This window comes from Balaenoptera physalus (genome assembly GCF_965194825.1).
Source record: "Balaenoptera physalus genome assembly, chromosome: 13".
NCBI lineage: Eukaryota > Metazoa > Chordata > Mammalia > Artiodactyla > Balaenopteridae > Balaenoptera > Balaenoptera physalus.
The window spans coordinates 78186841-78258929 of NC_138892.1; the positions used below are offsets into that span (position 1 = coordinate 78186841).

At 38.4% G+C, this 72089-nt stretch overlaps 1 protein-coding gene and 1 pseudogene across 2 annotated transcripts; one reads left to right on the plus strand and one right to left on the minus strand.

The window, feature by feature from the left end:
* Positions 1-29955: 29955 nt before the first annotated feature.
* On the minus strand, positions 29956-34670 carry ALG10 (ALG10 alpha-1,2-glucosyltransferase). Its single transcript, XM_082420912.1, has 3 exons — positions 34304-34670; positions 32915-33112; positions 29956-31234 (listed from the first exon to the last, which is right to left on the minus strand). Exons 1-3 carry the CDS (start codon positions 34601-34603, stop codon positions 30179-30181), a joined length of 1554 nt encoding a protein of 517 aa, XP_082277038.1. The 5' UTR covers positions 34604-34670; the 3' UTR covers positions 29956-30178.
* An 8482-nt stretch (positions 34671-43152) lies between these two features.
* LOC309641172 (glyceraldehyde-3-phosphate dehydrogenase pseudogene) lies at positions 43153-56237 on the plus strand (annotated as a pseudogene). Its single transcript has one exon. The product of its transcript is annotated as a glyceraldehyde-3-phosphate dehydrogenase pseudogene (transcript).
* The last annotated feature ends 15852 nt before the right edge of the window (positions 56238-72089 follow it).

Genomic DNA, 72089 nt, shown 5'->3' on the forward strand with positions numbered 1-72089 from the left:
CAACTCAGGGATCATGGAGACGGCTGCACACCCAACTTTGCTGATGGGAAACAATGGGGCTTACCTTGATGTTAGGGGTCACGTTTATTTCACACTTTATGTATAGCGGGCCGTGCGATGAGCTCCTAGCAATCATTGGAGACCTCAGGGCTTCTTACGAGAAAGCTCACTTTTCTTCATAGAGGCATTCCTATTAAAAAGAGGGGCAACAGCAGTGACTTTTAAGCAACCTTGAAGTTGCCGCTATCTAGCTTTCAAATGGGTAAATACTGCCTTTCCCAGTATCCAAATTGCAAAGTTTAACACACAGAACATTTACCTTTCTTTGCTGACTAGCTAAAGAGACCCGAGGAACACACTTCACCCATCCACGATGAAAATATTGGACGCAGTATGTTCTGTGAGTGATGAACTGCATAGTCATCTGAATACCTCCAGGAGCCCTAGGTGACTTAGGAGTCTCTACTTTATTTCAGAGTGGACCTAAAGTCTAGTATCCACTTCAATAAGAGAGTCATCGGGCATGAGTCCCCAAAATGAATTGTAGGCCCTGTGGTTTTTTGCAATGCAGCTCAGGATTCCTCACTTTGGCAGACTGGCATTGAAAGAAAACCTGCCTAGAACCCTCTTCCTGAGGTTGTTGGAAAGCTGCGGAATGCTAGCCATCCAAAGAAGAAACCCCGTCCTGACCCTACACTGCGCAGAAGTTGTTCCCAGAGCTCTGTTTCACTTGATGGTGCTCAGAAGACTTTTGGTACACGTTGTACTTCCACGGAAAGAAGTGTACACATGAGAGGCCCGAGTGTTGTGAGGCATACCAGAGCTAAAGCAGTCCATTGACTAATGTTTCCTGGAAACTTCTGCACACCTATCTTTGGTGATGGGAAGTAGTTCACCTTACTTCGAGACTAGAGGTCACATTTAGTTGGCACTTTAGCTACAGAATGCTGTGGTTGAGCTCCCTGGAAGGAATTGCAAGCACCTGGTTTATTTCTGGAAAACTCACTGTTCCTCACAGAGCCTTTTGTGGAGTGAAGAGTAGATGGGCAGTTTCTCTTCCAGGCAGCATGGAAGCCAAAACCATGTCATTTTCCAAAGGGCAAAATGCGGGATTCTTGACATTCTCCAGTTAATAAATTGACCCCAGAGTGTATTTACCTTCACTCTCTGCCTAACTACTGGGTCCTTTCAGACACACTGGGACCTTTCATGATGACACTTTGGACACCATGGTTTCTGCATGTGGTGAATAGCATTACCCTCTTAATGACCTAGTCAGCCCTAGGTGACACTGGATCGTCCAAATGCCTCACAAGATTACTGGTGTTTCAGTACTTTTTTCCAGGCTGTTCTGAAAGTCTACCTTCCCTTCGTGGTAGAGACGACAGTTATGAGTTCCCAGGATGTACTTTAGTCACAGAGATTGTTGCAGTGCAGCTCAGAGGCCCTGACAAAGGGAGAGCCACATTGGCGGCAATACTGGCTAGAACTGTGTCCCTGGGGCTCTTTTAAAGCTGTAGCAAGCGAGCTATGCAAGCAAGAAAGCCCTTCATTGTCCTTCCCTCTGAATAGAAAGAGTTGATCCTAACAATCTTTTTCACGTTCTGTTGCTTGGAAGACACACAAGGGACTCACAGGACACACGTTCTCCATCGGAAGTGAATTCATACAGAACTGTCTTAAGCCTACGGAAAGGCATAGAGGAGTTAAAGTACTCGATCAACTCAGGGTTCATTGAGACCATGGCTCACCAAACCTTGCTGACTGGAAACACTGTGGCTTACCTTGAGGCTTGGGGTCACCTTTACTTCACACTTTAGGTAGGCCGAGACATGGGATGAGCTCCTAGCAAGCAGTGGAGTCCTCCTGGCTTCTTACTAGAAAACTCAATTTTCTTCACAGAGGCATTCCTAGAAGTGAATAAAAGACGGACAACATCAGGCAGCCTTGAGGCCGCCACTATCTAGCTTTCAAATGGGGAAAATTCTTCCTTACCCAGTCTTCACAATTACAAAGTGGGTCACACAGCACATTTACCTACCTTTTCTGACAAGCTAAAAGCGACCCTTGGAACACGCTTCGCCCTTCCACGATGAAACTGTCTGATGCAGCATGATCTGTGTGTGGTGAATTGGATAATCCTCTGAATGCCGTCGTTAAGCCTCGGTGGCTTCGGATTTTCCAAATTCCTAGCAATGCTCAGGGTAAATGTCTACTTTATTTCGGGCAGGACCTAAAGTCTAGTTTCTGCTTCAATTAGAGCGACCTCAGGCATGAGTCCTCAAAAAGAATTGGAGGCCCAGTTTTTTTCTTCAGTGCAGCTAAGATTTTCTCCATTTGGCAGAAGTGTATTGAAAGAAAGCCTGCATAGAACCATCTTCCTGAGGTTGTTTGAAATCTGCACAATGATAGCCATCCAAAGAAGAAAGCCAGTTTTCCATTCCAACTGCATAGAAATGTTTGTTCCCAGAGCTATGTTTCACTTGATAGTGCTCAGAAGGCTTTTGGTACACACTGTACTTCCATGGAAAGAAGTGCCCACGTGAAGGTCCTGAGCACTGTGAGGCATACTACAGCTAATGCAGTCCACTGAATAAGGCTTTCTGGAAACTGCTGCACCCTATCGTTTGTGATGGGAAAATGTGCACCTTACCTCAAGACTAGAGGTCACATTTAGCTGGCACTTTAGCTACAGAATGCTGTGGTTAAGCGCCAAGGAAGGAATCGCAAGCACCTCATTTCTTTCGGGAAAACTCACTGTTCCTCACAGAGGCATTTGTGGAGTGAAGTAGTGGAGTGGAGTGATGGGTAGTTTGTCTTATAGGCAGCATGGAAGCCAAAACCATGTCCTTATTCAAAGGGGGAAATGCGGGATTCTCGACATTCTCCAATTACAAAATTGACCCCACAGCGCACTTACCGTCACTCTCTGCCTAACTACTGGAGCCTATCGACACACTGGGCCCTTCCATGAGGATGCTTTGGACACCGGGGTTTCTGCATATTGTGAATAGCATTACCCACTTAATGACCTAGTCAGGCCTATGTGACTTTGGCTTCTCCAAGTGCCTCGCAATATTATCAGTGTTTTGGTACATATTTTCAGGCTGATCTGAAAGTCTACTTTCCTGTTGTGGTAGAGACATGACAGGTATGAGTTCCCAGGATGTAGTTTAGTCACAGGGATTGTTTCAGTGCTCTTCAGAGGCCCTGACAAAGGGACAGCCACGTTGGATGTAAGACTGGCTAGAACCTTGTCCTCGGGACTGTTTTAAAGCTGTATGAAGCGAGCTATGCAAGTAAGAAAGCTCTTCATTGCCTTTCCCTCTGAATAGAAAACGTTGATCCCAACAATCTTTTTTTTTTTGCGTTCTGTTCCTTGGAAGACACACAAGGGACTCACAGGACACATTCTCCATCTGAAGTGAATTCATACGCGAATGCCTTAAGCCTACGGAAAGGCATACATTAGTTAAAGTACTCGATCGACTCAGGGTTCATAGAGACGGTGGCTCAGCAAACTTTGCTGATAGGAAACACTGGGGCTTAACCCTAGGGTTGGGGTCACATTTACTTCGCACTTTAGGTTGGGCGGGCTGGGGAGTGAGCTCCTAGCAAACATTGGAGACATCCCGTCTTCTTACAAGAAAACTCAGTTTTCTTCACAGAGGCATTCCTATAAGTGAGTAAAAGATAGGCAACATCAGTGATTTTAAAGCAGCCTTGAAGCCGCCAATATCTACTTTCAAAAGGGGAAAATACTGCCTTTCTCAGTCTCCAAATTACAAAGTGAGTCACACAGCACATTTACTGTTCTTTTCTGTCTAGCTAAAAGAGACCCTTGGAGCACACTTCGCCATTCCACGATGAAACTTTTGTACGCAGAGTGTTCTGCGTGTGGTAAATTGTAAATCATCTGAATGTCCCTGGGACGCCTAGGTGACTTTGGATGTTTGAAATGCCTAGCAATGCTCAGGATAAATCTCTACTTTATTTCAGAGTGGACCTAAAGTCTAGTTTCCACTTCAATTAGAGAGATATCTCTCTCTCAATTAGAGAGATATCGGGCATAAGTCCCCAAAATAAATTGCAGGCACTGTGGCTTTTGCAGTTCATCCCAGATTTCCTCACTTGGCAAACCCGCATTGAAAGAAAGCCTCCCTAGAACCGTCTTCCTGGGGTTGTTTGATAGCTGTGGAATGCTAACCATCCAAAGAAGAAAGCCGGTCCTGGCCCTTCAAACTCCATAGAAAGGGTTGTTCCCAGAGCTGTGTTTCACTTGATGGTGTTCAGAAGGTTTTTGATACACACTGTACTTCCACAGAAAGCAGTGCACACAGGAGAGACCTGAGCACTGTGAGGCATACTAGAGCTAAAGCAGTCCACTGACTAATGTTTCCTGGAAACTGCTGAACACCTATCTTTGGTGATGGGAAAACCTGCACCTTACTTAGAGATTAGAGGTCACATTTAGTTGGTAATTTAGCTACAAAATGCTGTGATTGAGCTACAAGAATGAAATAGCAAACACCTGGTTTCTTTATGGAAAACTCATTGTTCCTCACACAAACATTTGTGGAGTGAAGAATAGATGGGCAGGTTTTTTTACAGGCAGCTTGGAAGCCAAAACCATGTCATTTTCCAAAGGGGGAAGTGTGGGATTATCGACATTCTCCAATTACAAAATTGAACCCACAGCACATTTACCATCACTCTCTGCCTAACTACTGGAGCCTTGTTGGACACACTGGGCCCTTCCATGATGACGCTTTGGATGCCAGGATTTCTCCATGTGGTGATAACATTACCCACTTAATGACCTAGTCAGCCCTAGGTGACTTTGGATCATCCAAATGCCTCACAGTGTTACGGGTGATTCGAAACATTTTTTCAGGGTGGTCTGAAAGTCCACCTTCCCGTCGTGGTAGAGAGAAGACAGGTATGAGTTCCCAGGATGTATTTTAGTCACAGGGATTGTTTAAGTGCAGCTCAGAGGCTCTGACAAAGGGAGAGCCACGTTGGACATAAGACTGGCTAGAACTGTGTCCCCGGGTCTGTTTTAAAGCTGTGTAAAGTGAGTTATGCAAGCAAGGAAGCACTTCATTGCCCTTCTCTTTGCATAGATAGAGTTGATCCCAACAGTCTGTTTCTCGTTATGTTGCTTGGAAGACACTCAGGGGACTCACAGGACACACGTTCTCCATCGGAAGTGAATTCATACGTGACTGCCTTAAGCCTATGAAAAGGCATAGAGGAGTTAAGGCATTCGGTCGACTCAGGGGTCATGGAGATGGAGGCTCACCAATTTTTGCTGATGGGAAACACCGGGGCTTACCTTGATGCTAGGGACCATGTTTACTTCACACTTTAGGTTGCGCACGCCATGGGATGAGCTCCTAGCAAGCATTGGAGACCTCCCAGCTTCATATGAGAAAACTCACTTTTCTCACAGAGGCATTCTTATGAGTGAATAAAAGGTGGGCAACATCAGTTAATTTTAGGCAGCCTTGAAGCCGCCACTATCTAACTTTCAAATGGGGAAAATACTGCCTTTCCCAGTTTCTAAGTTACAAAGTGGATCACACAGCTCATTTACCTTTCTTTTCTGACAAGATAAAATAGACCCTTGGAAAACACTTCGCCCATCCACGATGAAACTTTTGGAGGCAGCGTGTTTCCATGTGGTGAATTGCATAATCATCTGAATGCCCCTGGGAAGCCTAGGTGACTTTGGATGTTCAAAATGCCTAGCAATGTTCAGAGTAAATCTCTACTTTATTCGGAGTGGACCTGAAGTCTTCTTTCCACTTCAATTACAGAGACGTCAGGCATGAGTCACCCAAATAAATTGGAGGCCCTGTGGTTTTTTTGCAGTGCAGCTCAGGTTTCTTCACAGAAAGAAAGCCTGCCTAGAACCCTCTTCCTGAGGTTGTTTGAAAGCTGCGGAATGCTAGCAATCCAAAGAAGAAAGCCGGTCCTGGCTCTTCAAACTGCATAGAAAGCCTTGTTCCCAGACCTATGTTTCACTTGATGGTGCTCAGGAGGCTTTTGGTACACACTGTACTTCCACGGAAATAAGTGCACACATGAGAGTCCTGAGCGCTGTGAGGGATACTAGAGCTAAAGCAGTCCATTGATTAATGTTTCATGGAAACTGCTGAACACCTACCTTTGGTGATGAGAAAAAGTGCACATTACTTTGAGACTAGAGGGCACATTTAGTTGGCACCTTAGCTACAGAATGCTGTGGGATGAGCTCCCAGCAAGGAATCACAAGCACCTGGTTTCTTTCAGGAAAACTCACTGTTCCTCACAGAGGCATTTGTGGAGTAAGAGTAGATGGGCAGCGTGTTTTTCAGACAGCATGGAAGACACAACCAAGTCACTTTCCAAAGGGGGCAATGTGGGCTTTCCCAACATTCTCCAATTTCCAACTTGACCCACAGCGCATTCACCAGCACTCTCTAACTGACTCCTGGATACTTTAGGGACACATGGGACCCTACAATGATGACACTTTGGATGCAGGGAATTCTGCATGCAGTAAAGGCATTACGCATTTAATGACCTAGTCAGGCCTTGGTGACTTTGGATCATCCAAATGCCTCACAATTTTACTGGTATTTCGGTAATTTCTTTCAGGCTGGACCTAATGTCTACCTTCCAGTCATGGTAGAAAGATGACAGGTATGAGTTTCCAGGAGGCACTTTAGGCACAGGGACTGTTTCGGTGCAGCTCAGAGGCACTCACAGAGGGAGGGTCATGTTGAAAGTAAGATTGGCTGTAACTGTGTCCCCGGAGCTGTTCTAAAGCTGTAGAAAGTAAGCTATGCAAGCAAGAAGTCACTTCATTGCCCTTCCCTCTGCATAGAAAGAGTTCATCCCGACAGTCTGTTCAATGTTATCTTCCTTGGAAAACAAACAAGAGACTCACAGGGTACATGTTCTCCCTCAGAAGTGAATTCATATGTGACTGTCTTAGGCCTACAGAAAGCCATAGAGGAGTTAAAGCACTCTTTTGACTTAGGGTTCATGGAGACGGCTGCACACCAAACTTTGCTGATGGGAAAAAATGGGGCTTACCTTGAGGCTAGGGGTCACGTTGACTTTGCACTTTAGGTAGAGTGGGCCTTGGGATGAGCTCCTAGCAAGCAATGGAGACCGCACAATTTCATACGAGAAAAGTCATTTTTCTTCACTGAGGCATTCCTAGAAGTGAATAAAACAGGACAACATCAATGCTTTTCAGGCAAACTTGTGGCAGCCACTACCTAGCATTCAATTGGGGAAAACACTGCCTTTGCCAGGCTTCCCAATTACAAACTGGGTCACACAGCACATTTACCTATCTTCTCTGATGAGCTAAAAGAGACACTTGGAACACACTTCGCCCTTCCATGATGAAATTTTTGGATGCAGCGTGTTCTGCATGTCGTGAATTTCATAATCGTCTAAGTGCCCTTGGTAGGCCTAGGTGACTTTGGATATTCAAATGCCTAGCAATGCTCAGGGTAAATCTCTACTTTATTTCAGGCTGGACCTAAAGTCTAGTTTCTGCTTCAAATAGAAGTCAGGCATGACTCCCCAAAATGAATTGGAGGCCCTGTGGTTTCTTTCAGTGCAGCCCAGGTTTCCTCACTTTGGCATACCAGCACTGAAAGAAAGGCTGACTATAACCGTCTTCCAGAGGCTGTTTGAAATCTGTGGATTGCTAGCCATCCAAAGATGCAAGCAGTTCCTGACTCTTCAAACTGCATAGAAAAGGTTGTTCCTAGAGCTGCGTTTCCCTTGATGGTGCTCAGAAGGATTTTGGTACACAGTGTACTTCTACAGAAAGTAGTGCACACGTCAGAGTCTTGAGCTCTGTGAGGAATACTAGAGCTAAAGCAATCGATTGACAAGGCTTACTGGAAACTGCTGCATCTCTATCTTTGGTGACGGGAAAAAGTACACCTTACCTAGAGACAAGAGGTCACATTTAGTTGGCACTTCAGCTTCAGAATGCTGTGGGTTGAGGTCCCAGCAAGGAATCACAAACACCTGGTTTCTTTCAGGAAAATTCACTGTTCCTCACAGAGGCATTTGTGGAGTGAAGAATAGATGGGCAGTGTGTTTTTCTAGCAGTTTGGAAGCTGCAACCAAGTCACTTTCAAAATGGGGAAATTCGGGCTTTCCCGACATTCTCCAATTACCAACTTGACCCCATAGCACATTTACAGGCACTCTCTGACTGACTACTTTAGACTTTTGTGACATACTGGACCCTTCCAAGGTGATACTTTGGACGCGAGGAGTTCTGCCTGCAGTGAATAGCATTACCCATTTAATGACGCAGTTAGGCCTAGGTGACTTTGTATTGTCCAAATGCCTCTCACGATATTTCAGTAGTTTCTTTCAACCTGGACCTAAAGTCTACTTTCCGGTCGCGGTAGAGAGATGACAGGTAAGAGTTCCCAGAATGCACTTTAGCCACAGGGATTTTTCTTAGTACATCTCAGAGGCCCTCACAGAGGGAGAGCCATGTTGAACGTAAGACTGCCTAGGACTGTGTCCCGGGAGCTGTTTTAAAGCTGTAGAAATCGAGCTATGCAAGCAAGAAAGCACTTCATTTCCCTTCCCTCTGCATAGAAAGAGTTGATCCCAACAATCTGTTTCATGTTATCTTCCTTGGAAGACACACAAGGGAATCACAGGACACAAGTTCTCCCTCGGAAGTGAATTTTTACGCAACTCTCTTAGGACTACGGAAAGCCATATAGGAGTTAAAGCACTCTATTGACTCAGTTCATGGAGACGGCTGCACACCAAACTTTGCTGATGGGAAACACTGGGTCTTACCTTGAGGCTAGGGGTCACGTTTACTTCACACTTTAGCTAGGGCGAGCCGTGGGATTAGCTCCTAGCAAGCATTGGAGACCACCTGGCTTCGTAGGAGAAAACTCACTTTCTTCACTGAGGCATTCCTAGAAGTGAATAGAAGACGGGTAACATCAATGTCTTTCAGTCAGCCTTGAGGCTGCCACTATCTACCTTTCAAATGGGGAAAATACTGCCTTTTTCCAGGCTTCCCAATTACAAACTGGACCACACAGCACATTTACCTATCTTCTCTGACAAGCTAAAAGAGACCCTTGGAACACAATTCGCCCTTCTGCGATGAAACTTTTGGATGCAGTGTGCTTTGCATGTGGTGAATTGCATAATCCTCTAAATGCCCTCAGTAAGCCTAGGTGACTTTGGATATTCCAAATGCTTAGCAATGCTCTGGGTAAATCTCTACTTTATTTCGGGCTGGACCTAAAGTCTATTTTCCGCATCAATTAGAGAGACATCGAACAGGAGTCCCCAAAATGAATTGGAGCCCTGGTGTTTTTTTTCAGGGCAGCTTAGGTTTCCTCAATGTGGCAGACCCGTATTGAAAGAAAGCCTGCCAAGAACCGTCTTCCTGAGGCTGTTTCAAAGCTGTGGAACGCTAGCCATATAGAACAAAGAACTTTCTGGCCCTTCCAACTGCATAGTGAGGGATGTTCCCAGAGCTGTGTATCCTTTGATTGTGCTCAGAAGGCTTTTGGTACACAGTGTACTTCCTCGGAAAGAAGTGCCCACGCGAGAGTCTTGAGTGCTGTGAGGCATACTAAAGCTAAAGCAGTCCATTGACTAAGGCTTCCTGGAAACTAGTGCACCCCTATCTTTAGTAATGGGAAAATGTGCACCTTACCTCGAGACTAGAGGTCACATTTAGTTGGCATTTTAGCTACAGTATGCTCTGGGATGAGCTCCCAGGGAGGAATCACAAGCACCTGGTTTCTTTAAGAAAAACTCACTGTTCCTCAGAGGCATTTGTGGAGTGAAGAGTATCCTGGCAGTGTGGTTTTCAGGCAGCTTGGAAGCTGTAACAAATTTGCTTTCCAAAGAGGGAAATTCGGGTTTTTCCAACATTCTCCAATTTCCAACTTGACCCCACAGCACATTTACCAGCACTCTCTGACTGACTACTGGAGATTTTCAGACACACTGGGCCCTTCTATGATCACACTTTGGACGCGGGGTGTTTTGCATGCCGTGAATAGCGTTACCCATTTAATGACCTACTCAGGCCTAGGTGACTTTGGATCGTCCAAATGCCTCACAATTTTACCGGTTTTTCTGTACTTTCTGTCAGGCTGGACCTAAAGTCTACCTTGCCGTCACAGTAGAGAGATGACAGGTAAGAGTTCCCAGGATGCACTTTAGGCTCAGGGATTCTTTCAGTGCAGCTCAGAGGGCCTCACAGAGGGAGAGCCAAGTTGAACATAAGACTGGCAAAAACTTTGTCCTGGGGCTGCTTTAAAGCTGTAGAAATCAAGCTATGCAAGCAAGAAGCAGTTCATTGCCCTTCCCTCTGCATAGAAAGAGTTGATCCCAACAGTCTGTTCTGTGTTATGTTGCTTGGAAAACAAAAAAGGGACACACAGGACACACGTTCTCCCTCAGAAGGGACTTCATACGTGACTCTTTTAGGCCTACAGAAAGCCATAGAGGAGTTAAAGCACTCTATCGAGTCAGGGTTCATGGAGATGGCTGCACACAAAACTTTGCTGATAGGAAACACTCGTCCTTACCTTGAGGCTAGGGGTCATATTTAGCTCGCAATTTATGTAGGGCGTGCTGAGGGATGAGCTCCTAGCAAGTAATGGAGACAACCTGCCTTCTTATGAAAAAATTCACTTTTCTTCAGAGAGGGCATTCCCATAAGTGAGTAAAATATGGGCAACTTCAGGGTTTTTCAGGCACCCTTGAGGCCGCCACCATCTAGCTTTGAATTGGGGAAAATTCTGCCTTTTCCAGGGTGCCAAATTTCAAACTGGATCACACAGCACATTTACCTATCTTTTCTGATGAATTAAAAGAGACCCTTGGAAAAAAAAAAAAAGAAAGAGACACCCTTGGAACACACTTCGCCCTTCCATGATGAAACTTTTGGACACAGCATCTTCTGCCTGTGGTGAATTGCATAATCATCTGAACACCCTCCCTAGGCCTAGGTGACTTTGGATGCTCCAAATGTCTAGTAATGCTCAGGGTAAATCTTTACTGTATTTCGGGCTGGACCTAAAGTGTAGTTTCCGCTTCAATTAGAGAGACGTCAGGCATAAGTCCCTAAAGTAAATTGGAGGCCCTGTGGGTTTTTTCAGTGCAGCCCAGGTTTCCTCACTTTGGCAGACCTGCATTGAAAGAAACCCTTTCTAGAACCATCTTCCTGAGGCTGTTTGAAAGCTGCGGATCACTAGCCATCCAAAGAAGCAAGCAGTTCCTGGCCCTTCAAACTGCATAGAAAGGGTTGTTCCTAGAGCTGTGTTTCCCTTGATGGTGCTCAGAAGGCTTTTGGTACACAGTGTACTTGAACCAAACGAAGTACACACACGAATGTCCTGAGCGCTGTGAGGGATACTAGAGCTAAAGCCGTCCATTGACTAAGGTTTCCTAGAGACTGCTGCACCCTTATCTTTGGTGATGGGTTAACGTGCACCTTACCTCGAGACTAGAGGTCATATTTAGTTGGCATTTTAGCTACACAATGCTGTGGGGTGAGCTCCCAGAAAGGAATTGCATGTATCTTTTTTCTTTTGTGAAAAATCACTGTTCCTCACTGTGGCATTTGTGTAGTGAAGAGTAGATGGGCAGTGTGTTTCTCAGGCAGCTTGGAGGCAGCAACAATGAAGCTTTCAAATGGGGAAAATGCCGGATTTTCCCAGCAGTCTTCAATTTCAAACATGATCACACAACATAGTTGGCTGCAGTTTCTGACTAGCTAAATAGATACATGGACTTACTGGGCCTTTCAATGAAGAAACATTTGGATGCAGGGATTTCTGGATATGGTGAATTGCATTACCCAGATAATGCCCTAGTTAGGCCTAAGTGACTTTGGATCTTCTAGTTGAAATGTAATATTAACAGTATTACTGTAGGTTTTTTTAGCCTGGACCTCAAGTCTTGTTTTCACTTGCAGTAGATAGACGTCAGGTATGAGTACACAGATTACATTTTGGCATAGTGATTTTCTTCAATGTAGCTCAGATTCTGCACAGAGGGTGAGCTGCAATGAAGGTAAGACTGGCTTGAACTGTGTTCCTGAGGCTGTTTTAAATATGAGGAAAGAGAGCTATCCAAAGAAGAGAGCAAATCCTTGTCCTTCAGTCTGCATATAAAGAGTTGACCACAACTTTCTAATGTGCTTGATGTGGCTCAGAGGCCACAAAAAAGACTCACAGTACACAGTCTTCTTCCAGGGAAGTTATTGCATATGCAAGTGATTTTTTGAGTCCTAAAAGACATACTAGAGTTAAAGCACTGCACTGACTAAGGTTTCGTGGAAACAGCCGCACAGCAAACTTTGCTGATGGGAAAAACTGGACCTTACTTTGAGTTAGAGGTCACATTTAGTTTGCCCATTAGCTAAAGAGTGCAGTGAGAAGGCCTACTAACAAGGAATTGAGACTACCTGGTTTCTTACGAGTATAGTCACTGTCTTCATAAAGGAATTCCTGCAGAGATCAGAGGTTGGACAACATCAGTGTTTTTAGGCAGCTTGGAAGCTACAACTATCTAGATGTCAAATGGGGAAAATACTGGTTTTCCCAGCATACCCCACTTTTAAATAGAATCACAGAGCATAGTTAACTGTAGTTTTGGACTAGCTAAAGAGAAACGTGGGACACATTGAGCCCTCCCATGAAGAAAATTTTGATGCAGGGATTTCTGCATGTGGTGAATTGCATTACCAATGTAATGCCCTATTTAGGCCGAGGTTACGTTGATCTTCCAAATACCCAGTAATTTTAACAGTAAACTCTACTTTTTTGGGGGCTGGCCCTCAAGTCTAGTTTTCACTTGAGGTGATAGATGCCAAAAATGAGTTCCTAGATTGCTTTTTAGGCACACTGAATTTTTTCTGTGCAGCTCAGATTTCCGCTCAGACCATGACCTGCAGTGAATGTAAGACTGGTCTGAAGTGTTTTCCTGAGGCTGTTTTATGGCTGTAGAAAGCGAGCTGTCCAATCAAGAAAACAGTTCTTTGTCCTTTGCTCTGCATATAAAGAGTTGACCCTAACTTTCTACTTCACTTGATGTTGCTCAGAAGCCACAGAAGTGACTCCTGGTACACAGTGATGTTCCACGGAAATTAGTGCATAGAAGAGTGTCTTATATGTCCTGAAAGGCATACTAGAGTTAAAGCACTCCATTGACTAAGGCTTCATGAAAACAGCTGCACACCAAACTTTGCTGATGGGAAAAACTGGACCTTACCTTGAGGCTAGATCATGTTTAGTTTGCCCATTAGCTAAAGAGTGCAATGGGAGGTCTTCCCTGGTGGCGCAGTGGTTGAGAGTCTGCCTGCCAATGCAGGGGACACGGCTTCGAGCCCTGGTCTGGGAAGATCCCACATGCCGCGGAGCAACTAGGCCCGTGAGCCACAACTACTGAGCCTGCGCGTCTGAAGCCTGTGCTCTGCAACAAGAGAGGCCACGATAGTGAGAGGGCCGCACACCGCAATGAAGAGTGTCCCCCACTTGCCGCAACTAGAGAAAGCCCTCGCACAGAAACGAAGACCCAACACAGCTGTAAATGGATAAATAAATAAATAAATAAAATTAAAAAAAAAAAAAAAAGAGTGCAATGGGAGAATCTACTAGCAAAGAATTGAGGCCACCCAGTTTCTTATGAGAGAACTCACTTTTCCTCACAGAGGCTTTCTTTCAGTGTATAGAAGATGGGCAACTTCAGTGTTTTTCAGGTTACTTGGAGGCCACAACTATCTAGCTTTCAAATGGGGAAAATTCGATTTCCTGTAGGCACCAATTTCAAACTGGATCACCCAGAATATTTACCTGTAGCTTCTGACTATTTAAAAGGGACAGAAGGGTCACACTGTGCCCTTCCAAGAAGAAACTTTTGGATGCATGGTGTTTTGCATGGGGTGGATTGGATTACTGTCTCCATGCCCTTCATAGGTGTAGGTGACTTGTATCCTCAAAATGACTAGTAGTGCTAAGGGTAAATCTGTACATTAGTTAAGGCTGGACCTGAAGTCTACTTTCCAATTGAGTTAGAGATACATCAGGTATGAGTTCCCTGAATGAATTGTAAGCACAGTGTTTTGTTCAGTGCTGCTCAGGTGTCCTCACTGTGGCACACCCGCTTTGTAGGAAAGAATGGCGAGAACTGTGTTCCTGAGGCTGTTGTAAAGCTGTAGAATGCTAGGTATTCAACAAAGAAAACAGTTCATGGCCCTTCAATCTACATAAGTATTGTTCCCAACAATCTATTTTGCTTGATGTTGCTCCGAAGCCACAGAAGAGACTTCGGTTCTCAATGTTCTTCCATGGAAATTAGTGAATACACGAGAGTCTTGAGTCCTGAGAGCCACACTAGAGCTAAAGTACTCCATTGACTCAGGCTTAATGGAAATTTCTGCCCACCTACCTTTGTGGATGTAAAAGCTGCACCTTACCTGGAGGCTAGAGATCATGTTCAATTTGCACCTTAACTAAAGAGTGCAGCGGGATGAGCTTCCAGCACAGAATTGCAAGCAACTTGTTTCTTTCGAGAAAACTCACTTTTCCTCTCAGAGCCATTCTTGCAGTGTATAGAAGATGGGCAACTTCAGTGTTTTTCAGGCAACTTTGAAGCTGCAACAATATAGTTTTCAAATGGGGAAAATGCCAGGTTTTCCCAATTGTCGCCAGTTTCAAACTTGATCACACAGCATAGTTGGCTGCAGTTCCTGGCTAGTTAAATAGACACATGGGACACACTGGACTCTTCCATGAAAAAACTTTTGGAGCCAGGGATTTCTGCATGTGGTGAATTGCATTACCCAGGTAATGCCCTAGTTAGTCCTAGGTGACTTTGGATCTTCTAGTTAACCAGCAACATTAACCGTATAAACCATATAACTGTACTTTTTTTCGGGCTGGACCTGAAGTCTAGTTTTCTCTTGCGGTAGGGAGACGTTAGGTATGAGTACACAGATTGCATTTTAGGCATAGTGTTGTTTTCAATGCAGCTCAGATTCTGCACAGAGCATGACCTGCCGTATAGGTAAGACTGACTTGAACTGAGTTCCTGAGGCTGCTTTAAATCTGTAGAAAGCGAGCTATCCAACCAAGATAGCAAGTACTTGCCCTTTGGTCTGCAAATAAAGAGTTGACCACTACTTTCTACTGGGCTTGAGGTTGCTCAGAAGGCACAGAAAAGACTCATGGTACACAGTCTTCTTCCAGGGAAGTTAGTGCACACGCAAGTGTTTTTTTGAGTACTAAGGGGCAGAGTAGAATTAAAGCACTCCATTGCCTAATGCTTCATGGAAACAGCTGCACACCAAACTTTGCTGATGGGAAAAACTTTACCTTATCTTGAGCTAGAGGTCATGTATTTTTTGCCCATTATCTGAAGAATGTGGTGGGAGGAGCTACTAGCAAGGAATTGAGACTACTAGTTTCTTAAGAGAATAGCCACTTTTCATCGCAGAGGCATTCCTGCAGAGATTAGAAGATGGGCAACATCAGTATTTTTCAGGCAGCTTGGAGGCTACAACTATCTAGCTGTCAAATGGGGAAAATACTGGTTTTCCCAGCATTCTCCATTTTAAACTGGATCACACAACATAGTTAACTGTAGGTTTGGACTAGCTAAAAGAGACACATGGGACACACTGCACTCTTCCATGAGGAAACATTCGATGCAGGGACTTCTGAATGTGGTGAATTGCATTACCCACGTAATGCCCTAGTTAGTCAGAGGTTACTTTGGATCTTCCAAATGCTCAGCAATGTTAACGGTAAACTGTACTTTTTTGGGGCTGGACCTCAAGTCTAGTTTTCACTTGCAGTGATAGACGTCAGATATGAGTTCCTAGACTGGTTTTTAGGTACACTGAATTTTTTCGGTGCAACTCAGATTTCCACTCATATGGTGACCTGCAGTGAATAAGATTGGCTTGAAGTGTTTTCCTTAGGCTGTTTTATGGCTGTAGAAATCCAGCTATCCACTGAAGAAAATAGTTTATTGCCATTCTCTCTGCATATAAAGAGTTGACCCCAACTTTCTACTTTGCTTGATGATGCTCAGAAGCCACCGAAGTGGCTCTTGGTACACAGTGAACTTCCATGGAAATTAGTGCATAAGAGAGTGTCTTATATGTCCTGAAAGGCATACTAGAGTTAAAGCACTCCATTGACTAAGGCGTCATGGAAACAGCTGCACACTAAACTTTGCTGATGGGAAAAACTGGACCTTACCTTGAGGGTAGATCACGTTTAGTTTGCCCATTAGCTAAAGAGTGCAGAGGGAGAAGCTACTGGCAAGAATTGAAGCCACCCAGTTTCTTACAAGAAAACTCACTTTTCCTCATAGAGGCATTCTTACACTGAATAGAAGATGGGCAACTTCAGCATTTTTCAGGTAGCTTGGAGGTTGCAACTATCTAGCTTTCAAATGGGGAAAATTCTGGTTTTCCCAGCAGGTGCCAATTTCGAACTGGATCACCCAGCATATTTATCTGTAGTTTTTGACTAGCTAAAAGAGACACATGGGACACACTGTTTCCTTCCAAGAAGAAACTTTTGGACGCAGGGTGTTCTGCATGGGGTGAATTTGGTAACTGTCTCAATGTCATAGGAAGGCATAGGTGACTTGGCTCCTCAAAATGCTTAGCAATGTTAAGGGTATATCTGTACATTAATTCAGGCTGAACTTCAAGACTAGTTTCCAACTGACTTAGAGATACGCCAGGTATGAGTTTCCAGAATGAACTGTATGCACAGTGTTTTGTTCAGTGCTGCTCAGGTTTCCTCACTGTGGCAGACCCACATTGTAAGAAGGAATGGCGAGAACTGTGTTCTTGAGGCTGTTATAAAGTTGTGGAACACTGGGTTCCAACGAAGAAAGCAGTTCATGGCCCTTCAGTCTGCATATCGGTGTTCCCAACAATCTATTTTACTTGATGTTGCTGCAAAGCCACAGAAGAGACCTCTAGTCCACAATGTTCTTCCATGGTAATTAGTGAATACGTGAGAGTCCTTAGTCCTGAGAGGCATACTAGAACTAAAGCACTCCATTGACTCAGGCTTCATGGAAACAGCTGCACACCAAACTTTGCTGATTGGAAAACCTGGACCTTACCTTGAGGCTAGAGGTCACGTTTGGTTTGCCCATTAGCTAAAGTGTGCTTTGGGAGGAGCTACTAGCAAGGAATTGAGACCACCCTGTTTCTTATGAGAAAACACACTTTTCTTCACAGAGGCATTCCTGCAGTGAATAGAAGATGAGCAACATCAGTGTTTTGTGGGCAGCTTTTTTTTTTAAACATCTTTATTGGAGTATAATTGCTTTACAATTGTGTGTTAGTTTCTGCTTTATAACAAAGTGAATCAGCTATACATATACATATATCCCCATATCTCCTCCCTCTTGCATCTCTCTCCCATCTTCCCTATCCCACTCCTCTAGGTGGTCACAAAGCACCGACCTTATCTCCCTGTGCTATGCAGCTGCTTCCCACTAGCTATCTATTTTACATTTGGTAGTGCATATATATGTCCATGACATTCTCTCACTTTGTCCCAGATTACCCTTCCCTCTCCCCGTGTCCTCAAGTCCATTCTCTACATCTGTGTCTTTATTCCTGTCTTGCAGGCAGCTTTGAAGCTGCAACAAAGTAGCCTTCAAATGGGGAAAATGTGGGGTTTCCCATCAGTCCCCAATTTCAAACTTGATCCCACAGCTTATTTACCTGTAGTGTTTGACTATCTAAATAGACACACGGGACACACCAGACCCTTCCATGAAGAAACTTTACGTTTAGTTGTTTCTCCAACATGTCTCAAACAGCTTATGCCAGCACTCGTTGTTCTAGTCTGTGAAATGGTTATTGAGCCGTTTCGACCGCTCCAGTTGAAGACAGGGAGATGTTCCAGACAGGGAAATAACCCCTTGCCTAAGAGTTCTCCTATCCTAGCTTGCGGGAAACACATCCACTTCCTAAACGGGAGCCCAGCATTTCGTTTTGCTCTGACCAGCGACTGTCCCTCCAATCTTGCCTCCAAGCCTGAGAGAGCTCCATGCAGCAAGCCAGTAACTTTTGCTGTGGTAGGTGTGCCTGTCTCTCCCCCATTTCACTAGCTCTTTTATTAGACAAGTTCCATATGCTGAAAGCCCAGTCTTTAAGAAACTTTGTTCCTCTGGTGTGTAGGACTCATATTCACTTTCTGTATGGGAAAGAAAACTTCACCTGGATTTGAAAGGCCTTCACAACAGATATGCCGTTGGAACACAGAGCTTTGCTTAGCTTTCAAAATACCTCCCCAAAGAGCAGTCTCACAGGTCTCTTACACACACAGTGATACTCCCTGCTTCGCACTTCAAGGACACCTTCCACTGAGTGAAAGGACTCAGCGTGGAGTCGTTCTTTCTTAAGTATGGCAAGAAATAATGGGCCACATTCCTCACGTGAGAAACATGCTTAACGATGCCATCCTCATGTCTTTGCCTTCCAATGGATTTGGGCGCACCTGGTTTAGCTCCACAGTACATGGGAAATACAAAGGCTAGATTAACATGTCTTGGGAGCCAATCACTACATACGGCACACAAAAGGGATAAATTCCCTTCCCAGAAGGAACACTGTTAGAGAAAATTTGTGCTGGTGGCATGGCGACCGCTGACTAAGGGGATACTTTTCCTTGTATACGTTTAGAGAGGACTTTGCTACTGTTACAGAGTCCAAGCTCGCTTTGCTCTCCGCACGACAGGCCAAAAATTGGAAATGAGGCGTTGAGACAAGGAATAGACTTTATTCAGAAAGCCGGCAGAGTGAGAAACTTGCAGATTAATGTCTCAAAGTAACCATCTTATCAGGGTTTGGATTCCAGTTTCTTTTACACAGAGAGGGGGAGGAAATGAGGAAGTAAAGTAAAAAGGCCTTAAGTTTTGCAAATATCCCCTGGAATGGCCAGCCTCGGGGAGGGGATGTGTTAATTTCTTTCTTGTAGCCATCCACAGGTGGACAGCGTCCGGATGTTTCCCTGAACATAGGCACTTTGGTTCAACATTCAGGCAGAGGGGCAGGGTTCCCCAAGGCAGGCCATTATGTATAAACAGTGTCTTTTTAGTGAACAACAGCAGTGGGAAGCAAAGCTTAAAGTAAAATAAACAGATCCTACATGTAGTCAGATTTGGCTCTTCCCTGTTACACTACTATTCTCCATGAGGGATGCATTCTTGAAAAAAGACTCAACATCACCTACCCCAACTCTAGTGGTTCTAGTCTGTGAAGAAAACCCTGGCCTGCTTCAGACACTTCGGTTAAGTTCCAGGCATGGAAACCACCCTGTGCTCTCACCCAGCTTGTGAGCAACACAACCATTTCCTAAACGGGAGCCCAGCCTTTCCATGCAGTTGGACAGGCCATTCCCTCCTACTTGGCTGTGGAACACAGAGCCTCCATCCATCATTCCACTCGATGTGAGAACTCTTATTTGTTCATGGCTCTCTCACACTGCATGAGGTACTCTAAATCCTCTGTCAATATCCCATTCTCTGAGAGCATCAGGGAGGTGACTCGTCCAGCATGGAAGGAACATGTACTTTTTCCTTATGGGAAAGGAGCCTTAGCCTGTACCTGAAATGCTTTCAATCTGCTTCACCTTTACAACTCAGAGCTTAACGTCCCTGGAAAGTACATCTAGAAATAGCAGTATGACAGAGCTCTAAAACAAGATACCACAAGCTTCACCCTTCATGTACCTACATCTTCCCCTCAGGGAAAAAACAGATTTCGTTGTTGTCCTGTCTTATGTGAATAAACAACCGGCTAAATTTCGTAGGTGAGAAACATGTTTCAACGGGCCTTCTCAAAGGCTTCGCCACCCAATTCCATGGAGTACCTTCGGCGTAAGGTCACCAGCACATAAGAGCAGTCAAAGCCAGGTTTAAAATTCTGCCGTACACATTGCTACTGACTATGGTTCACACACCAGTCCTCCTTTCCCTTCACAGAGAGAACCCTGTTAGAAACCTCGTGTGCCAGTTACTTCGTGGCAAACTCATCATTTTGTACGGGTTACTGAGTACGTTGCTTGGATTCACTCGTGTGTACCTGTTTGGAAGGGCGAGGCAGAGGCACCTGTACAAACACTCGTGTTACTAGCCTAAGAAATAAAACCCTAGGGGTTTCAGACAAAGGGTGAAGTCCAGGGCGTTACAACTTTGCTGTAGAGAAAAGTGCTCCCATGTAACTTGTGAGATATGTGTGTTTCCTGAATGGGAAACAAGCCTTCCCATACACTCTGAGAGGCTTTACTAATCTTGAGCCTTGACACACAGTGCTACAGGAGTAGCTTTCCATGAACTGTCAGAAAGATTCCTTTTGCAGGTCCCTCCCCAATTACCCTAGACACTCCTAACCCCTCGGGACAAGTTCCCCAGCTGCACGAACAATCAGTCCCTAGAAACCCACATCCCTCTACCTTGCAAGAAGCACATACATTTGCTCTCGGGGAAGGAAGTCTCATCGTTAGCTGAAAGACCAGGAATCCCTTTCACCTTTAGAAGACAGGGGCTAACCTACCATCAGGACCCTCTGGAAAGAGCACTATGTCAGAGCTCCTCAACAATATACCCCACGTTGTCACTTCCAGCACATTTTCCCCTGAGTGAAATCAGGCCATAAGAGTCGTTTCCTGAGGTAAGCAACAACGGTGTCCATTATCTATCTTGAAACACGTTTAACCATGCCATTGCAAAGGCTTTCCCTTCGAGTTGAAGGGAGCGCACCTCGTTTAGCTCAGCACCACATGGGATGGTTCATGCTTGATTTACAAGTTAATGGACAGGTCACACTACCTCTATATAGATAACACTCAAGTGAGAACTTACTGTCACACAAAGAACACTGTTCGAAAGGCTGTGTGCTGGTGACTTGTTAAAAAGATCTTCTGGTGCATGTGGACAATCTTCATGGTATACAGGTGACAGAGGCCTGATTGCTTCCATTCTCATGTGGTTGTTTCTCCAACAGGTTTCAAAGCAGCCTATGCCAGAACTAGTGGTACTAGTCTGTGAAATGGTTATTGGGCCGCTTAGAGTGCTCGGGTTGAAGACAGGGAAACAACCCCGTGCCTAAAAGTTGTCTCATCCCAGCTTGTGAGAAACAGAACCATTTTCTAAACGCGATACCAGACTTACCATGTCCTCTGATAAGGCTTTCACTTCTCTCCATCCTCCAACCCAGAGAGAGCTCCACAGAGCTACTGGTAATGTATACAATGGTAAGGGTGTGGTTCTCTCCCCCATTTAATGAGCTCCTTCACCTCTTAGGTATGTGACAAGTTCCATGCCCTGAAAGCCCAATCTCTTTGAAACTTTGTTCCTCTGGCTTGTAGGACACACATACATTTTCTCTATGTGAAAAAAGCCTTAACCTGTATTTGAAAGGCTTTCACATCCAATTCACCTTTTAAACACAGAGCTTCACCTAGCTTTCAAATACCTCTACAAAATGCAGTATGAGAGATCTCTTAAAGATACTGTAATACTTCCTGCTTCACACTTCATGGACACCTTCCACTTAGTGAATGGACATACTGTGGAATAGTTTTTTCTTACGTACCATAAGAAACAAAGGGCCACATTCCTTACAGGAGACGCATGCTTAGCAATACCATCTACAAATCTTTAACTTCCAGTGGTTGTTGGCTCATGTTATTTAGCTCAACAGCACACTGGTAGGACAAGTGTTAGATTTACAGCTTTGGGGATCAAATCACTTCATACATCATAGAAAATGTTTAAATTCCCTTCACAAAAGGAACACTATTAGAGAAACTCTGTGTTGGTGGTATGTTGAAAGATCTTCTGCTGACTAAGGGGAAACTGTTGTATACATTTTTTTTTTTGATGTGGACCATTTTTAAAGTCTTTATTGAATTTGTTACAATATTGCTTCTGTTTTTTATGTTTTGGGTTTTTGGCTGTGAGGCATGTGAGATCTTAGCTCCCCATCCAGGGATTGAATCTGTACCCCCTGCATTGTAAGACAAAGTCTTAACCACTGAACTGCCAGGGAAGTCCCTCGTTGTATACATTTTAATGAGGACTTTGCTACTACTCTCCGTTAGCGACTCATTCTTGAAAAAAGACTCAACGTAGCCTACCCCAACTCTAGTGGTTCTAGTCTGTGAAGTAAACCACGACCTGCTTCAGGTCCTTGGGTTAAGTTCCAGACATGGAAACAACCCTGTGCTCTCATCCATCTTGTGATAAACACTTTCATTTCCTAAAAGGGAAACCAGCCTTTCCATGCACTCTGACAGGCCATTCCCTCCTATTTGGCCGTTGAACACAGAGCAACCATCCATCATTCCACTTGACGTGGGAAAGCTTTTTTTCCCAAAGCCTTCTCAATTGGAAGGTGAGCTCTTCTTGCCTGGAAGTCTGTTTCTTTTGTATTTCTTCATAACATTTTCACATAAGAGACCCTTAAAAGATCATTGGATTTAATTACAAATACTATGATTTACTATATTAGAGGACCATATTAGAAGTCAATATTCTAAAAACTTACTGCCTCCACCTAAACTAATTTTAAGGATGCTTTTTTAGCTCTTCAAAAGTAACAACCCCAACTTCCTATACATAAACAGAGAGACTATACAACTATAATCAAGATGATTCCTAGGCAGGTAATGGCAGAGGAACTTTTATGATATTAACTGTTCCGCAGATTGTTTAACTTAAAAAGAAAAAATAATCTATTTAAAGGCACTGAAGAACAAACAAAAGGAGTCAAGAACTGGACAGGATTTGATCACTGAAAGAGCTCACTGGGTGCGATCCACATTTATAATGACTTTTCCCCTGAGGACACACCTTAGTCAGAAAACTGCAATATCATTGATTTGAGGTGTGAGAGAATGGAGTTTAGGGCTGTTAGAGTAGTTATAAATTAAGAAGGGAAATCCCAAGAAGGAGGGAGTCAAAGAGGAGAAACTCCCAAATCTGTGTGTAAGTCCTCGGCTGATCTCTGAGATGCACATAAGCAGCGAAAACTCCAAGAAGCCCAGTGGAAAGCAAGAGCTGGAAGTCTGAAAACAGAGCAGGGATCTCTTCTCCTTAATAGAAGGGATCAAAATTTGGGATTTCAGTCCTGCCAAGTTAAAAGTGTTTGGAAAACACTTTGAGCTTTCTATAGACCTGGACTAGAAGAAACACAAGCCTCCACACGTTCAAGATGATCAGCCAGTAATTTAACTGCCTTCCACTATTATTAGAATAAAATGAAGATAGTCATCCAGGTTAATGATGGGCACTTATTGTAGATACTTAAAAATATTATTCAGTTCTATTATTTCAAGAAGACTTATAAAGTGTGAAAATAATCTAAAAAAGAATGAATATATGTATAACTGAATCATTTTGCTGTACACCTGAAACTAACACAACATGGTAAATCAAGTATACACCAATACAATTAAAAAAAAGAAAAGAAGACTTATAAAGCTTAGAACTGGTAGGTGGTAGACAGGGTAAAATGGCTACTAGCACAGAGTGAATGAAAGAAAAAAGCCACTGGCACCCAGTCTAGAATAAGAGAATGTGTTAGACAGACATAATAAGTTATAAAATATTATAAAACATGAATTTATTTACAAACAAAATGAAACTATAATATTTGAACAAACTTTTTAAAAAGGTCTCTCATTCTTATAAAGAACAGGCTTACTTAAAAATCAGTTTTAAATGACATGAACCACAACATAATTTTAGAAGTAAAAAACATTTTACAGAATGGTATCTGACAAAAACAAAACTTAAAAGCATCTAGAATATATATTTATAGATTTTTTTAAAAGATCAAACTTTTCCAGTCAAATTATTTTGAAAAATTCCAAAGTATGCCATGTTTAACCAACAGTTTGCTTCCAAATAGGAGTCTCCTTGAAGAAACTAAGTATCAATTTTCAAACAACTATGCTCCCCCATTTGGTTTCTGGAATCATTCCGATTAAAACAAAGATCTTTACTTCAATGTAAATTAATATGGCTAAAGACGCCAATCCTGAGTTGTTTTCTTTTTTCTCCATTAAATTCACTAGTACACATACATATCACTTTGAAGCACCATCAAAAACAGAAATGGAAGACACAATAGCAGATGGAAGATTATCTGCCTCTGGAAGAGCCAAAATTAACGTAGACTTCATTTTCCTGATCTATAAAGGAGTATAACCACATTCTCCATGATTATTTCTTTCTAAAATGCTACATATTTGAAGGCAGACTTTGTGCCCTTCCTTCCGTCCCCTACATTCCCCCACCAATTGATAGTAATTAACATGGATTCTGGAGTCGGCTTGCCTAGGTTTGAATCCCAGCTCAGCCAGTTATTTTGTGATCAAAATACTTAAACTCTACTCAGTTTCCTAACGTGTAGAGTAGGGATATTAACAACAGTACTGATCCACAGAGTTGTTATGAGGCATAAATAAGATAATGTGGGTAAAGCACTTAAAACAGTGACTGATACAACGTATATGAGTTTTCAAATTTGTCATCACCATCATTCACTGCTTATGGGAAGAGATCTTGACTATGCCATATGAAGAAAAGAATGTCATATGGGAAGATATATTAGGTTAAATCAGCAAATATATGAGTACAAAACACAAAAATGACTTTTTAAACATTTACCTTAGCTCCATACAATTCAGGAAACATTTTAAAAAATATTTTAATAAACAGACATGGATGCTATAAAATACTTTGTGGACCAAAACTTAAAACTATAGAGAAAAGTTAACTCAGACAATAAGTTTAAGTACAAGAACACCTGGAAATGTAGCACAGTATCACCATCTAGTGGATACTGCATTAAAAAATCTTACAGATGGTGCTTGCCCTACTTATTTGCAAGGCGAAAAGCCTTTTCAAATAAAAGCACATTCTCTTCACGAATGTAACGGGGATTACAAAATAGAAAATAAATTATTTTAATAGCAGTACTGTCCAGCACTATAGCTAAAATACCTCTTACTAAGTCTGTATCTCGAATTTGTTTCTAAAACAAGGGAACAGAGTTAAAAGTAGTTTTTTTCCAGAAATTTAAAACGTCAAAGTCACCGTACAAGCCACCAGATATACTTCACCATGACTTAGCAATTAATGCAGAAAATATTAGCCATAAAAAACTTAGGAATTTCAAATCACAGTGTTGTAAGGTATCTTTAAAAGCCATTTTATTCTACCTACTTACTATCTGAATCTCTTCTGAAGCATCCTTGATAAATAGAATCTTGGCTCCAGAGAGTATAGGTAAACTTACTTTTTTTCTGGGTCCGTTCCCCTGCAGAGACTAAACAATTAGAAAATGTATGTTTTTCATGAGTTGAAATCTGTTGGCCTTTGATTTACAGGTGTGAATAGTCCAATCCTTCCAAAGAATTATTCCTCAACTATGAGATCTTACGAAGTTATGGGATCTCTGCTCTTCCAAGTTAAACATCCTATATATTCTTTTAGCTATCTCTCTTCAACAGAACTATAAACACTCATCATCTGTTCATGCTCCTTTAAACAGTTCTATCATTTCTAAAAATGACTGCATCCAATATAAAAAATAATATGTCATGAATGGTCTGGCTAATGCAGAGCAAGGACAGATTACCTCCTCTCTCTCCATATTCAACTTCTCTTAAGGAAAAACTTTCATGGCGAGGCAGAGTAGCAGCCAAAAACTCACAGGCTCGGAAGTCAGACCAATCTATGTTCTTAAGTAGTTGACTGATGCAAGTTACCTGATGTGCTTGACTTTTAGTTTCTCCAGCAGTCAAACAGAAATCAACATCTGCCTCATATAAATAAGATCAAATAAGACAGTATTTGTAAATCAGCCAGTATAATGCCTAGCACACTATAGGTGCTCAATAAATAATAGCAATTATTACTATTACTTTTCCTCCCTCTTCTTCATTTTGCATATGCCATACACACACATATATGGTTCAACTGAAATGACTTGTTTCAGTGAAAAATCAATGCAATGTGTAATATTTTTCTCATCAGAAAAATACAGTATCTCTATTGGTCTGATGGTGCAGAGTTCAAATTAAATTAACATTAAATTCATCAAATGCTCACTTTTTAAAAGCATAATATAAGGATATTTTGGCTTACTTCACGGTGACAAAATTTCTTATCCTAGAAATAATTTCCAAATAGTAAAGAATTTAGTGTTGGATTTAGGAATACGTGTTAACAAATATATCCTCCATTTATCCATTTTTTATAATTTTCTCAGCTATACAGGTTTTAGTATATTGGAAATGCTGTCTTGCTATCAACATTTAAATACATTAAAAAGTACCCTAAATAACAGTTATCCTTAAAGTAGCAAAATGCAGCATAAGTAAAATAACATGAACTATTCATAATTGGTTGAAATCTCTTTGCCCTTAAAAGTTTGATAATGATCAAGAATTCTGCTGCTATTATAATGGTCGATAGTAACTTATTTTTCTTATTTTAAATAAACAGCAATAGTTTTGAAATCACATCCTATTATAAAAACAAAACATATTTTCAAGTAAATACGTGTGTAAGTACTAAACACTACAGTAAATTAAAAAATTTAAAACTAGGTCAGGAAACTTAGGCACAAAAGGGTTAGAATGTCTCATTATCAAATATGTGATTTATTTCCTGAAAGTAGTTTATGGTTATATATCATACTTCTTCTAGGATGTTCACTTCACTCCATACTAAAAAAACTTCATTCAGCATACATTTACTCAATATTTATTATATGACATATTTATGAACTTTATGGATATACAGCAGGGGTTGAATTCTTTTTGAAATAAGGCTAGACGGCACTGACTTAAGACAAATACTATTCTCATTTGAAGGGAGGGCCAAAGATTAAACCACTTGCCTTATTGATTCCAAAACCACAATCAAATACAGAACTCCTATGCTTTTTCTAGTCCATGGTTCCTAAGTCATATTTAAATTTCCATTAAAAAACCTTATTCATATTATTTGCATGATGCTTCTTTCTTGTTTTACTTTTTAATGAAATTCTAATTATTTTTAAAATAATAAATGCTCTCTAACCTAATGAACTTGAATTGATTTCTTTATAGAAATATTTTACTTGAAAGTGAGCCTAAAATAATAGTCCACTATTTAGAGGGTACAGATAAAATTTGAGTATCTCTTTTCTTCTCCTTTCCTGGTCGTCAGACAATTATAAAGAAAAAAAATGTCAAGCCCAGTGGCGGTTGAATTCAAACTAGAAATACACTACCTTATTTATTTATTAGAAATAAACTGAATTAAGCCATTTTTATTAAGGTACGTTGTGACAGGCTAATCACATTCCTGAAATAACTTTAAGAAGAAGGAGGAAGAGACCAGAAAGCTAACATAATTTCTCTTGCCAAAATGACATGCTATGCTTAAACTGAGGAATGACTGTATCATTATTTCCAAATAATTTACATACATAGATGCATTAGAAAAGATTTCTATGTATCCACTAAAAGAAAATATAAATAATATGTGAGGAAACACAACACATTGGAACCTTCCTAATGCTATATAAAGATAATACTCTGTATCTACAGAATTTCATATAAGGTAGAAAAAGTTCAAAAAGATGTATTACTGGGCCTAAAAAACTTATGGACCAAATCTTTTTGTGATATTCTTTAAAATAACCCCATTTACAGACTTCAATAACAATAACTGCAAGGCCCCACAGGGTCTCTAGCTTATCAATACTTGTTTTGTTTTGTTTTTTTTAAGAATTACCTTCTAATCAAGAAATTCAGTTAAGTCTAATTTAAAAAAAAATAATGTCAAACGTATCTATTTGGTAACTCTTGAAAAATATTCAAAACACATATAACTTCAGGATGTTTCTAAAAGCAGCTCTGTAGAGCATCTTTTAATTCACAGCATTCCAAAAGATCTCTTAAAAGGGCAGGGACTCAACACTTAAAAATGAATTAGAACACTGGTTCCTTTAATCCATGGAGTAGAATAGTTTCCTCCTTCTTGCCAGACTAGAGAGAAAAAGGTTTTTTTTTTTTGTCTCAGAAATATGCCTAAAAAACAAAAGCCTTGCACCAATGGTATCAGATAAGAAGTTTGTTTTTCCTAAATTGCACATTTTGGGGAGAATTTTGACTTCATATCTCCATTATAAAATAATTATTTGAGTGAGATTTCTTGTCTAATTAAAAAAAAGTTTTGGTAAAAACATTTGTCCTACAGTCACTGTTATAACTAAAGAGTCAATCTGCTTCCTAAGCACTAAACAGAGTACAGCTTGGCTCCAAAGAGTGTGTACAACCAAAGACTTTGCATTTATTACTCAAGACTACACTTGTATTTTTACCTGTGCATAATTTTATATTTGCAAATGAACAGTACCTTCCAAATCCACTCATTATTTAAAACCCAGAGAAAGCATAATCCAACACTTAAGACAGTTCATACAGTTACTGAAGAGTTTACAAATGTAAAACTGGATTAAAAAATGAATTCTAGTCACAGTTCTAAGTTTACATGTCAACGTTAGCATATCCAAATAATACTTCTCTGTAAGGTAATGACAACCCAATGAATGTACTCCAAATAGCAGACACAGAATCCAAAGTTAATCCCCCCAAATCCTACCCAAGCATTTGTTCCCTAATCTACAAAATAAGACTAGATCAAATAATTTCTAAACTTCCTTTAAATTCTAATGTTTTTTGGATAATGGAATCAAATACCAGTTACTTTTAGTTTTATAATTATGTGACCCTGCAAATCACTTGTTTTTAACCTCTCTGAAAATATGCAATTTTATTTAAACTATCTCAGCAAAAAATTATTTCCTACAAATTTTATGAAATTTATTGTAAAATCTCCTTTGGTAACTTTGGTGGGTTGAAAAGTGCCCCACAAAAGGATAGGTCAACTTGGAACCTATAAATATGACCTTATATGGAAAAAGAGTCTTTGTAGACATAATTAAGTTAAAGATCTGGATACGCAATTATCCTGGATTAGGATGGGCCCTAAATCCAAAGACCTTGTCCTTGTAAGAGAAAGAGGATGAGAGGAAGGTCATGTGAAGACAAAGGCAGATACTGGAGTGATACATCTATAAACCAAGGAACACCACGGACTGCAGAAGGTAGGAGAGAAGCATGGAATGGATTCTCTTTTACAGCCTCCAAAAGCAACTAACATTGCTGACATCTTAATTTTAGGCTTCTAGCCCCCAGAATTCTGAAATTTTTTTTAAGCCACCAAATTTGTGGTAATTTGTTATGGCAGCCAAAGGAAACTGATAGAGTAGCGTATTTCAGAAAGAAAATCCCTTTTAAAAGGTATTATCATCAACACAATTTATCTTTGCCCATGATCTATTTCATATTAGGAACAGTGAAAGGACTTCATCATTTCTAGATTTTTAACAAAAATCAACAACTTGATTCCTAGATAAACACAGAAGAGCCTCTATTTTATAACATTTGCTATCTATGTGAGTCTATTTTACCCTATGATAGAAATTATATTTACTAAAATGTTAAACAAATTTTCAATCAATAATATTACCTAATCATTTGTAAATATTTTTCAAAGACTTTGCTACTTTTTCTGAAGAGAATTAATAAATAAACTTGTATACAAAAAAGTTTCCAAGCTTTCTGAGTGGCCAACAGTATCAAAGAAATATCATGAGATAGCTATGAATAATTTTACTTTCCCATCATTATTCAGGCTTATGGAGCAAGTCTTAAACTTTTCTCACTTCTTTATCATTTAACTTCCTTGGGTCATAAATATATATATATATATATATATATATATATATATATATATATATACACACACACACACACATATATATGTATATATATATACATATATATATGTGTATATATATATATATATATATATACATATTTCACATATATATATATTTAAAATACATATTTCTGATATTTAAAGCACAAAAAATCTGATGTGACCTGCGGATCACCATGGTGCCTAAAAGAAATTTCAAAATTTCTACTTAGTTTTCATTATGGAAATAGTCTAAATAATAAGTCTATTTTTAGAGTTCAAGATATTTCTGATATTACCACATAAACCTCTGAATGTCCTGACTATTTGGCCACTGAAAAGTCTTATTCAGAAAGATATAAAAAGTTAGGAAATTCACAACTGCATAGCAACCCAGCTCACAAACAAGTCTGGATGTAGGTGGCAGAGGTATGTTAAGCCTATAAATAACATAGGGTAAAATGAAGTAACGAAATTCTAGCAGTTTCTGAGGTACTATAACGGTGAATAAGCATATGAAAAACATTAAATTCCAGAATATCGACTTTGATTTCAATGAGTCAGTGATACTCCAACCAGCAAATATATAAACTGGAACTAACAAATATTTCACAATTTCATATCTTTGAAAAACTCTTTTCCACACATAGAATGTATAATGTCTATTATCTGCTAGCAAGTATTTATGAGCGTAAGTAAATTTCCAAACTAAAAATATGGAGACTAAAGTAATCACAAAAAACTGAATTCTCCGTTTCCAAACTAAGCAAAGAAAAGACCTGATTTTCTTAAGAGACAGTAGGTGAGGAAAGGAAAAAAAGAGAGTAAAAGAGAAAAAGTAGAATAGCTGAGGAAAGTGTAGGCAGGCTTCATGACTACTCCGGTCACCAATAACAATTCCACCATTAACTACCACAAAAGCACAAAACAGAAACATTAGAAGGATGTAGGGCCAAGTCAAAAGGAAAAGCATACTCAAGTTCTTAAAGGACATGGAATAAGCCAAAAGGAACTGAAGAATTTTCCTGAATTCTGAAAATGGTCCTTTAATAGAGGGAAGCCTCTCTTCTTTCTTCTTTTGTAGCTCGGTTTTCCAAGCTTCAGTCAACTTTTGTGCAATGACGTTTCCTGCACAGAAGATAGCCCAGACGATATTTGTTTGACGAAACATGAAGCCACAAAATCCAAGCAAGGCTGAAGTTTTATGATTTCCATAAAGACACATCAAGTAGGCAAAAAGAGTAAAAAACATGGATCCTGCTTCTGTATAATAAAGGAAGTTAAAAAAATAGAGTGTGGGAAATACTGCTAATGTTAATGTTGACAAGATTCTCTGGATACTTGAGGCAGCCTACAAGAAGAGAAAACACAGTTCACAATAAAACAAATAGGCTGTTTCTGCTGAGCTAATGAACTAAAAAACAAAAAACTGCCTGAGTCTTATTTAAAAAAATTATTCAACATTAATGTTATTTCTGGCTTTGCAAAAACACAGTATGTATTTATAAGGGCACTTTCTGATACTTTTTAGTTACACCTAGCAGTTTGGAAACCAGTAAGACAATACATGTGTGTGTCAAAGCCTAAAATACTTTGAATCATTCAACAAATAGTTAAGGAGTTATTGCATGCAAGACAATGACCTCAGTTCTATGGGGAACATGGAGACAAATGGGACACAGTGCAGGTGGTTCCATTTCAGTGAGCTTATCTTCGTGCCTTCCATAAGCATTCACTTAGCCATCATCACCAATTTCTTTTAAAGATATCCCTTCAAAACTGTGCACTAGAGAGAATATAAATATGTATATAACATTTATACCACCATACACAATGATCTTATTATTTTATGATGAAATTACAGGGATCTTCCTGAAAATAGTGGGCCTAGTCTAAAGTTTTAAACATCTTCTTTTGGGCTGATAGTCTCAGGCAGAATTTGAAAGTATTCTTATCTCCTTGAATTCTATCATCCAGTTAATCTAAATCATCAAGCCAGACCATGCCATTACCTTGATTAAAATTAAGGGCTGTCCATCACCTATTAGATAAAGTTTAAAATGCTTTCCATGACATAAAAAGATATTCGTGACTTCTCCCCTACCTTCTTCTACAGTCTTCTGCAGCCTCACGTCCCTGTACTTTATAACCTTATAATTCCAAATAGCAATTCCCTGCATCTTGTTGTTCAATGCCTTTCTACTTTTGCTTATGCTGTTAATCGTCAGGATTCATTCCCATCCTACAGTCCTATCTGTCATCAAGATTCAGCTCAGGTACCATCTTCTCTGTGAAGCCTTACCCAATGCCACCCACACCTCTCCCTCCCAGTCAGGGTGCAACAAGTGCTCCTCTGCTCCTTCTCTGTATCCTCATAGCGTTTTATAGCTATTGCTCTCTCATAATTTACACTATTGAAATCATCCCTTTAAGTTAAAAGTAACTATTATAATTAATATTTATTGATTCCTTACTATATACCAGGCAATATTCTAAGCACCTTCCATTTATTAAGCTCTTCTACTTTTCAGAACAGTCCTATGAGGTAGAGTCTATATTTTTCTCATTTAACAGATGAAAACAAGGAGTCACTAAGGGGTAACCTGCAAAGTAACACAATTAGTAAGTGGATAGAATTCAAACCCAGGTAATCCACCTCCAAGGTCTGCATTCTTAAATCATAAAAAATTGCTTGGTAATGTCTGTTTCCCCTAATGAAGATATAAGTTTTATAAGAAAAAGATTGTGTCATTTACCTCTGTAATCTCAGTGCTTAGCATACTGAGATATTTACTGAACTGGTTTAATTTATGAAAATTTATAGATTTTATAAATAAATAAGAGTAATTCAAGTATTTAAACACAAATATCTTCTAAAATGGGGGTAGGGGACTTGCTTTATCTTTACAAAAGATACACAAATATTAAATGTTAAATACATTTTTCACCAAATTTCATAAAACAAATTCACCATAATTGTGGAATTGACTGTACATAAACTTAAATATAATAAATTATTTTGAAAACAAACCTTGTGCCTGGGTTGCACCTTGCGGAGAAGCAAATATAGTAAATAGAAGTTGCCAACACTGAAGAGAAGATTAACAAATCTGAGCATTCCAATGGAGCAGACAACGTGTTCTGACCATCCAAAGATCCAACTGGCAGGTTTGACCACTCCAACTGACAGCAGGTATAAGCCAGGTAATGTAGTAATCATGGGGTCCCACTTAAAAAAAAAGGTCAACAATAAAGCAAAACCAAGAGGTAATACTGATAGGACTGACACAGAGATGTCATCTTTACCAATAATCAGGCATTTTGGGAAGTTATCCTAAGTCACAGTTAAATGAGCAAATCAGATGCCTCCTCTAAAGAAAAGTTTATCTTATGTTTTGTCCCTGTACCTGCTTTGTGATTGTTAAGGTACAAGCAACCAGTAGACAACAACTTAAACTCAGTTTCTATTTTCCAAGATATACTCTTTGGAGGGCCTGTAATTTGCTGATTGAATTGCAAATGCTCCAGTTTTAAAAAGCCTGGAATCATCCGCTGGAACTCTGATGGATTTGGAGAAAAAAATGTTTAAAGAGATTAAAGCACAGGATCCATAATGACAACTACAATGTAGAGAGCCATGAATTGTGCTAAATCCTCTGTATATAATCCTGCAACAAGCCCTACAGTAGATACTATTTTACTGTCATTTTCAGATGAGTAACCTGAAACTCAGAAAATTTCCAAGCGGCATGACTAGTAAATAACAGTGCCAAGATTTAAAATCAGGTCTTTCTCTAACTATAGACTTTATATTTCTAACCACTACTCTACAATGACTTCACCAGAAGAGAAGGATAATGTGTCTGTTTTTGTATCCATATCTACACATCTATGTAGCCAAATATATACTCAAACATGCTGGCACTTCACTGGTTGCCAGTTTATCCAGTTAACAAAGGTTGCTAAAAACACCAAGGATGGGGTTAATGTAACTTGTCACTTCTTAGTAGCTGAAGATTCCCCCCTCCCCCTCCTATCCGACTCCCAAAAGACACAGTGAGATGCTTGACAGGTGAGCTAAAGTGAAATTTTCTAACATTTCCTAGGAGCAGTCCAATGCCTCTAATCCCGGGATTGGCAAAGAAAAACTAGGATAGCTTTCATCATTAGCCAAAAAGAGGGGCAGTAACTCAGTTCCCCATTAGTTAATCTCCCAGAGCTTTTCTTGCTAGGAGACAGATCTGCTCTTTATTCATTTAGCAAATATTTTACAGATCTCAGAGACAGGAACGAAAGATTACCCAGTTCCTTTCCTGTTTGGAGTGGAGGGAGCTAAGGATAAAGGTAGGAGAAATTAGAACTGGGGCCAGCTCTTCCCTTTCTAGCCTGTTCGAGGGTGCAGACAGGTTGGGGACCCCACCTGCGAGAGGGAGAAATGGCCCTCACAGTAGCGCTGTGCCTGCGGCAGGTGGAAGATCTCGTCCATGTAGGGCTCTCGCAGCGCCCGGCTGAAAGCAGAGAAAAGGAGGCAGGACACTAAAAAGGTACAGCTCAGGGCTGCCGAGAAATAGTAACCCTCCAGCTGCGCCATTCCTGCCCGCATAGCCAAGAATCTAGTCCTGGAAAATATGTGCGGGATTCTCAAGTCCCCAAAGTCGAGCTTGACATTCGGGCTCGAAATGGGCGCGCAAGAAGGGACTGGCCGGAGGGAACTGAGCATAGCCGGAAGGCAAAGGATGCTGGGAAGAGCGGACCCTGAGCTTCCGGAAAGGTCGGGTCACTGTTTTCCGAGAGAGGAGTTTAGGTAACGCACCGGACCGTTGCCCTGTCAATCACGTTGCGCAGGGCGCACTGAGTGGTCAGAGCAGCCGGAAGGGGCAGACCTCGGGGGATCTGAGGGCGCTGGAGTTCCGCAGCTTGTTGCTTTGAAATGAAAGCAGCTGCTTATCCTGAAGGTCTTTGTTGGCTTTTTTCCTGCGGTTCCCATTTCTTACCAGAAGGTGGCAGCATTTTCCCACGTTTGCAATCCCCAAGCTCTAAAAATTTACACATTCCCCCGCCCAGGTTATTTTTTTCTCTCAAGTGATCTGAATTACTAAACAGTCAGTTCCAAGGCATTTGATTTCATCAACATTGGAGGGTGGGAGGGGGAGCGTTGGTTGCGGAAGTTTCAGATTAAAACTTGAAGGTCCAGAGAGACTCTTTACTGCTGAATGAACTTCACTAAGTCATTTTTAGATTAAAAGAGAGCTCTTTCAAAATGTCGGTACTCTGAACGAGGATTTATTTACATCATCACTCATAGTGCATTCGAATAGGCAGATCACAGTACTCTACGGGAGTTGGGGAAAGCAGTACTTTAGAAATTGGGGTGTTTTAGTTAAGGAAGGCGTCTCCGTGCCTGTAAATTTGATTGTTCTTAACGTCTCTATTGCAGCGTTCTGTTTTTCCTACTAAATAATAAGCACGAGCATCTTAATGGGTGGCACTATGTATCATTTATATTTGTAGTCCCCAGAATGGCTTTCACATATTAGACATTTAAATTCGAAGACTTTTATAGTTTGCGTTGACTTCACACAATTCCAGTATTGGGGGTTGGAGGCTGGAGGTGAGAGAAAGTATTTGAAGAATGCTGGAGATAAATTATGTTTTGTAATTTTACCTTGTGCTAGGAGGCAATGTTTTGTAGAAAAATGATCTCTTGGATAACCTCAATCGCTGTTGTCTTTGGTGGGAATAAATAAAAAATGAGTCAGGATATTTTTAGAGTTGCAAACCTCAGGGTTTTCAGTTCAACTCTTTCTCTGGGTCAAAGCTAATTCACACTCTCCAATTTAAGCAACTTTCTCAAATTAAACTGACTGCCTCTCTATTCAGTCTCTGCAATTTCCTTATTAATAAGAGGGGTATGAAGTGAATATGTGGTGGGATAAGAACATGTAAAAACCACTGGAATAAAATCATGTCAGGATCCTACTGTGATACATAGTTTTGTTTTCCCTATTCTCTCCCATTTCATTATTTAGTCCATGCTGTACTTAATCTATTTGAAATCATGTTCAGATGATCTAGGCTTCAAGAGGTTGATATGATCTACAAGTAACTGACTCCAGAACCCATGACTTTCTCAATTATGATATACATACTGTAGGGGCAGAAAAATATCTTTTTCCTGTACTGTTGTTACTGAACTCAGGTCCGGCTGCTTGCAGCCCCCAAATCAATACTTGAGAGAGAGAGAAATGCTGCTAGAAAGGAAAGCTGTTTTTAATCAGAATGGTGGCAGTCTGGGGAGATGGTGGCCTCAGTGTCCCCCCAAAAGAATCTCCAAAGATTCTGCTTGGCCATTAAAATTTTTAGAGGGAAAAAAGGAAGTAATCTCTTTTATCATTGAGATAGGGGGTCAGAGTCATCGCCATCCCCCACTGTGTGCAGGTTAAGGTGCAGGCTTGTCAACTTCTTGTGATTTTTCTTTAAATGCTATCTTGTTCACACAGTTTGTTCATGAGTTTACTAAAAGGGAAGCTAGGGAAGAGAGCTGGTCATCTGTTAATTACTTATTCTTCATTTCCACTTCTTTGATCTACGGAAAGAACCAACATCTTAGCAAGGTACTGTGTGATCAAAAGATTTGAAAGGTGTGCTAGGGCCAGAGATGAGTAAAACATGGGGGTGCCTGCTTTATAGTTAGTGTCAAGACAAAAGGGGCCTCCTGCAGAGAGCTCCTTGCTGCCAAAAGCTGCTTACACTTTTCTAAGTTCTCAACTGGGACATCTGTAACAAAAGACAGATTGAGAAGAAAAAAGCATACAAATTTATTTAATATAAGTTTTATGTGATATGGGAGCCTTCATAAGGAAGTGAAGATCTCAAAGAATGGTTTAAACCTGAACATTTTTGTGCTAGACTTGATGGAGAGCAGAAAATCATGGAAGGATATGATAGGGCAAAGAATATGAGGTAAGTGTATTAAACTGAAGGAAACAGCAATGCCAGCTCATTCAGATTCCTCTGTGTCCCTTTGATAGGGACAGAGTAAAGGGACAAAGTGGGTGATTAAATAGTTAATCCCACTAGGGGATCATAAGTAGAGAAAAAAGTATTGGATACCCCTGTAAGTTAATGATCACTCGAGAAAGCAGGTTTGCTTAGCAACAAAACCATGCAACAGAAATATGAGACATGCCCCCCAAATAATGAAACAACGGTGGCATTAGACTTATATTCTGCCCAGTGAGTTCAATAAGTTAATGATTCCTAGTACATGCTCCTCTGGGCAAACTAAAAACAAAAATATAAGGAAAGGGTGACGTTATACTGAAACCTGAGATGATTTACCATTTTTAGTGTATGTTACTGCCTTTTTGTTCATTTCCATTGTGCCAGGACAGTCCTGGCTTGACCATGTAGGGACAAGAAAACTCCCCCATCTGACGTGGAGAAGGAACTGATGATGGAAGCGTGACGCCTACTCAAGAATGAGAAAGGAGGTGGGCTTTTCCCCCGCCTCACTTTTCCTTTGATTACAAAACTAGTTCACTAAGTTCTTGGGTCGTAGCACCCTCTCCCCTGCCCACTTGTAAGCCTCACAAGTGTCCTATTCTAATAAATCACTTCTTATTTATCACTTTACCTCTTGCTGAATTCTTTCTGTGCTGAGACATAAAGAACTGGAGTTCCTCAGAGTCCCCCGAGGTGCATTTCTGCAGTTTCACCTTCGTCTTCAGAAATAACGATGCTTCTTTCTTCTGGGTATAAGAAGATCACCTCTCATGTGAGGGTTTTATGACCTACTTCAGGGGAAGGTAAGAATGTCCTTCCTAGGTTTTATGATCTGCTTCATTGGAAGGTCAGATAGTCCTTCCTGCGCATCTATTTCTCAAATTCCTTATACTTGAAATATTCAATATGCCAAAGTGCCACATTTTGGACTAGTGTGTCCTGGTCCCCTGTCAATACCTGAAAGACTACTGACCTTCCCTCGAAATAGTGGACATTTTTTGAAGGTAGTAGAACAAGGCCAGCCATTCATGCCATGCGTTTCTCTCTGTAATGATTGCCACCAAGATCTTACATTAAATATCTGATCCCTATACATATCTCACACATCCCTTTAAGATAATTGGAAAGTTTTAAGGAAATAAGGGGTTTAGAAGTGTTAGTTTCATTAATAATTTACTTGCCTTCATTTTACAGAAGCTGAAGTTAAAATAAGTGGTTTACCTGAAATCATGTAGGAAGTTAGTGGCAGAGCCATGAAATTAGAACATCAGACCAAAAGTAATAGAATAATATCATAGACTTATGGCTTAAAATAATCTTCAATTTAAACTGAACTGAATGTTTCATTATTACCAATAACCTTTTATTCACATTCTATTCCTTTGTGTTTCCATTCACCAAGTCAAAAATACAGGTTTCATTTTTTTAAAAATTTCCATGGTGAAGACTAATTGCATCAAAATCTGCTAAGGAACTTTGTGAAAAACTAGATTCCAGGGTACTATCTCACACCACTAAATAGTAATTTTCACATAATAATCATCAGTGAAAAACATATTACTTAAGAATGCTAAGAAACACTAAAGGCCCAATAGAAGTCTTCATAGAATACTCCACTAGTTTGTTGGTGAATTACTTTTACTGTCTGCAAATTGATGACGTTGTTGTCACTTGTCTACTTTGGGATTATGACATCTCTCATAACCTATTTTTTTTTAAATAAATTTATTTATTTATTTTTGGCTGTGTTGGGTCTTCATTTCTGTGTGAGGGCTTTCTCTAGTTGCGGCAAGTGGGGGCCACTCTTCATCGCGGTGCAGGGGCCTTTCACTGTCCTGGCCTCTCTTGTTGCGGGGCACAGGCTCCAGATGCACAGGCTCAGTAGTTGTGGCTCACGGACTTAGTTGCTCCACGGCATGTGGGATCTTCCCAGACCAGGGCTCGAACCCGTGTCCCCTGCATTGGCAGGCAGATTCTCAACCACTGCGTCACCAGGGAAGCCCTCTCATAACCTATTAATGCTTTTCCAAGGTCTGCCACTAAATCAAGACCTGACATTAACATAGCCATTTCTAGGGATTTTAATGAAGTAAGTTATGTTTTAGTAGATCTACATTTTAAAACTGATCACCATTAATATTCACCTTATGTTCTCCATTTTCCATAAGTCTTTATTTTGTGAAAAAGAGTCATCATTAGAATGTGTGGTCCTATCATCATAGATCCTCAATTAAACTTTTTATTTTGTCTTTGTCTTGAATTATGATATAACAAGTTATGGCAAAATGGGCAATTTCTTTTGGAGTTCTAAGGATAGGTAGTGTGTACAAGAAATAAATCTTTATTGGTTTAAGCTATTAAGATTTTGCATTTATTACTGCCATAAAAATTCCCTAACAGTGAGTTTCCCCAAATGTTGTAATTCTGATTACTGAGAAATTTGTGTAAGTACTATCACTTTGAAGTGATATTCCCAGTACTATCCTTCTTCTTATTGAGAAGGATAGTACTTTTCCACTTTCTACTGAACTAAAATACTGACCACTTGATAGTCACAGTGATGGTTTACTCACTTTTTGGTGCCAATTTGTTCTAGCTATAGCTGTACCTTGGGCCAAAATCATAGACGATAACTTCCAAAATGCAAGTATCCTTGAGGTTAATCTCAACATTCCAATTTAAAAAAATGTTTAAAATTCATCAATTAATTCATCAATTAATTAAAAAGAAAACACACACAAAATTTTGATACTAAAGCTTTAGCCAATATTTTAGCTCTTTACTGAAAATATCTTGGAGATAAGTTGTAAGGTGACCAATCTTCCTGGCTTGCTGGAGACTTCCTAGTTTTAGCTTTGCAAGTTATGGGAAATCCTCTAGTCTCAGACAAACAGGGTTGAGTCATCTTCTGGAAAGTTATACCACACAACCCAAAGCAAAACTTCCTAAATATTCCTTATAATACTGGTTCTTAAAGTGTGGTCTCTGGGCCAGCAGCATAGCATCACCTGGGAACCTGTTAGAAGTGCAAATTATTAAGCCTTGTCTTAGAATTACTTAAACAGAAGCTCTGGGGAGTGGAGCCAGGCAATCTGTGTTTTAATATTAATTTAATAATCGATTTATGATTCTCTTAAATTCCCAGGTGAACTTGATGTACATTAAAGTTTGAGAACACTGCAGTCCTCTCCTCTACATTGTCCTTGCTTTTCTGTCCACCCATACTGCATCATCCCCTCTCTAGGATTTTTTCTTTGTATTTTTTCATCTTTTTTTTCTCATGGAGAAAATTTTGGCCTCTCCAATTCTTCACGTCCAGGATTCCCCCTACGAAAAACACAATGCTCATTGCCAAGCAACATAGAGACTCCTTACTCCTCAGCAGTTGGAGTGAAGAAATTTAAATATTTACAATTTAATATTTTTCTATCATATATATTCATACTCAGAAACATCTAGTTTTTATTTTTTAAAAATCTCTATGTGAAGGGGAACTGTCTCTTGTGAAAAAGTGAGTAGCTGGAACAATTGTCCTACAGATTTTGATGCCAGTTAAATGAGAAACATTCCAAGGAAAAGAAATTTCACAAAGGCCTTTGCCCATAAACTATATATAATTTAGGGTCATCATAAATTAATTATTAAATGAATTGGGCTATTATATCAATAAAATTGCAGTACCATTAAATCAACCAAAGTGAAAAGTTAGAAAGTAAGACATTCACTTAATTTATAGTATTAAACTTTTAATAAACACAATAATATGATCTTACTAATTTTAAAATTTCAGAGTTTGGACTGAGATTTATGATACAATTGTTGTTACTGAAGAGATGCTCATCCAACTTAATGTGAAATATTGAAGAGGGTTTCAGTTTGCTTATTGGTTTTAGATTAGAGCGAGAGAAAGACATGAGGTCACCCTTATGCTGACAATTTGATGCCCTGCACCAATTGGTAGTTTGGCATATGTTCAATTTATTATTCCTCAATTATTTGCATAATATTAATTTAGTGAGAACAGAAAAATCTGAAATTTCATTAAGAAAATTTAAATACGGAAATGCTCATTTAATTCATTTTTACTAGGAAAAGCAGAGGTATTGTAGGTAGGGGTAGTTCCTGTTCTGTGGTCCCAGTTCTGCTTTCAGGGTTTTTTGTGGTTTTTTTTTGTTGTTGTTGTTCTTGTTTTGTTTTGTATTGCTTTCCTGAATGAGAAAACAAACTATATTAAAGGATTTATAATTATTTAATACATTAAAATGAAATACTACATTGTTTATTACTGTCTCAAAATTTTAGTTTCTGTAACTGCCAAGTTTTGATGACTGATAATGCATCTGTGCAAACATATTTGAGGTAAGCCTATTTCAATACAGAAGTGGTTTTTCAAAGTCTTCTTTCCACTAGAGGGTGCTGACAACTTCAGCAAAATCAGGACCAATTTGTTACCTTTCCTAAATTGATTCCAGTAATGTTTTAGCCCTGTTTATTGATTAGCACTCAAATATATGCCTAACAAGACTGTCACTCAGGATGGCTGTGTTTGTAGTTTTTAAATTTCATTATTTTCAATACTAATTCATTATTATTATTTTTGTTTTGAAGATATCTTACAATAATCATATCATCATGCAAGAAATATTGGGGACAGGTGAGAGACTGGAGAGAGCTTGACAGAAATGCATGTGTGCAGAAGTTGATTGGCTGCCATTGGGGACAAACAAAAAATATCACACACTTTCCTGGACGCTTCAATAGAGTGAAGTGAAAGCCTTAGTCCTCAGGGGGAAGGTGAGGAGATGTTTGCATTCCAGAACCCAGGCAAAGTTCCATTGCTTCTGGGAAAGGGAGAAAAGAAAAAACCTGTTACTGATGGAGGGGGAAGAAGGACTTTGGGACCAATATCCTGCACTAATTCAAAGAAGAGGTCTGTTGCCACTAGGGGAGAGGCAGGAAACTCTCCTCTCCTTGAGGGCTGCCACAGATACAAGGCTACCATAACATGGAGGAACAGGAACAATGTGAAAGCTCACCCATAAGGCCTGGATATACAGGGCCTGCTTAACACTGAAGATGGATCGGGAACACTAAACCTACCTCCTCACTTCCCCCATGAGACTAGCACTGAGTGACAAAGCAGTCTGCTGCTGCAATGGGGCAAAGGCATGGAGAGAGAAGCCTCTGAAGTGCAGGCTTGCAAAGACTGCTGAAAGTTGAGGGTAGAGCAGGAATATTGAAAGAAAACCTTTGACACCCATGGTCCAATACTTAGCACAAGGTAAAAGCAGACCTCTACTAGGATTGTAATTGCAGGTTCATAAATCTGCATATTTTATAGTTTAAATATTGAAAAAGTGTTCTCTAAAGTAGTCGTACCAATTTATACTTCTTTAAGCAGTATTTAAGAGCTTTTCTTATTTCATAGTCTTGTCAAAACTTGGTATTTTTAAAATTTTACCAAGTGATGCATATGTAATGATATCTCATTGCAGTTTAAATTTACATTTCTCTAATGACTAATGAAAGTGAGTATGTTTGCATATGTTTATTGGTCATTTGAATATTCTTATTTATGAAGATTTACTCAAGTCAATTGTCCATTTTTCTAAGTTGTGTGTCTTTTAATTTTTTATTTATAGTGAACCCTTTGTTGTTTTTATGTTTTGAAAATGTCTTTTCTCACTCTCTGTGACTTTTTTCACTGCTTATAAAAATAGTGAAAACTACTAAATTTTTTAAAAAAATACTGTATTTGTTTATATATTTGGTTGCACCAAGTCTTAGTTGTGGCATGAGAACTCTTAGTTGCAGCATGTGGGATCTAGTTCCCTGACCAGGGATCAAACTTGGGCTCGCTGCATTGGGAGCATGGAGTCTTAACCACTGCACCACCAGGGAAGTCCCAAAACTACTAAATTTATGTATTCAGATTTAGCAGTCTTTTCCTTTGTAGTAATTTCCATTTATGCAGTTTCCATATACTCTGAGGTCAGGTCTTCTATAATATTTTATGGAATCTCAATTATTTACCTTTCAAACTTAGATCTACAATCCACCTATAATGGATTCTAGTGCATTATGCAAGATATGAACCTAGTTGGTTACCATAAAAATAAACAATTGTCCTAGCACCATTTTAAAAGGCCATTTTATGTAAAATAGATAGCTAGTGGGAAGCAGCCGCATAGCACAGGGAGATCAGTTCCGTGTTTTTTGACCACCTAGAGGGATGGGATAGGGAGGGTGGGAGGGAGACACAAGAGGGAGGAGATATGGTGATACATGTATACATATAGCTGATTCACTTTGTTATACAGCAGAAACTAACACAACATTGTAAAGCAATTATACTCCAATAAAGATGTTAATAAATAAAAATAAAAGGCCATTTTATTGCCACTTCTCTACAGTGACACTTATGTCAAATGAAGAAAAGAAAGGTCCATACTTGCATGTGTCTGTTTCTAAACTCTCTATTCCATTGCTGTATTTGTCTGTCATTGTAATATTACACTATTTTACTACATTTTTAAAATATATCTTAGTAACTGGTAGAGCATTTTTTTCCCACTATATTCTTTTTTGAGAATATATTGAATACTCTTGGATATTACATATCCATTTATATTTTATTAATTCCCACAAAAAGCCAGTTGCTGGAGACTTCCCTGGTGGTGCAGTTGTTAAGAATCCACCTGCCAATGCAGGGGACACGGGTTAGAGCCCTGACCCGGAAAGATCCCACATGCTGCAGAACAGCTAAGCCTGTGCACCACAACTACTGAGCCTGTGCTCTAGAGTCATGAGCCACAGCTACTGAGCCCACGTGCCACAACAACTGAAACCCACGTGCCTAGAACCCGTGCTCTGCAACAAGAGAAGCCACCGCAATGAGAAACCCGTGCACTACAAGGAAGAATAACCCATGCGCAGCAATGAAGACCCAACGCAGCGAAAAATAAACAAACAAACAAATAAATAAATATTTTTAAAAGCCAGCTGCTTTTTTAATTAGTATTGTATTGAATCTATTCAGCTATTTTGGGGAAAGAATTGACATTTTTACTGTACAAAGTAGTTCATTATGCTTTTAGTTTTTGATATTTGTTGTCATCCTCTTTTCAGTACATCAGTCAGAGTCTTACTTTTAAACAGTTCCATAAATTTAAGCAAAGATTCTGATAGATCTCTACTTGGAGGATGTGGGAAGAATATATAAGTGAAGGATGCAAGTAAACTATATCCTCATATTTCATAGTATGAAGTCAACTGAGAATGTCTAATATTGAAAAATCAAGAAGTAGTAATATAAGCATGTTATTTCAGTTTATAGAGCTAAATGTCAAAAGGAGCAGCTTGAAGAATGGAAGATGGTTAAATTAGAGGAACAGGAATCAGGTTGGTAAGGATAGTGCCCATTTTAAAGGAAAATTTATAAGCCTTTGAATTTATTTTATTTTGAAAAACTCTTTGTACTTAAAAATATGGTCTATCAACTGATGCCTATCTGGATCTCCATACAACTGGATTATGACCAGATAAGTACAGAAATAAAAATAAATTTTTAGAAATTTTATAGCAGTGTCATAGAGTAATTGTATGTCTGTGGAATTTAGTACTGAAAAAGAAGACATGTGTCTTTTTTTCTTTCATTTCAGTTTTCTAGTTTTTCATTTTTATTGTATTTTATAAAATTGTCAATTCATGATGGATTGGGATCCTTTTAAAAACGGATTTTCATCATATGTAGCTTGAGAAACACTCTATTACATTGTGGCAAATGATTATTTACTCAAAAATTTAAAAAAAACAAAAATTTTGTGCTATGTCCAGAAGATACATAAGGTGACTTGTTTTCAACCTGGTAAATCAAGAAATTTAATGTAATAGATATCTAAATACAGTGTTTCCATCTGTCCAACATCATTTAATATAATGTTCAACACTCAGTCTAAAATTTTCCCTTTCTTTTATTTCTGATAATTTAGTGCTCTGTGAGTAAAAGTTTATTTATAAACCTAGCCTAAATTAATTTGGCTTTTCGGTGAGTAGCAGAATTTTTTTCTGTCATGTATATAGGTACTCTGCAATTGTAGGGCGAGGCTGGTGAGAGTTCTAGTTCTGCACCTCTGCAAACTCATCATCAGATGGTTCATTGCAGTGAAAGCAAGCTCTGACCAAATTTCTCAGAAAATGGACATCTACTAGCTCTAATGAGGCAGAAGCAGCCATAAAATCTGTTTGCAGATTGATGGAGTTCCTTCTCTCTGCCATTTGGTATCCTGGCCAGCACTTTCATGTATGTCTGATTCACAAGCAGATACGGTGCTATTCTTACAATACATTGGGCAAACATTGTAACCAGCTTTTAAGGCAGGATTCTTTTTTTAATGGATCATTATTCTGGACTTCTAATGCCATGGGGCCAGTTATGTCAGTCCCAACTATTCACTTAATTTAACAGCAATAATACTGGCAATCAATGAACTGTTTTATAAGACTTACGTTAATTACTACAATCTAAAAATCTATGCAAATATAGAATCTTTTTTTGAAAATAAATCAGGTTTATTGAGATATAATTTATGCACAATGAAATTCATTCCTTTGAAGTGTATAGGTCTATGCATAATTCTTTATGAGCATACGTGCCTGTCTCCCAGATAGCCACTTCATAGCCAGATAGTCACTTTGGCTAATTGGTCAAACTCAAATAGTTGAATTAAAGATAATTAACATGCTAAATGGTTGATCAAAATATTTTGCTTCAACTTAACATATTCATAAACATATTATTTCTCAATCTTATATAAAATATAACATTGTTATTAAAATATTACACTTTTTCCGTAATGTAAAATGTTCTACTATCACAAAAGTGTTTGTGCCAATTGCTTGTGCAACTTTGTAATCAGTTTACATTCAGTGCCACTGAGCTAAACAAGAAGCTCTGGAAATATGAGAATTTTTGTGGAAAGATATTAGTTTTCCAACCTGGTTGTTCTCAGTTTCACTATTAGTTGTCTCTTTTTTTTTTTTTTTTTTTGACATGCCTTCCATGAGTATAAGGCAGAGGTTGACAGACAGACATTTTTTGAAGATCCAGATAGTAACTATTTTCAATGTTGTGGGACATATGGTCTCTTTCGTAACTACTCAACTCTGCCGTTGTAGTGTGAGAGCAGCCACAGACAATACTTAAAGAAAAAAGCATGGCTGTATTCAGTAAAAATTTATCTATAAAACAAGTGTCAGGCAGCATTTGTTTCACAGATTAAAATGCCAACTAAAGAATGTCACTGACCATCTGGTTCTACAAGAATTAAGTCAATAGCCACTGCATTTGTTGACCTTGAACACACCCTGAAAGAAATTCAGAGTGGAGATCAGGAATGAGGCACTCTGTGCTCTGGGAAAACTGGCAGAACAGGCCTTCAGATAGTTAGATGTTTTCAGAAGAAAATTTTATGAACCAATTTCTTGCATCTTCCCATACTTAGAAAAGCATTAAAAGCATGAACTAAGATATCTGTGCCTTGTGACAGCCGTAGCCTTCTATGGAGATGTGTGCTTGATTGCATATACCTCTTCTCCAAAATCACATATATGCTGACCTTCCCCCTTACCTCTTCAGAGCAATTCCTCAGAGCTATCCGAGAGTCTGTCTCTTAGGCTATTAGTTTTCAGTAAGTCCCCAAATAAAACTGAAACTCACAGCTATCACTTTGTGTGTTTTTATTTCAGTTGACTGACATTTCTGGCAACCATGAATGGACCCAGTGCAGACTATTCTCTTTCACCTGAACTCTACGAGGATCTGGAGCCTTGGTAACAGCAGGGCCCCTTATACCCATCTGCCTACTCATGAGTCCAGAAGAATTTTATTAAGCATCTCCTGGTTCTTGTATTTCCTGATTATTGGTGATGATTTTATTTGGCAGTGTATAACAGGTACCTGACCCCCACAGTTGAAAGATCCTGGGGGAAGCCTAGTTGAAAGACACTGTGATTTGCTCAGTTGAAAGGCACTGAGAGGTCTGGACTGGGTGATTAGGTGGGAGGCTGGCTTAATGTCTTTTCTAAATGAGGGACATGGGAAAGCCACCTTCCAACTAACACCCAAGCCCATTTATGTATGTACAAAAATTATACTTACAAGTACTTACTTGGGAATTAAAGGAAATATCCTCCTGAAATTAGCTGAGATGGGGGTCTTTTATTGCATACACACTTAAGTTAGAGAAAGCTGGCTTGATAAAAAATGTTTTCATAATTCTGATCCAAAGGGTCCTTCTAGGAGGAGCTTGCTTTTATCTCCATGTGTCTTTGAGATGTAAGTGTTCTATCAGGACTCTCAGGAGCTTATCTTACTCTTATCTAGACCATATCCAATTCCTGAGACTGAGAGAAAAAAAGGGAAAAGAGACCTTTTTACCCTTAGCTTATTCTAACTGCTATTTATAAAACTAGTGAGTTCTGTATTATAATACCTGATTCATGACTAAGTTTTAAAAATGAAACTATGAGATCTCTAGTTGTGTCTGTCTATATATCTGTGTGTACTTTATAGATATGGTATATCTCAACCTCTGGATGGTATTACTAAAATTAACTTGTAAATGAGTTCTATTTAATTGACTTAAAAGAAATCAAGTGCTTATATAAATTCCCAGAAATATAAAAGAAACTAGCCTAAATGAATTTCAGGTTCAAATGATCTGGGAAATATATAGTATTAAATTATCATTTGGTATGAAATTTAGTTTAAGTTTGTTGGTTTAATTAATACAGACATGTCTTTAAAGTCGTCAGCATTAAGTATAATACTTTAATTGTACCTAGGTTTACTAGAAGTCAAATAAGAAGTCGTAAATTTTGTCAGCAAGAAAAATAACTTGGAATGATAAAAATTTTATAAACAAATTAAATGTAGATGAGATATGGCTTTTAGGTAAACTCTTTAGGAATAATTATGTTTTAGGAATGTCTACTTAAAAAATAGTCTCTCCAGATATTTGGTAATGTGAAACTTTAGAGTTTTGATAAATTAAGTTAAATGATGGCAGTTTATTAAATATCTAGTTCATTCCCAAATAAAATAAGATAGGGAACATTAATTACTGAACATAGGCTTCCTTTTACAGGGAAACTAAATATATTTAGGACTATTAATAAATATGTTTGGTGCCACATCAAGACATTTTCTTTAAGAAAGCACATGCTTTTTAGAAATTATAAGTAGTATTTGTAAGTTTGCCAATCTACAGAATGCTAATGTAAAAGACAGGTCATAATTGCTTACTTCTTAGTTGTCACTAGAAGTTATGTTTTTTTAAAGAGCTGAGAGTTCTAACTAATATATGTAATTAAAACTACTAAGCTAATAAGCAAAATATTTTTGTATTCAAGAAAAAAAGAAGGTATAAGAAATAGAAATGCATTTTGTTAAGGATAAAGAAAGTAATTTTGTCCTAAAGCAAGTTATTTCTAAATGGGAAAGAAAATAAGGGACAAATTAATATGGATATAGAATGTTGTCAAAGATTTGTGAGAAAAAAAAATCTTTAGAGAGGAATTCTATGTGTGGTCAGGACTAAGATTAAAATAAATTTGAGCAAATTAATTTCAACATTAAAAGTAAAGTGGTGCAAAACCTGAATTGGGTTTTCTCTCTGTTAAGAGGACAAAGATTTCCTAGAATATTGATTTGCTTTTTTTTACAGGTTGTAAACTTTCTTTACCTTTTAAGTCATTTTAAGTCTTTTGTCATTCATAGACAGTTATTGTTTTACTCCGATGCCTTTGAAAAAATGCTTTATCTTCAAGAAGATATATCGACAGAACTTTTTGACAAGTACAGGTTTCTGATCAACTTCAGGTCATACCACTAAACTGGGTAAGAAATTAAAGAATTCTAATGGAAATCTTGGTGGCTTCATACAACTGTTAACAAAAGTTCAAGTATCAGTTACATAGGACTGAGTGAACTGATGAATTTGTTTATAAATTTTATGTTTTCTTTTTTTTGGTTTGAAATACTACTGGCTTTTAATCTGTGTTTTCCAGATGTAAGGAAACCTTCTTCCTGAAGCTAATTATGACATACAGCAATTTGGTAAGCAGAATTGAAATATTTAACTTTTCTCTCTACCTAATTGGAAGAGAAATTGGAAACTTTCAGGTTACCAGAAAGCAGACTCCTAACAGGTGCAGGAATCTAAAGATACTTTTGGACCTAGAGAAGAGAGGAACTCATCCAAATCTTTAGATATCACAGGTGGGATCTGATGGCAAGTCCTTGCTGTGGCCTTCTGGCCTTGAGAGGCCTTTTAAAAATTCAATCTGAGATTCCTTATAAAATTTCCAGCAAAGCCAATTTTAAAAATTCTTATATGTTCAATTATACTTATGTAAATAATCAGGCCAACTTTATTGAAGCCACATTTATTTCTGCAAACAAATTAGTCTTAATTTGGCTGTATTTGATAGAAATGAAGGTAATTTTAGAGAGAAAAATTATGTTTCAGTGAATATTAAATTCTAGTTGTTAACTGAGGTCTGTATTTACTGCCTAAAACTCACTTCCTAGATAGCTCCTTGTTATTATGTTACATTATTGTAAATTTTAATTGAATTATTAAAAGGACACTCTGGGTTTGTTTCTGAAGCTTATCACAGTAATCTACCTTGAATGAAGATCAGATGCCCCATGACCTACAATTAGGATATTATGCATACTGGAAAAAGCATCATTTAAAGGACTATCTTCAATGTAGATGGAAGGAAACTTATCAGGTACTCTTAACCAGCTCATGCACAGAGGAACTGAAGGAAATTGACTTTTAGATTCATATTTACCACTTAGAAAGGGTGCTGCACTGGACTGGTCTATAGAGAGGACTGCTGACCTCAAACTCACCTTAAAACAATGCTCAGAGGAGAAACTACACTCACACCAGGACAAGAAGAAGAAAACATCAGAAGTAAACAGACCTGCCATGATGCCGGAACTGAACTGTATGATTATTAATTTTTTTTAATATCTTGGACTTTTGCAAGAAAATCAATGTTTTTCTATCATGGGCACAAATTCTATGAGAGTTTAAAAATTAATTCAGTAGTTGGGTTTATGGTCATTACCTCTCTACCTTTGTGGATTTCTCCTCTTTAAGACTCTAACTGGATGGTCTTAGGAAATTTATCCTAGACTAAAGAAGTTACAGTTCTGTTTAGGCCACTACTGATATTACTAGATGAGACCCCCTCACTTAGCCAATGAATCATACTTGCGCTGACCATGCCATAAATATGAATTTTCTTTTAAAGTTACTCAAGCTCAATCAGAACAATGAGCTAAATTTTGGTTAAAGAATATAACCTCCCTCAACTTGGGGTTGGATTCATATAGCTAATACCAGGTCATTTAAGTTTAAAGGCCCTTATGTTGGGAACAATTAAATCATACTAAGGATAATCAACCTAGTAACATTAAGAAATTAAATGTAATAACACTAAGAAATTGGGCTGGGTGCCTTATGAACAATATCAATATATAATTACTTTTAAGATAGCGATAACAGAGAGGGCCAGATGAGTTTGAGGTATACTCGGCCGTACCTAATGGAAATTCTTGGCTTAAATATTTACTTATAATCCTATTATTAATGCTAGCTATAGTACTTATATTCTGCCTATTTTACAAGATTGTTGTTTCTTGAAGTGCCAAACATGTGACTAGGCTGCCAATAAAAATAATGGTGACTAGGTGGCTTGAAATTATTGACCAAATATATAGTTCCAAATGAGATCAATGATTGTAACAGTGTAAGTCTATATATGGGAAGAAGCAACCAGAGGGAATCTTCTCCTCGACCATAACAGACAAATAAGACAGGTGGTCCAGGAACTTTTGGCTATCAATTAATAGGGCCTACTCTGGTAAGAGCACATTGAGTAGCCTATCAACAAAATCCTGGCCTAAGAATGAGCATTCCTAGTACAATGGGACTAATGGTCATGTAATATCTTTCAAACCATTGTTGAGTTTTTGACCATGAGGGGGCACTGCTAACAAAGAATGTCACTTGCCATCCAGTTCTGCAAGAATTAAGTCACTAGCCACCACAGTTGCTGACTTTCAAAACACCCTGAAAGAGTTCAGAGTGCAGATCAGGAATGAGGCACTCTGTGCTCTGGGAAAACTTGTAGAACAGGCCTTCAGATAGTTACATGTTTTCAGGAGAAAATTTTATGAACCAATTTCTTGCATCTTAAAATCATTAACTAAGATATCTGTGCCTCGTGACAGTAGTAACTTTCTACAAAAATGTGTGCTTTATTGCACATACCTCTTCTCCAAAATCACATATATGCTTACCTCCCCTTTCACCCTTTCAGAGAGATTCCTCAGAGCTATCTGAGAGGCTGTCTCCTGGGCTATAGTCCTAAGGAAGTCCTCACATAAAATTGAAACTCACAGCTCTCATTCTGTGTGCTTTTATTTCAGTTGACAATAATTTGACAATCCCTGGTATAAACAATCAGTAAAAAACCTAATGGCTTTCAACTTACTATTGGCTTGTATTAAGATATCAGAAAAAGTTTATAACAGTGATATCAACAATAAATAGATTACCAGGGCAGCATTGAAAACCTAAATATCCCATGAATACCAATGGTATCGTTTCAACTAAAATTAGCTAATTTTTAAAAAGTTTTTTGGCCACAGAGCATGGCATGTGGGATCTTAGTTCTCCGACCAGGGATCGAACCTTCACCCCCTGCAGTGGAAATGTGGAGTCTTAACCACTGGACTGCCAGGGAAGTCCCAGCTACTATTTATAGCCTGAGATAACATAAACTCACCTATTCTTCCCTCCGTCCCAGGAAGACCTCTATAATTATGCTACCTTAGGACAGTGAATCTACTGAGATAGTTTAAGGGCACCAATAATTCATCAATTCATTAAACCTCTCAATTGCACTTCTGTTTTAGAGAACAAGTTTCTCTAGGTCACTGAATCTCTGGGTATTTTTTATTCAGAAGGAAAGGGCTGTTGCCTCTAAAAATAGATATTATAGCTCATACTTTTCAAAAGGACATACAGCATGAAAAATAATCTTGCAGATGACGAAGGTTCTGCAGGTCAGGAGGATGTGCAAACACTTAAAAAAAAATACCTGCTAACTCTTATATAGGAGAAGGCTATGTGGAAGAGCAGATTTCCAATGATGGTGACACTGACTTATTTTACAAGGATTTTGGCAAACATACATAACTCAAATGGCATTTTGGTTGTCAAAAATGCTGTGACCAGAGGCCTGCAGGTCCCCTTGAAACAATAGTTCAGTAAGTGCTAACTCGGCATTCATGGTGACTTTGTAGAATGTAACTACTGGGAATAATGAGAATAATGAGAGTCACAGTAGCCAAACCACAACTACCTACGGGTAATATGAATGAAAAATAAATGTGTTTGAGGTTGATATTGCTGTAAAGCTATGTAATATAGTGCACTTACCGTGTTGCTAAAATTATTTATCAGTTAAAAAAATTATCAAGTAAATACTAGATAGCAGGTAACATGTTCTGTGAATGGATGAATGAATAAATAAAAGATAACGGATTTATCATAGGATATAATATCACTTAAGTTTGTTTGAGAAGGAGAAAAGTAGTTAAAGTGATTGAGGCTCTATGTGCTGCTCTTTTTAACAGGCAGCCACATCTTTCTGCATGTCAAGCCATGACCCTGAGACACAATGATGAATGTTGGAGTAAATGGATTTGACCAATAGGGCACCTGGTCACCAGGGCACTTTTAACTCTGGCAAAGTGAATATTGTTTGCCATCCGTGGCCCCTTCATTACCTCAACTACATATTCTACATCTTCCAGTATGCTTCCACCCATGGCAATTTCAGTGGTAGAGTCAAGGCTGAGAACTGGAAGCATGTCTTCAATGGAAAGATAACCTCCATCTTCCAAGAGCAAGATTCTGCCAACATCAAATGAAGTGATTCTGGTGCTGATTATGTTGTAGAGTCCACTGGTGTCTTCACTAGCTTGGAGAAGACTAGGGCTCACGTTAAACCTAAAGGTCATCACCTCTGCTTCTTCTGCTAATGCCCTCATGTTTGTGATGAAATTGGTCTGGGAAATTGTCATGGGAAGTATGACAGCTCTCTCAAGATTGTCAACAATGCCTCCTGCACCACAAACTCCTTGGCCCTCTTGGTCAAGGTCATTTATGACAACTTTGGCATTGTGGAGGGATGCATGATCACAGTCCTTGCCATCACTGCTTCCCAGAAGAATGAAGATGGTACCTCTGAGAAACTGTGGCATCATGACCATGGGGAAGCCCAGAACATCATCCTTGCTTCTATTGGTGTTTCTAAGGCTGTGGGTAAGGTCTTCCTGAGCTGACTGGGAAGCTCACTGGCATGGCCTTCTGTGTCCCTTCCCCTAATATTTCAGTGCTGGATCTGCTCTGCAGTGTGCAGAAAGCTGCTAAATATGATGACATCAAGAAGGTGGTGAAGCAGGCATTAGAGGAACCCCTAAAGGATATCCTGGGCTACACTGAGGACTAGGTTGTTTCTTGCGACTTTAAAGGTGACACCCACTCTCCCACCTTTGTTTTTGGGACTGGTATTGCCTTCAATGACCACTTTGTCAAACTCATTTTATGACAATGTATTTGGCTACAGCAATAAAGTGGTGGACCTTACGGTCCACATGACCTCCAAGGAGTGAGTCCCCTGGAACACCAGCCCCAGCGAGAACAGGAGAGGAATAAAGAGGTGCTTACTGCTGGGGAGTCTTTGCCCCAACTCAATTCCCCAACACACTGAGGATCTCCAGTTCTTGACACAGTTTCCATCCCAGACCCCTGAAGAAGAAGAAGGACTTAGGAAACACTACCTTACCACTTGCCATCAATAAAGTGCACAGTACCCAGTCAAAAATAAATAAATAAAGTCATCAGGGACTACTTGAAGAGATGGGAATAGATTGTGTTCTAGGAAACATTGTGAAGTCATTTGCCCAACTCTGTGCAAGGACATTTGCCCAAGAATCTATAACTAATTCAGTCTAGAAAACAGGTAGTTTAGCAAAGTTTGAGTAATAGTTCTTGTGCTTGACATGCTCCCAGTAAATATTTAATAACTATTTGTTGATTGCACAGCCATCTTAAACAATATTTCATTAAAATATATCCTGTCGTTAAAATAATGAACGCAGGGATACTCTGTCAAAGATTATAATACATCTTTGATTAGCAAATGAGTGATTAAAAAATTCCTTGCTACTAAATCAAGGGCACAGCCACACAAATTTACATTATTCATTTATTTTGAAGAATAAAATTTAGCTTTAGTGATTTATGACAGTTTTAAGTATGACCACAAATTTATTGCCTTATTTAGAAAGTATAATTACATCTCTGCTTTGAGAGATTTATTAATGTATAAGAACAAATCTGAAAACACATTGTGAAAATGGGAACACTAATAGCTTAGTGTGTAGAATCATTTATTCCTAGTGTTAGAGAGAGCTTCCCAAAAGATACTCCGACTTAAAATAAAGAACAATATAGTTTAGTTAGATGTCAAAAACAAAGGGTGTGGGAGGAGGGAGAATATTCCATTTAGATATAGCAGCTTGTGAGAAAGTATGTACAAAAGTATGTATGAGAGCATGAATTTTGAAGCAGTGCATTTAAATTCTATTTTCAGAAGAAAACTATAGAGAAATATAAATTTATTTATTTATTTGTTTGTTTATTAATTATAGGCCATTTAAATTCCCATGGTAGCCAGAAATCTGCTTTAATATATCACTTTCTGCAAGGACATCAACATTAGTCCAGGCCCAAGACGAGTGGGAGGCATACCAGCTCTTTAAGAGTCATTGGTTCTCAAAAGTGTTTATATATTCCATGTTTTGTTGTCCACAGTCATGCCCACTTTACTGATCTTTCAAGGTAATTTACATCAAACTGTATCTGGTGAAAATTGATATAGTTAACAGAAATATACCCATTTCTTATATACATTTTGGAAGAACTTGCCCCCTAAATAAGAAAAATTGAAACTTCTAAAAGAAGAGGACCAATTACTTCCAAGTCAACACTTTATTTTGTTTTTGAAAGTAAATATGTGCTAATGGAAAACATCATTTTCCAGCATGAATTAAATTATTGTGTTCTATATTTCCTGCTGGGGAGAGTAGGTTCCTGGCAATATAGTGTTACATTTGCATTTTGATAGCACACAGCTTTGGGCTGTTACCCTCAAATTCAGAGGAACACAAATGTATTATATAAGATTATTCTCAAGAGAAATAAAAGTATTTCATTATGTTTCACAAGGCACATTCATGAGACTTCCAATAAAATCTGTAATTTTTGTAAATCAGTCAAATAATAAAATATTTTCCATAAATTTTCCTACTTTAGTAGGATACGTGCATTTATTTCATCGTTGATAAACTAATTTCATTTTTCCAGCAAGGACACCAATAATCTATCAGTTGTTTCTATCACAGGAGGATTTCTAAACACCAACATGTGAAGGTTATACAATAAAATAAAGGTGAAATGTTTAGACTGTTGTTGATATAGTCTTAAGAATAAACATTTAAAAAAGCATAAATTTACAACACAAACAACATGGGGATAACTTTTCAAATTATGTAATGATTTCACTCTGTGAAAACAAAACAACTACAACAATAAAACAGAGTTAGAGTTTCTTTATATAACAAATACCCTAGCTTAATTAAAGAAGACTTCAATTTTTCAAATTTCAATTTGTATATAACTTTTCAGAAATACATTGATTTAATGAGGATAGTAGTTATGCAAAGACATCCACATTAGTAACAAACAAGTTTCGAACCCTTGATACTGTCCTAGGTTTCAAGAAGTTTGTTATTGTGACAGTGCCCATTCATTGAGAATAATAAATCAAAATAATCCTAAACTAATAATTGATGGTCATAATCCATAGCATACCAATAATTAAAATTTTATTTTCTTTCAAATTTACATAGTGATTTCTTGTATAGTCTATAGTCCCTTTTAACAATAATGTGAGATACGATGTAACAAATAAGAGTGGAGTTTGGAGATGTTAACTCAGTTACACAAAAGGGCAGACTTTCTAACTTTAGCATTATTTATAATAAACATAGTGGAATGAGCTAATGTGAAAAGTACTAATCTTTAATACATTAATGTAAAGTTTGATAAACAAAAGATATATATATATTATATAGATGGATAGATTGATAGATCTGATCTCTTATCAGTATATTTACTCCAGCACACAACTTACTAGTTTTTTCTTCCAGTTTTATTTATTTATTGATATAATAAATTTATTGATATAAATTTATTGATATAATTTATGTACAGCACTGTGTAAGTTTAAGGTCTATAGCATAATGATTTGACTTACATACATCATGAAATGATTATCACAATAGGTTTAGTGAATATCCATCATCTCATATAAATACAAAATTAAAGAAATATAATTTTTTTTTCTTGTGATGAGAATTCAGGATTTATTCTCTTAACAATTTTCATAAATAACATACAGCAGTGTTAATTATATTTATCATGTTGTACATTACATCCCTAGTACTCATTTCTCTTATAACTGGAAGTTTGTACTTTTGACTGTCTTCATCCAATTTTCCATTTCCCCACACTCCACCTCTGTTAACCAAAAATCTGTTCTCTTTTTCTGAGTCTGTTTGTTTTTGAAGTATAATTGATTGTGTTAGTTCCTGATATACAACACAGAGCTTCCATATTTCTATACATTTCAGATGGCCAACACAGTAAGTGTAGTTATGATACATTAGTATACAGAAATTACATAAATATTGGCTATGTTCCCTACACTGTATATTTCATACCCATGACTCATTTATTTTGTAACTGGAAGTTTATATTAATACCTCTTAATCTCCCTCACCTATTTACTTTCTTCTGCCACCTCCCCTCCCCTATGGCAACCACGTGTTTGTTCTCTGTATCTATAACTCTGTTTCTGTCTGTTTTATTATGTTTGTTCACTTGTTTTGTTTTTTAGATTCCAAATATAAGTGAAACCATGTGGTTTTTGTCTCTGACTTATTTCACTTAGTATAATATCCTCTAGGTCCATCTATGTTGTTGCAAATGGAAAGATTTTATTCTTTCTATGGCTGAGTAATATTCCATTATATATATATATATATATATATATATATATATATATATATATATATATATGTCACATCTTTTTTATTCATTTATCTATCAATGGGCACTTGAATTGCTTCCATATCTTGACTCTTGTAAATAATGCTGCAATGAACACAGGGGTGCATGTATTTGCTAATCTCTAAAGTCCAAATGCATTTTGACGATGCTGAATTTTTACTCCCCTACCAAACATTTACTGATTTACTGACATCTTTTTGTTTTGCGTATCCCTTACCTACATATAGATGATTTTACTACTTTTGTCTTTTAACCCTCTTACTAGCTTTATATGCAATTGATTTATGCCTTTATTGTATATTTTTCTTTACTGATGAGATTTTTCCTTCCATAATATTCACGTTTCTAGTTGTGGCCTTTTCTTTTTCACTTAGAGAAGTCCCTGTAACATTTCTTGTAAAGCAGGTTTGGTGTTTTTGAACTCTTTTAGCTTTTACTTGTCTGTAAAACATTTGATATCTCCATCAAATCTGAAAGAAAGCTTTACCAGGTAGAGTATCTTGGTTGTAGGTTTTTCCCTTTCATTGCTTTAAATATGTTGTGCCTGCAGATTTTCTGCTGAAAAGTTAGCTGATAGCCTTATGGGAGTTCCCTTCTACGTAACTTGTTGCTTTTCCCATTCTGCTTTCAATACTCTCTCTTTATCCTTAATTTTTGCCTTTTTAATTATAACGTTCCTTGGTGTGACCCTCTTTGGGTTAATCCAGTTCAGGACTCTGTGATTTCTGGACCTGGATGTCTGTTTCTTTTCCCAGGTTAGCGAAGTTTTCAGCTATTCTTTCTTCAAATATGTTTCCTGCCCCTTTCTCTCTCTCTTCTCCTTTTGAGATTCCTATAATGTGAATGTTAGTAGGCTTGATATTTTCCTAGGGTCTCTTAAATGGTCCTCATTTCTTTTTTTTCTTTTTTCTTTTTTTCTGTTCAGTTTCAGTGATTTCCACTACTCTGTCTTCCAGCTTGCTGATCTGTTCCTCTGTATCATCCAATCTATTGTTGATTCCTTCTAGGTACTTTCGTTTGCTATTATTATTATTATTTCAATTGAAGTATAGTTGATTTACAATGTTGTGTTAGTTTCTGGTGTACAGCAATGTGAATCAGTGAAACTGATTCAGATTCTTTTCCAAAATAGGTTATTACAAGATAGTAAATATAGTTTCCTGTATTTTTTTTATTTCAGTTATTGTATTCTTCATCTCTGTTTGATTTTTCTTTGTACTTTCTAGCACTTTGTTGAAAAACTTCCAACTTCTTACTCTGTTCATTTAATCTTCTCTCAAGTGTGTTTTTGTTTTTTAAAGTAGACAACTCTGCACCACTCAAAAGAGGATTCTGAGAATCCCCAACTTGAGATGGATCTTTTGTTGTTTTATCATTGCTGAAAGTTCTCCACTCAGATCCCACATAGATAACCTGGTCAACTACAACCAGGCCACATTTAGGACAGATCATATCACCAGCTCTGTAATCCTCCACTAGGATTGCATCTGAATGGTTTGGACCTGTGACTATTGGAAGAGCATCCAAATGGCTGATAGATGCCATCCTCATGGCCACTGCAGTTCCAGCAACAAGCAATGGCAGAAGAACCATGAACAGGAAGAGACTGTGGCCCCAAGTTCTTTGAACATCTTTAAGTCATTTCATTGGACTCTTTATGGGGTAGATTTCCTACCTCCACTTAGTTCTTCTGGGGATTTATCTTGTTCCTTTATTTGGAACATATTCCTCAGTCTACTCATTTTGCCTAATTTGTCATTTTTATGTCTATGTATTTGGTAAATTGGTTATGTTTCTCAGCCTGGGACAAGTGGCTTTTTGCAGGTTATATCCTATGTGTCCCACCAATGCATAACACACTGGCCACCAAAGCTTTACACTCTTTATACCCTCAGTTTGGGCTGCTTGAGTCCTTTTGTTGTGGCGGGCTGACTACTGTGGGTGGTCAGATAGGCATGGTTAGCCTCTGATCTGGTTGGTCACTAGGCCCTACCTTGTGTGGGACTGGTTGTTGCTGGTTGGCAGGGCCAAGTCACAAGGCTGATGGCTACAGGGGCCCAGGGGGTTCCTAGGGTTAGTGCTGGCTCACTGGTGGGTGGAGCCAGGTTCTGGAGTGGGTGGTTGTGGGGCTGGGGATCCCAGATCTAGTGTCGGTGTCCTGGTGGGTCAAACTGGTTCCTGACATGACTGGCTGTGGTGTCCACAGTGTCTCAGAATTGATGTTGGCCCACTGGTGCATGGGGCTGGATCCTGGGATAGCTGGCTGGGGGGCCAATGTGTCTTGGAACTGGTATTGGCCTACTGAAGGGTGGGGCTGGGGCCCAGAGCTTCCCAGGGCTAGTGCTGGCTCACTGGGAAATGGAGGTTTGTTCCTGGGTCTCTGGCTGCAACATTCTTGGGGTCCTAGAGCTGGTGTTGGCCTGCTTGTGGGTAGGCTGTGTACTGATATGGCAGGTTGGTTGGGCTGCAGTGGTCCTGGGTCTGGTGTCTGCTACTGGTGGTTAAGACTGGGGTCCACAGATCTCAGGTCTGGTTCCTGTCCACTGGTGGGTGAGACAGAGTCCGTGGACTAGTGCCAGCCCAATATGGTGGGTAGATCTAGGTCCTGGGATCTCTGGCTTCAAGACCCAGGAGTCCCAAGACTGATATCAGCCCATTGGTGGGTGAGGCTGCGTCCTGGAACTAATAAGCTACAAGGAGGATTCCAAAATGTTGCTTGCCAGCACTAAGTCCTCGCGGTAGAATGAGTCCCCAAAATGGCTGTTGCCAATGTCTATGTCCCTAAAGTTATCTCCAGTTGCCTCCTGCCTCTCTGCAAAATCAGCAGGTGGGGCTGACCCAGGATCCTTTCAAATTACTGCTTCTGCTCTGGGTCCCAAAGAATGTGAAATTGTGTATGCATCCTTTAAAAGTGGACTCTATTTCTCTCAGCCCTTTGACTGTCCTGAAAGTAAGGCCTGCTGGCATTCAAAGCGAAACATTCTGAGGACTCGTCTTTCCAGCACAGGATACCCAGACTGGGGATCCCAATGTGTGCTCAACTACTTTCTCCCCCACCTCCCACTGCTCCTTGGGAGAACTTCTGCAATTATCATTATCCTCCCATTTGTGGGACACCCACCTAGGAATGTGAGTCTTGACTATGTTGCATCTCTGCCCCTCCTAACCATCTTGTTGTGGTTCTTTTTTATATCTTTCTTTCTCTCTCTTTCTTTCTGTCTCTCTTTCTCTCTTCCTTTCTTTCTTTCTTTCTTTCTTTCTTTCTTTCTTTCTTTCTTTCTTTCTTTCTTTCTTTCTTTTCTTTCTTTCCTTCTTTCTTTCCTTCTTTCTCTTCCTTCCTTCCTTCCTTCCTTCCTTCCTTCCTTCTTTCCTTCCTTCCTTCCTTCCTTCCTTTCTTTCTTTTCTTTCTTTCTTTCCTTCCTTCCTTCCTTCTTTCTCTTCCTTCCTTCCTTCCTTCCTTCCTTCCTTCCTTCCTTCCTTCCTTCCTTCCTTCCTTCCTTCCCTCTGTATTGAGCTATAGTTGATTGAAAATATTATATAACTTTCTGGTGTACAACATTCATAATTTTTAAAGATTTTACTCCATTTATGGTTGTTGTAAAATACTGGTTATATTTCCTGTGCTGTACAATATATCCTTGTGGCTTATTTATTTTATACATAGTAATTTATACCTCTTAATCCCTTACCCCATCTTGTCCCTCCCCACTTCTCTCTGCCCACTGGTAACCACTAGTTTGTTCTCTGTATCTGTGAATACATTTCTTTTTATGTTAAGTCACTAGTTTGTTTATTTTTTAGGCTTCACATATAAGCAATAACATACAGTATTTGTCTTTCTCTGTCTGACTTATTTCACTGAACATAATACCCTCCAAAGTGATCTGTGTTTTTGCAAATGGCAAAATTTTATTCATTTTTATGGCTTAGTAGTATTCCGTTGTGTGTGTGTTTGTGTATACATATATATATGTATATATATAAAATCACATTTTTCTTTATCCACTCATCTGTTGATGGACACTTCGGGGGCATGTATCTTTTTGAATTGTGTTTTCATTTTCTTTGGATATATGCATAGGACTGGTATTGCTGGATTACATGGTAGTTCTATTTTAAGTGTTTCGAGGAACTGCTGTACTGTTTCTCACAGTGGCTGCACCAATTTACATTCCCAGCAACAGTGTACAACAGTTCCTTTTCTCCACATCCTCAGCCTTCTTTATATCTTTAGTTGTAGAAGATCTTTTCTGCTAGTGTTCTGGTTTCTCTCATCAGTAGTTGCTCTGTAAATTGTAATTTTGGTGTGCCCATGAAAGGAGATGAACCTAGAGTCTTCCTACTCCACAATCTTGGTCACTCCCCAGAAATTCTTAGTTTCTTTTTTCTACAACAACTTGATTAAAATGTGAGTGACGTATCATAAATTCACCCATATAAAGTGTATAATTAGTGTCTTTTGGTATGTTCACTGATATGTGCAACCATCACAGTCAACTTTAGAACATTTTCATCACTTGAAAAAGAAACTCCATGCTCTTTACCTTATCCCCTCCCTGTACTCCCACTCCATTCCACCCCCAACCCTAAGCAAATATTAATGTACTTTGTATCTGAAGATTAACATGTTTTTAAGGTTCATCCACAGTATATCATGTATCAGTATTTCATCCATTTTTATGGTCAAATAATATTCCATTGTTTATAATGTTTATAATTCCATTGTGGATATACCACATTTTATTTATCTATTCATCAGTTGATGGGTATTTTGCTTGTTTTTACTTTTTGGCTATTCTGATTAATGCTGCTCTAAACGTTCAGGTACAAGGTTTTCATTTCTCTTGGGTATATAATTAGGAGTGCAATTGCTGAGTCATACAGTAACTCTGTTTAATCACTTGAGGAATTGCCTATTTCCCAAAGTGGCTTCACCATTTTACATTCCCACCAGCAGTGTATGAGGGTTACAATTGCTCCATATCCTTGCCAATATTTACTATTATTATTAGACTTTTTGATTATAGCTATCTTACTGAGTGTGAGGGAATAAATGTTTGAAGAGTGAAGAAATTCATACTTTCAAAACATAATTTATATTCATAGTTTTCTTTTAAAAATGGTGATTCAATCTTTCAACAAGTATTTATTAAGCACTAAGACTGGGGGAAAGCAGTTAACATGATAGTAATAATCCTTCTACTCACGTCCTACAATCTACTATGGTCTCTTATCATTTACCATAGTGTCTATCAACTCATTAGAGTTCATGAATGTCTTTTAAGAGTAAGGGTTTTTCTATAAAAATTTTAAAATTGTTGTTTTTTAAATTTTAACAATATTCTAAAAAATATATAATTATATTCTAAACCAGTGCTTTCCACAGAACTTTCTATGATAATGAAAATGTTCAATACTATGATATCCAATATGGCAGCCACTAGCCACGTGTGGCTATTAAGTAATTTTTTCTTATTGGAGTATAATTGCTTTACAATGTTGTGTTCATTTCTGCTGTAAAATGAAGTGAATCAGCTATATGTATACATATAGCCTCTCTCTATGGACCTCCCTTCCGTACACCCCCATCCCACCCATCTAGGTCATCACAGAGCACTGAGCTGAGCTCCCTGTGCTATACAGCAGGTTCCCACTAGCTATCTATTTTACAGATGGTAGTGTATATATGTCAATCCTAATCTCCCAATTCATCCCAATCTCCTCTTCCCACCCTGTGTCTACCTGTCCATTCTCTACATCTGTGTCTCTATTCCTGCTCTGTAAATAGGTTCATCTGTACCATTTTTCTAGATTCCACATATATGCATTAATATGCAATATTTTTTTTCTCTTTCTGACTTACTTCACTCTGTATGACAGTCTCTAGGTTCATCCATGTCTCTACAAATGACCCAAATTTGTTCCTTTTTATTGCTGAGTAATAATCCATTGTATATATGTACCAGAGCTTCTTCATCCATTTATCTGTCAATGGACTTAGCTTGCTTCCATCTCCTGGCTATTGTAAATAGTGCTGCAATGAATATTGGGGTACATGTGACTTTTGAATTATGGTTTTCTCAAGGTATATGCCCAGTAGTGGGATTGTGGGGTCATATGGTAGTTATATTTTTAGTTTTTTAAGGAATCTCCATACTGTTCTCCATAGTGGCTGTATCAATTTACATTCCCACCAACAGTGCATGAGGGTTCCCTTTTCTCCACACCCTCTCCAGCATTTATTGTTCATAGAGTTTTTGATGACAGCCATTCTGACTGGTGTGAGGTGATACCTTATTGCAGTTTCTATTTGCATTTCTCTGATAATTAGTGATGTTGAGCATCTTTTCATGTGCATCTTGGCCATCTGTATGTCTTCTTTGGGAAAATGTTTATTTAGGTCTTCTACCCATTTTTTGATTGGTTTAGTTGTTTTTTTGATTTTTTTGATATTGAGCTGCCTGAGATATTTATATATTCTGGTGATTAATCCTTTATCTGTTGCTTCGTTTGAAAATAGTTTCTCCCATTCTGAGGGTTGTCTTTTCATCCTGTTTATGGTTTCCTTTGTTGTGTGAAAGTTTTTGCTTCATTAGGTCCTATTTGTTTATTTTTGTTTTTATTTTCATTACTCTAGGAAGTGGGTCAAAAAAGATCTTGCTGTGATTTATGTCAAAGAGTATCTATGTTTTCCTCTAAGAGTTTTATAGTGTCTGGTCTTACCCTTAAGTCTTTAATCCATTTTGAGTTTATTTTTGTGTGTGGTGTTAAGGAGTGTTCTAATTTCATTCTTTTACATGTAGCTGTCCAGTTTTTCCAGCACCACTTATTGAAGAGCCTGTCTTTTCTCCATTGTATATTCTTTCCCCCTTTGTCATAGACTAGTTGACCATAGGTGTGTGGATTTATCTCTAGGCTTTCTATCCTGTACCATTGATCATATTTCTGATTTGTGCCAGTGTCCTACTGTCTTGATTACTGTAGTTTTGTAGTATAGTTGAAGTAGGGAAGCCTGATCCCTCTAGCTTCATCTTTTTTTCTCAAGATTTCTTTGGCTATTCAGGGTCTTTTGTGGTTCCATAGAAATTGTAAAATTTTTTTCTAATTCTGTGAAAAATGCCATTGGTAATTTGATAGGGATTACACTGAATCTGTAAATTGCTTTGGGGAGTATAGTCATTTTCACATTGTTGATTCTTCCAATCCAAGAACATGGTATTTCTCTCCATCTGTCTGTGTCATCTTTGATTTCTTTCCTCAGTGTTTTATAGCTTTCTGAGTACAAATCTTTTTCCTCCTTAGGTAGGTTTATTCCTACGTATTTTATTCTTTTTGTTGCAATGGTAAATGGGATTGTTTCCTTGATTTCTCTTTCTGATCTTTTGTTGTTAGTGTACAGGAATGCTAGAGATCTCTGTACATTAATTTTGTATTCTACAACTTTACCAAATTCATTGAATAGCTCTAGTAGTTTTCTGGTGGCATCTTTAGGATTTACTATGTATAGTATCATGTCATCTGCAAACAGTGACAGTTTTACTTCTTTTCCAGTTTGTATTCCTTTAATTTTTCTTCTCTGATTGCCATGGCTAGGACTTCCAAGACTATGTTGAATAAGAGTGGCGAGAGAGGACATCCATCCTTGTCTTGTTTGTGATCTTAGAGGAAATATTTTTAGTTTTTCATCATTGTTAATGATGTTTGCTATGAGTTTGTCATATATGGCCTTTATAATGATGAGGTAGGTTCTCTTTATGCCCATTTTCTGGAGAGCTTTCATCGTAAATGGGTGTTGAATTTTGTCAAAACTTTTTCTGCATCTATTGAGATGATCATATGGTTTTTATTCTTCAGTTTGTTAATACGGTGTATCACATTGATTGATTTGCATATATTGAAGAATCCTTGCATCCCTGGGAAAAATTCCACTTGATCATGGCATATTCTCCTTTTAATGTATTGCTGGATTCAGTTTGCTAATATTTTGAGAGGATTTTTGTGTCTATATTCATCAGTGATATTCGTGTGTAATTTTCTTTTTCTGTGATATCTTTGTCTAGTTTTGGTATCAGGCTGATGGTGGCCTCGTAGAATGAGCTTAGGAGTGTTCCTTCCTCCGAAATTTTTTGGAAGAGTTTGAGAAGGATGGGTGTCAGCTCTTCTCTAAATGTTTGATAGAATTCGCCTGTGAAGCCATCAGGTCTTGGACTTTTCTTTGTTGGAAGATTTTTAATTGAAGTTTTAATTTCATTACTTGTGACTGGTCTATTCATATTTTCTATTTCTTCCTGGTTCAGTCTTGGAAGGTTGCACCTTTCTAAGAATTTGTCCATTTCTTCTAGGTTATCCATTTATTGGCATATAGTTGCTTGTAGTAGTCTCTTAAGATCCTTTGTATTTCTGCAGTATCAGTTGTAGCTTCTCCTTTTTCATTTTTTATTTTATTGATTCAAGCCCACTCTATTTTTCTTGATGAGTCTGGTTAAAGATTTATCAATTTTGTTTATCTTCTTAAAGAACCAACTTTTAGCTTTATTGATCTTTTCTATTGTTTTCTTCATTTTTATTTCATTTATTTCTGGTCTCATCTTTTTTATTTCTTTCCTTCTATTAACTGAGTTTTGTTTGTTCTTCTTTCTCTAGTTCCTTTAAGTGTAAGGTTAGATTGTTTATTTGAGATTTTTCTTGTTTCTTGAGGTGAGATTGAATTGCTCTGAACTTTCCTCTTAGAACTGCTTTTGCTGCGTCCCATAGGTTTTGGGTCATCTTGTTTTTGTTGTCTTATGTTTCTATGTATTTTTTTATTTCCTCTTTGATTTCTTCAATGATCTCTTGGTTATTTTGTAGTGAATTGTTTAGCCTCCATATGTTGTGTTTCTTAAAGTTTTTTTTTCTCCTGTAACTGATTTCTAATCTCATAGTGTTGTGGTCAGAAAAGATGTTTGATATGATTTCAATTTTCTTAAATTTACCAAGGCTTGATTTTGTGACCCAGGATCTGATCTATCCTGGAGAATATTTCGTGTGCAATTGAGAAGAAAGTGTAATCTGCTGCTTTGGGGTGGAATGTGCTGTAAATATCAGTTAAGTGTATCTGATCTATTTTGTCATTCAAAGCTTGTGTTTCCTTATTAATTTTCTGTCTGGATGATCTACCCATTGGTGTAAGTGGAGTGTTAAATTCCCCCATAATTACTGTGTTACTGTTGATTTCCCCTTTTATGGCTGTTAGTATTTACCTTATGTATTGAGATGGTCTTATGTTGGGTGTATAAATATTTATATTTGTTATATATTCTTTTTGGATTGATCCCTTAATCATTAAGTAGTGTCCTTCCTGTCTCTTGCAACAGTCTTTATTTTAAAATCTAGATTATCTGATATGAGTATTGCTACTCCAGCTTTCTTTTCACCATTTTGATGGAATATCTTTTTCCATCCCCTCACTTGCAGTCTGTATGTGTCCCTAGGTCTGAAGTGGGTCTCTTGTAGACAGTATATATATGGATCTTGTTTTTGTATCCATTCAGCCAGTCTGTGGCTTTTGGTTGAAGCATTTAATCCATTTATGTTCAATGTAATTAACAATATGTTTATTCCTGTTACCATTCTCTTAATTGTTTTGGGTTTGTTTTTGTGGGTCTTTTTCTTCTCTTGTGCTTCCTGCCTAGAGAATTTCCTTTAGCATTTGTTGTACAACTGCTTTGGTGGTGCTGAATTCTCTTAGCTTTTTCTTCTCTGAAAAGCTTTTGATTTCTCTGTTGAATCTGAATGAGATCCTTGCTGTGTAGAGTAATCTTGGTTGTAGGTTTTTCCCTTTCATCACTTTAAATATATCCTGTCACTCACTCCCTTCTGGTCTGCAGAGTTTCTGCTGAAAAATCAGCTGATTACCTTATGGGGATTCCCTTGTATGCTATTTGTTGCTTTTCCCTGCTGCCTTTAATATTTCTTCTTTGAATTTGATTTTTGTTAGTTTGATTAATATGTCTTGTGTTTCTCCTTGGGTTTATCCTATATGGGACTCTCTGCACTTCCTGGACTTGGGTGGTTATTTCCTTTCCCATGTTAGGGAAGTTTTTGACTATAATCTCTTCAAATATCTTCTGAGACCCTTTCTTTTTCTCTTCTTCCTTTGGGGCCCCTATAATTCGAATGTTGGTGCATTTAATGTTTCCCAGATGTCTCTGAGACTGTCCTCATTTCTTTTCATTCTTTTTTCTTTATTCTGCTCCTTGGCAGTTATTTCCACCATTTTATCTTCCAGGTCAATTATTCCTTCTTCTGCCTCAAGTTATTCTGCTGTTGATTTCCTTTAGTGTATTTTTCATTTCGGTTATTGTGTTGTTCATCACTGTTTGTTCTTTAGTTCTTCTAGGTCCTCATTAAACATTTCTTGTATTTTTTTGATTTCTACCTCTATTCTTTTTCCGAGATTTTGAATCATGTTTACTATCATTACTCTGAATTGTTTTTCAGGTAAGTTGCTTATTTCTCTTCATTTATTTGATCTTGTAGGTTTTTACCTTGCTTCATTGTCTGTAAAATTTTTTGATGGGTGTGGTTTTGTTCCTATCTTACTGTTGTTAGGCCTGATGTATCCAGTACTGGAGTTTGCAGGCCGTTGGGTGCATCTGGGTCTTGGTACAGAGATGAGGAACTCTGGGAGAGCTCACACTGATTAATATCCCCTGGGGTATGAGGTTTTCTGTTAGTCCAGCAGTTTAGACTCTGTGTTACCACCACTGTAGCTCCGGCTCAGCTACTGGCCTAGGAACCAAGACCCTGCAGGCCACACAGCCCAGAAAAAAAAAAGCAACAAATGAAAAGGAACAGAACAATAACAAAAAATAAAAAATAAAATAAAATTAGAAAAATAAAATATATTAGAAAAAATAAAAATAAAAATGAAACAACAACAACAAACCAAAACAGAGCCACAACAGCAAAAAAAAAAAAAAGAAAGAAAACAAAGCTGGAAAAGGCCTTGGCAGTGGGGGTAGGTGGAGAGGGGAGCATGGCTTAGGCTAAGGAACTGTGTGGTTGGAAAAGAACTTTGTGTGGGAGGCGGGGTTTAGGCTCAGGTACCGCATGACTGGAGGGGGCCCTAGTGGGTGGGGGAGATGCTGGCCATGTTCCCCTCAGATCCCTCAATCCCCCAAAGGTCTCTCCCTGTCCCCATTGATTCCCTCACAGTGAGTGGGACCTTCTGAGTGTGGGAACCCCTCCCCCTGCGGCCCCTCGGGGCACCAGTCCCATCCCACCTCCAATTTCCATCCCCCCCTTGCCCCCCATGTCCTACCCGGTCATGCAGAGATTCTTCCCATCCCTTAGATGTCTGAGGTCCCCCACCAGCACTTGGTAGGTGCCCCACTTGTGAGAAGATGTGAACTCTGCATCCTTCTACTCTACCATCTTGACTCTGCCCCCACTATTAAGTATTAAAATGGAACTAGTGTGCCTGATGAACTGAGACTTTTAATTTTATTTAAAATAATTTGTTACAATTTAAATATTAAAAGTAAAATATGAAAATATTAAATATAAATAAATTAAACGTGAATGAATGTGGTGAATAGCTACTATACTGGAACGTGTATTTCTAGATGCTCTCAGAGTTGAACACTGCCATTTGGACTTTAGTGCTTTTGTTTGTTTACATGTTTATAATCAGGCTTGACCATGTGAAACCTAAATGTTAAAATGGTCTCCCATTCTATTAATTAAAACTTCCAAATAATTTAAATTTTGAAAAACAGTAAGTTTTCAGGCATCATGAAGCTATCATAAATAAGAATGCCTTACCAAAAAGTGCCAATGCATAGTAGCAAGTATGTGATTCAGGTTACAATACTTTTAAAATTTCTATTAAAATAACATTAGTTCCCAAATTAAATTGGTATCAATAAGTTGAATTATATGAACTTTTTATATTGATTATTTAATTTGTATATTTGTTTTGTACATGTGTATTAGAGTTATAAGTAAGAAGAGTTTATCTAGCTTTACGATGCCCCTATTTTAATAAATGTAATTTTTTTTATTACTTTAAAATAATTTTTAAAAAACCTATTTATTAATTTATTTATTTTTGGCGGTGTTGGGTCTTTGTTGCTGCACATGGGCTTTCTCTAGTTATGGTGAGCAGGGGCTACTCTTCATTGAGGTGTGTGCAGTCTTCTCATTGTGGTGGCTTCTCTTGTTGTGGAGCATGGGCCTTAGAGCCCAGGCTTAGTAGTTGTGCTGCATGGGCTTAGTTGTTATGTGGCATGTGAGATCTTCCCAGACCAGGGTTCAAACCTGTCTCCACTGCATTGGCAGGTGGATTCTTAACCACTGTGCCACCAGGGAAGCCCAATAAATATAACTTAAATATTCTATCAATACTGAAGACACCATTTTTTTCCCTGAAAAGGTATCATTAATTGCTTAAATTTTAGAAACACCAGTATAGCAAATTATCTATGGTCAGTATGTCAACCATTGTCCAAATAGCTTTATGTATGTTCCTACTTTATTCCCACAAACACCTTATAAGGTAAATACAACTATGATCACAATTTTATAGCTTTGGAAGCAAAAGCTTACAACTTTAGCAACCTATTTGAAATCTTATAATTAATAAATGGTGGATTCAACATATAAATCCATACAACTTTTCCTCCAGAATAGCATATCTGACGTGTTAGGCAGAATACTGGCTTCCCCAAAAGGTATCCCCTTCTTATTCTCTGAAACCTGTGACTATGTTGCCTTACATGGTACTTTGCAGATCTGATTAAGTTGGGGATTTTAAAATGGATCCTGGATTATATAGTAGGCCCAATGTAAACACAAAGGTTTTTATAAAAAGGAGGGAGGAAAGTCACAGTGAGACAAGGAAATGTGATAAATGGAAGTAGAGTTCAGAGGGATGTAAGAAAGGAACAACAAACCAAGTAACTCAGGTGGACTCTAGAAACTGGAAAAGTCAAGGGAACGGATTCTTTCCTAAAGCCCCCAGAAAGAATGAAATCCTGCTGACACCTTGATTTTAGCCCTGTGAAACCCATTTTAAACTTCTGAACTTCAAAATTGTAGGATAATTCGTTTATGTTGTCTTAAACCATTGTTTGTGGTAATGTGCAGCAGTATTAGGAAATCAATACAACAAGCTTATTTAAACAATGCCTGTAGAGAACAGCATCCTTAATAGCTTAGGGTATTTTTATGCCTCTCAGCCCAACCACTTCCTTCCAGTGGCAATAAAGGAGAATTCCATTCAACCACATTTACACTGAAAGAATTTCTGATAAATGTATTCTTCTCCCTCTCATTACATTTTCAGTGATGGTTGATGGCCAATTAATTAATAGGTTATTAATTAATATTAAATTATTATACTGTATGTACCCTTGAAAGCATTTAGTTTAACCACCCCATAATCTGGCTCAACATTGACTTAATTTTCTATTAGAAACTGGAACAAAATTAAATAAACACATTTGGTCTGGACAACCTACTATTTCTTAAAAAGAAGTGTTTTCAGAATTAACCACTGGTGATATTTGTTTCTCTCCTTTACTAACACTGGAAATTCTTGTCATTTTCCACAAATTAATCAGTTTTACTTTGCAAAGCAGAGATTACAAAGTTCTGGGGTGGACAGTGGAAGAAGCTAAAGAGAAGGGGTAGATTACTGTATTTAAAAAAAATAATGCTTTGTGAAAGTGCTAAAAAAGACAAAAACTGCTGATAGAAGGTACTATATTGGGCAAAGCTGTCATTCAGAATGAAGGAGAGATGATAGCCTTTTTCAGACAGTCAAAAGCAGAGGGAGTTCATCAACACTAGACCAGTCTTACAAGAAATGCTAAAGGGAGTTCTTCAGGTTGAAATGAAAGGACACTAATTAATAACAAGAAAACATATGAAAGTATAAACTCATGGGTAATGGTAAGTATATAGTCAAATTCAGGATACTCTAATATAATGCTGTCACAAATTACAAATAACTCTAGTATAAAAATTAAAAGACAAAACTGTTAAAATTACTATAGATGCAATACTTTTTTTTTTAATTTTTATTTTATTTATTTATTGATTTATGGCTGTGTTGGGTCTTCGTTTCTGTGCGAGGGCTTTCTCTAGTTGCGGCGAGCGGGGGCCACTCTTCATCGCGGTGCGCGGGCCTCTCACTATCACGGTCTCTCTTGTTGCGGAGCACAGGCTCCAGACGCGCAGGCTCAGCAATTGTGGCTCACGGGCTCAATTGCTCCGTGGCATGTGGGATCCTCCCAGACCAGGGCTCGAAACCGTGTACTCTGCATTGGCAGGCAGATTCTCAACCACTGCGCCACCAGGGAAGCCCCTGCAATACTTTTTAAACTTAATGTTTTTTATGTTATTGAAGTTATTATCAGTTTAACACAAAATGTTATAGCTATCAGATATTTTATGTAAGTCTCAAGGTAGCCATGAGAAAAACCCTCTAGTAGTTACATAAAGAGCAAGAGAAAGAAATCAAAGCATACTCCTACAAAACATCATCAAATCACAAAGGAAAAAAGGGAAAAAGGAACTACTATAAAACAGGCAGAAAACAATTAATAAAATGGCAACAGTAAGTCCTTACCTATCAAAAATTACTTTAAATATAAATGAATTAAATTTTCCAGCCATAAAACATAGAGTGGCTGAATGGATCAAAAAACAACCAAACAAGAAACAAGACCCAGCAATATGCTGCCTACAGGGGCATACAGTACTGTGCTGGCATAAAAACAAGCATATAGACCAATGGAACAGAATCAAGAGCCCAGTAATAAATCCACACATCTATGGTCACCTGATTTTTGACAAGGCTATCAAGAACACACAGTGGTGAAAGGATAGTCCCTTTAATAAGTGGTGTTGAGAAAAATGGATATCCACATG

Excerpts from the sequence above, each read along its gene's own strand:
- ALG10 (XM_082420912.1), bottom strand. The coding sequence starts at position 34,603 with ATGCTCAGTTCCCTCCGGCCAGTCCCTTCTTGCGCGCCCATTTCGAGC. Across the intron at positions 33,113-34,303 it reads GCCATTTCTCCCTCTCGCAG|TGGGACCCCATGATTACTAC; the intron begins GTGGGGTCCCCA and ends TTTTTTTTTAAG. Across the intron at positions 31,235-32,914 it reads AGGTGCAACCCAGGCACAAG|GCTGCCTCAAGTATCCAGAG; the intron begins GTTTGTTTTCAA and ends CTCTTCTTGTAG.